Source organism: Chrysemys picta, chromosome 2 (genome assembly GCF_011386835.1).
Source record: "Chrysemys picta bellii isolate R12L10 chromosome 2, ASM1138683v2, whole genome shotgun sequence".
In the NCBI taxonomy this organism is placed as follows: domain Eukaryota; kingdom Metazoa; phylum Chordata; order Testudines; family Emydidae; genus Chrysemys; species Chrysemys picta.
The window spans coordinates 127283274-127355362 of NC_088792.1; the positions used below are offsets into that span (position 1 = coordinate 127283274).

At 46.4% G+C, this 72089-nt stretch overlaps 1 protein-coding gene across 2 annotated transcripts; it reads right to left on the reverse strand.

Moving 5' to 3' along the window:
* Window positions 1-5784: 5784 nt before the first annotated feature.
* On the reverse strand, window positions 5785-50905 carry MAJIN (membrane anchored junction protein). 2 transcript variants are annotated; one of them, XM_065582411.1, is made up of 5 exons: window positions 50624-50905; window positions 26416-26534; window positions 15233-15278; window positions 14556-14631; window positions 5785-6073 (listed from the first exon to the last, which is right to left on the reverse strand). In XM_065582411.1, the coding sequence occupies exons 2-5, from the start codon at window positions 26514-26516 to the stop codon at window positions 5913-5915; spliced, it is 384 nt and encodes a 127-aa protein (XP_065438483.1). In that variant the 5' UTR covers window positions 26517-26534; window positions 50624-50905; the 3' UTR covers window positions 5785-5912. The 2 variants fall into 2 exon arrangements, with proteins under 2 accessions (XP_065438483.1, XP_042702078.1); XM_042846144.2 differs by having other exon boundaries at window positions 50696-50887.
* Window positions 50906-72089: the final 21184 nt, after the last annotated feature.

A 72089-nucleotide genomic window follows, 5' to 3' on the forward strand; every position in this document is an offset into this window, starting at 1 on the left:
CCAGGGCCACCTGAACCTCTTCATGAGAGCTAGCCTGGTGTCTGCTTGAGGATCTAGTCAGAGAAGGAACCAGGAAGATCTGATGGTGGTGATGAAACCCCATGGGTTCCAGTATGGCCATTGGACCCCACCCTCTACCAGACCACGGATCTGGGTTCCTGGACCATCGTGGGACATCTGCTGGATACCAGGAGTGAAATTTTTGTGATGAAGGTGAAGGTAGTCTTCTATCCCAAGAGCGAGCGACTCTTATGCCCACCTCAGGGAGAACCCTGAGTTGCCAGACCATTGAGGTGCAGTGCCAAGATCTGGTACTGTGTCTCCAGGGACACCAGTCTGTGAGGAAGTGCTGGATGGTCTGAAGAAGTCAGCCACAGTACTGAGGGTTGGACCCATCTTGCAGATAAGTCCAAAGATGAAGCCTGAGGATCAAGCAGTACTAGATAGTTTGTCTCCTGCACTGCTGGAGAATCTGGGACAGACAGAGAGAGCAGGTCCTGTGCTGCAGCATATGCTTCTGGTATCATTGGTACTGAGAGTTTTCCCTGATGCTGCTATTGTTGTTGCATCAAAGGGTTCAGTACCACAGTGGGCCAGCATCAATAACGCAGGCAGTACTGAGGAGTGTTTCTTCCCAGGTCACTCTGTCTGTCCTCCAGCTTGTTTGCTCATGCATGGTATTGGGATCTAAATCTTTGGAGGCTCCTTTGAGGAATATTGTCTGTGCTTCTGCCTTGGCACTAAATTAATAATAATAATAATAATGGAGATATCCCATCTCCTAGAACTGGAAGGGACCTTGAAAGGTCATCGAGTCCAGCCCCCTGCCTTCACTAGCAGGACCAAGTACTGATTTTGCCCCAGATTCCCAAGTGGCCCCCTCAAGGATTGAACTCACAACCCTGGGTTTAGCAGGCCAATGCTCAAACCACCGAGTTTTGCAATGCACTTCTAACCAAGACAGAAGTACTTGGTGCCTGAGCAGGACAATTCAGAACGTGGATGCAGGGTGGCCTTCATAAGAAGTTGTTGCAGTCTCACCTCCGTATCATTTTTCTTCTGGGGCTTGTGGTCTCCGCAGATCTGACAAGACCCTCACTAAGATACTTGAGGCACATGGAATGAGGGTCGCTTACTGGCACAGACTTCTTGCAACCGTTACACATCATACGCCAGGTACCAGGTGTCAGCACCCAGAACAAGCAGGAACCGACACTCTAAGAAAACATAACAAATGAAACTTACACCAAAGTACTAAATATGAAAATGAATACCTCTAACAATATACAAGAGAGAAACAAATTCCCTGGAAAGGGAGAACACTTGCAGAAGCAAGCTACCATGCTCCAAGCACCAATCATAGTTGGTAAAAAGGAACTGAGGAGGATCTGGGGTAACTCCACCCTTTATACCATCATGGAGCAGCACAAGGCAGTGGAGAGTGAATGTTCCACCCTGACAGGTACTGCTAAGTGAAAAAATTCTGACTCTGGAGCACTGGACATGCACATGCCTGAAGTGGAATGGACATGCACAATCACTTGAAGAACTGACAGAGGGTCTGGCAGCTCTGCTCCTTTATACCATGAGCTGACAGCATGAAAGTGCAGTGGGCATGTATGCCATCCTATAGGTACTACTATAGGAAAAATCTCTCCAGCTTCAGTGCACTGGGAGTACACACTCCTGAAGTGGAATTGACATATGTAATCACTTGATGAAGAACAAAGGTTACAGGTTATTTTTTTGCATCGCAAATAGAGTGTGAATCTTCCTGACTTAGAAATATGGAACTGTGGTAATATCTTACACACACACACCTTGAAAGATCCCAAAGTACTTTGAAAACTATATATTCAAATTGGAGATTTGCCATAATCCTTCAGTAAGTGGCAGCGTTTAGTTGTGCTGCCCCAGAAGCAGACCATGAAGCAGACTGGAACTCAAAGCCACAACATGTCCCTAATTTCTCCCTTGCTCTGGCAGAGAAGTAATCTTTACCAGTCCTTTACATTGTGACGAATGCTTCTCCTTCTGCACTGACTCTGCTGTGCTGGCTGGTTAACTCTATGCACCATCTGCACAGAAGGGCAGTAGTGGCTCCTTCTCCCCTCTGAAGTGCTACTTATAACATGGATAGCTAGCGCAGAGGAATTCAAGAGGAGCCTTATGTTCCCTTACTCTCCTGCAGGGAAACATAAAGGAAGTAACAATCTTGCCCTAAATACAGACAAATCCAATGAAATGCAGGTGGAAGGTTAAAAATCAACTGGAACAACAGATTGCATAACAATGGAATCATGGGAAGTCTAATGATATATTAAAACTGTAAATGTTAACACTTGAGGAATACTAACAAGCTTTTTTAGTCAACTAACCTATCCATACATGGCTTTGCATGTGAAATTTCTGCTGGATCTTCCACTCTTCTCCACTTCACTGTTACTTCTGTTTCAACATTTTCTATCATTTCAATTCTATCCTTGACCTTTAAAATATATCAAACTTTAAATGTTTCTGTTCCTTTTATTTTTTAATATAAAACCTAATTTTTCAAGAAAAATATAAATATAAGCTAATCATTTTACTTTTACTGATTCAGCTTTGTATTTTTTATAAATGTCTGGCTCTTTATTTTTAAATAGAAATATTAATTTAAATTTAAACATCAATATTATTTCACAGAACTTTCAAAATATAATACATGATGAAAACCCAGAAACCATTAATGTACAAAATACTAAGCTCTCTAGCCAAACAAAAGACAAGACACTCCAGACAACCATGTTCAAATCTGCTTAACACAGAGAGTTGCTAGGATATGGGATTTTAGAGATGGTGGGGACAAAGAGTAAGGGCCTAACTTTTAAAATCTTTCAGGTGCCTAAAGATGCAGATAGGCACCTAGTGGGATTTTCAAAAGCACATGTGCATTGATTTCAATGTGAGTTAAGTGCCTAAATATTTCTGAAAATCCCACTAGGCATGTTTCTGCATCTTTAGGCACCTATGTACCTTTAAAAATCTGTCCCTAAGGCCCTACTCCTACAAAGCACTTCAGAATTAGCTTAATTTTTTCCTCTAATGTACAACATACTTAGTATTTAGGAAAGAACTTCATTACTTTATTTTTAAAATATTAATGAAAGGCAGATTCAACTCATGGAGAAAACCATTTAACAGATCAATTTAGAGTCAATATTGGACTTGTGTAGTAATCTTTGTACAAAATTTGCCTTGTGAGATATCATTTAAAATTAATAACTCACTGGTCAATAATGTCATCGTGAAATGTATGTGGCAACATTATATGTAAAGGTATAAACATAAACTGAAATTAGGTCTGACGTGTTTACCAGACAAGTCTGAGTAAACCAGTTTCTCAAAGTCAAAGGACAAGCTTATATCTCTAGCCAGATGTCAAAGTTGATGAGCCTGTCAAGAGGCTATTCTTTGGCAAGAAAAGGGGGGCAGGAACAAACGGATCTGCTTTTAGCAAACAACAGCATGGAACCTCTTTCACCACTAATCTCCTTGTCTCTGTCCTCACAGCAGGAATGAAGTGTATCTAGGGGTCACCCTCAGGAAAATGCATGTCAAAAGGGGACTGGACTATAACAGGGAAGAGTAAAAACACCCCAATGTAACTCTCCCTATCCACCTCTCTCTCTTTCACCTAAAACAACAAAAGAAACAGCCGTTGGACTTTGGGAGCAGATCCTGGCCTGAGAATTTAGTCAGCAAAGTTACTGGGAGCATATGGTAAGGGACTGCACCTTGAATCAAATCTAGTTTAAGTTTTAGTACTAAAAAGCATTTTATCTTTATTTCTCTTGCAAATATTTCTGGCTTTAGTGCCTTATACTTGTACTCATTAAAAACCCATATCTTTGTAGTTAAATAAACTTGTTTTAGTCTTTAATCAAAAATAATCCCATGGTGTGTCTACACTGAATTGCACGGGTAACTACATTTAAAGTAGCAAACTGTTACATACAGAGGGGCAACAGACCTCAAATACCTGAACTGTCCAAGATAGGGCTGGACAATGCAAAACATACATTTTGGAGGGGAGGGGAAATTTGTTTCTAGGAGTATGTTGCAGTCAACCTGCAAGTAGCAACCAAAGCTGCTGGAAGCCAGAGTGTGGATGGTGTGCTGCTGACAAGCTGCTGGAGTCAGAGTTGCTGGACCAGGGCAGTGGCTATACACAGACACTCAGGGTGTGACTTGCTGGCAGGCTGACTGTGAGCAACCCAAGCTGGAAGCTACAAGAGCAAAGCATTGTGAGACGCCCAAGGTTGCAGAGCAGGGGCAACCCAGCCCCGCACTGGTGTGGATTACAACCCGGAATATCAGACCACTGAAGACAATGGGTTTTGGATCAGGCCTCATTTGCTTAAAGGTAAACACATGCTGAAGTGTCTTGTTGGCCTGGGACCTAAAAGGGGAGAGATATAGAGTTGTTGGGGTCGGAGGGTTGCAATGTAATAATTCCAAGCAGTGTGTTTTTCTACATTCCCTTCTCTAGCCCATGTACCATAAAACTCAAAGAAAACATTACTTACAAAGTTACAAGCATCCATATTTATTTCTTTTCCTGTAATATATAATACAGTAAATATTTAGGAAAGAACTGCATTACTTAATTTTAAAATATATTTACTACAGCACAGCTTAATTTCATGGAATTAAACAAGCAATTTAGAGTAAATGTGGGATTTACGTACTACATGCTGAAACTGAGAAATTGGCATATAGTCTATTTGGGTGAAAGCAGTCTTTTGGAATTAGAACTCTAGCTGATAAAGCGGGGGTGGGCAAACTTTTTGGTCTGAGGGCCACATCGGGGTATGGAAATTGTATGGCGGACCATGAATGCTCACGAAATTGGAGGTAGAAGTGTGGGAGGGGGTGAGGGCTCCGGCTGGTGGTACGGACTCTGGGATGGGGCTAGAAATGAGGAGTTCACGCTGTGGGAGGGGGCTCCAGGTTGGTGTACGGGGGGTGTGAGGGCCCTGGAGTGGGGCTAGGGATGAAGGGTTTGGGGTGCAGGATGGGGTTCCAGGCTGGGACCGAGGGGTTCGGAGGGTGGGAGGGGGATCAGGGCTGGGGCAGGAGTATGGGGGAGGGGTGTGAGGGCTCCTGCTGAGCCTCATCCCTCCACACTCAGAACCCCCGCGATGAACCCCACTTCCCCTGCACCTGTACCAGCCACCTGCACCCAGATCCCCACCCCACCAAGCCCCAACCAGTTGCACCTGGATCCCCACCCCCAGAGTCCCATTACCATTGCACCTAGAACCCTCCAACCCCCTGTGCATCCAGATTCCCTCTGCACCCAGATCCCCCACTAAGGTGCCTGCACCCAGATTGCCCCACACAGAACTCTCGTAACCCACACCTGGATCCCCCCACACTAAGCCCCTCCACATTTGGATCCTGCCTTGCTGAGCCTACCTGGTGCACCTGGCACGGAGGGGCAGGACCCTGGACTGCTTCTGGGGTAGGCCCCATCCTTGCACTGTGTCAGGGTTGGGTGCAGCCTCCTCACTGAGTCCATGTTGTGGGGGAGGGGTAGCTACACAGTGATCTCCCACCTCTGTGCAGCCAGTGGCTTGTGCTCCCCAATGCCATGCTGGAGCCTCCATATTTCTTTGACAAATAAAATTTGCAGAATTTTAAAATATTGTGCACAGAATTTTAATTTTTTGGCGCAGAACACCCTCAGGAGTAAACTGTTATACACCTAGACACCCAACTCCTACACAGTGGCTAGGTGGAAGGCAAGGTCAGGAAAAAGCAGCAACTGTCTCAACTAGTATTTCATGGGAAAGCCACCTTATAATAGGAAAAGTCAGTTGGTTTCACATGTGACAATTGTGTCATGCTATAATAGTATCCATTTCTTTTCAGTATTTCTTTAACCGTAACCTTACAAACTTACCAACAAATATACTTTGCTGAAATGAATTGAGTTCAACATACATAGTGCAAACATGAGGATATGGAGCAAGAAATGTATCCCCATGTTTGAATCGCAATTTTGATACTCTCTCCCATTTACTTAAATCTGGATAGTGGAGTTAAGGCTTCAAAATGTATCATTAAAATTATATAAGCTGAATAAAAATCATGTGTCTAAATTTCCATTCACTGCTTCAAAAGTGTACCTTTATAAACCTATATAAATGTATGTACCATACTCTTGTATGTTAACTTATCTGTGTATTTATAAGAAAAATTCTATATGATCAGCATTTTTTTCTTTTATCAGTGGTTTGTGTTTTCACCCCAGATTCAAGCAGCTTCTTTACTAGGCCCTAGTCCTAAAATCCTCACTCAAAGTAATATACCCGGCACCTCCATGAAGACAATCGGAATAAACCCTTGAACGTTCTTCATTGACAGTAACACATTTACATTTTTAATTAAAGTACCTTTCATAAGTACACTATCAAATGTACAGAATTGACTGGTTCAAAATGTGATTAAAAATAGTTATTTACCTTCTAACAACTGGTTCTTCAAGATGTTTGTCCATGTGGATCCTGCTCTGGTTGTGCATGTGCCCCAGTCATGCGAGGTGGGATTTTAGCCAGAAGTGTCCACATACCTCCCCAGCCCAGGGTGAAAAAGGCACTGGGCCTAAACAACACTTAGTTACTTCACCAGCACAGACTCTCCATGCTATATAGGACTCTGTAGTAGTGACGAATGAGGTAGGGTCATGGGATCCAGATCGACAAAACATCTAAAAGAACCACTTTACTTTAAGTTGAGGAACTGGTCTTCAAGTATTTGTTCATGTGGATCACACACCTGGTGATTAGCTAGAAGTCAGATCTAGTAACCCAAACCATGGAGCAGTGAGTACCTAAGAGAGTACCTAATTGCATAAGGACTTGCTACTAGTTGGCTAAGCAGTTTCACCCTCTGTATTAAAGCCCACTCACCTGGAGTCCAAGCAGCTACATTTGCATGCTTGAGGAATGTTCCAATCTCAGAGATTTGTAGGGGGGCAATGTGGAATTCAGTGTAAGTGGCTTGAATTTCACCCACCCTCCAAGCAAAGGTAATGGCCATCAGGAATGCCATCTTAATGGAGTAGTGATTCAAAGAGCAGATTCAAAAGGACGCTCCATTAAGATCCTAAGGAGGAGGAAAAGGTGGTTCTTGAGCTAGATGAAAAATGTGAATTAGACCTCCAAAACTAGGGGGTATGAAAATATAATGTAACCCTGAAAGGGAAGATGGCAGGCTGATATTACAGCCAAATGGACTCTAATCGAGCTAATGGAGAGAATAGATTGCTTCCAGAAGAATAAGTAATTTAAAATTTGAGAGATAGGAGGTGACACTGAATGGCCCAAATAGAAGACCTTTGCCTCTTAGATTTATAAAAGTTGACTCATAGACACTTTTCTGCTTTGTATCAAAGTGTCCTGCACTTGAGATGAGCAGCTTCTGTCAGTAACATTCAACCAGCCAACATTCTGGGTGTCGGATACAGAAATGGAGATTCAGGGTGCAGGATCTGGCCTCAGTTCTGACAGATGATGTCCATCAGGTTTGGTAGGGCAATTGGAGATTGCATCAACAAGGATACTAGGTCTGAATACCAAAACTGCCTGGTCCATGGTAGTTCTATATTATTAATGAGGCCTTATCCTATTTTAGTTTCTTTGGGAATTAATGGAACTGGTGGAAATGCTTACATCAGCCCTCACATCAGAAATGTATCCAGTAGAGAACCCTGGTGATACATCCTCTAAACAAAACAATTGCTACTTTTTATTCAAATTGGTGACAAAGAACCCTATGTCAGGGATACTATACTTGAGGACAATTCTTTAGAAGACTGAATCTTTGAGAGACTATTCATGATTGTTCAAGTACTTCCTGCTGAGATGGTATACTAAGCTATTCTGAGTTCCTGGCAGATGTAGAGCTATGGGAGTAAATGAATACTGTACGCACCAATTCCACAGATTAATCACCTCCTGACAGAGAGGGGATGATCTTACTCCTCCTTGCCTATTGATATAACACATGGCAGTAGTATCGTCTGTCATGATTTGCATTGTTGATCCTTGAAGAAACAGGAATACTTTGCATGCTCAGCAGATGGCCTTTGATCTCCAGAACATTTACTTGAAAGGAATAGTCTCTTGAGCACCAAATGTCTTGTGTCTGAACGTGCTCTAAGTGAGCCCCACAACCTTGCTTGGACACAACCCTCACCAAGATTTTGGTAGGAAAGAGTGAAGAAAGCTATCCCTTTCCAAACTTGCTCTGGGTCCATCCACCAGTGTAGCAAGGATAGAATTTCCTGAGGAACTGACACCTACAAGTCCAGATCGTGCTTGCTGGGTTAATAAACTGACTTGAATCATCTCTAAAAAGGGTGAATGTAAAGTCTGGGATGTATAGTCACAGTAATATGGGAGGTAACATGCTCTAGAAACCTGAGACACTCTCTTGCTGAAGTCCTCAGGTGACTGTAACTTTATGATGAGGTCCACCATATTTCAGAATCAATCCTATGAATGTTATGCTTTCACTGAATTTCAGTTCAAGAATGCCGAGTGGTTTGAGCATTGGCCTGCTAAACCCAGGGTTGTGAGTTCAATCCTTGATGGGGCCATTTAGGGATCTGGGGCAAAAATCTGTCTGGGGATTGGTCCTGCTTTGAGCAGGGGGTTGGACTAGATGACCTCCTGAGGTCCCTTCCAACCCTGATATTCTATGATTCTATGAACCAAACTATAATAATCCTTTGTAGGTAAGCCAAAGTCCCAAGTGTCCTGTGTTTATAATTCTTTGTATATAAGATGAATGTTAGCTGATCATAGTGTTTTGTGTTAAACTAATGATCAGGAAAATAATGTCTGTAATCAATCAGTAAGACTGTACTTAATTAACCATTTTGCTTTTACTCTGTCTTAGCTGACCTAGCCCAAATAGGGACCACTTGTAACTGATATGGGGCAGGTTTTTTCTGTGATTAATAAGATAAGCTATCAAAAAATGCTTTTAGCTTATTATGTAAACCAGATATCATGAAAAGAGTTTCATGGTCAATAGATCATTTTAACTCTTATCTGTAAACACATATAGCATATAAAGGGATGCCTGTTATTATAGATGCATGTTGTCATAGATAAAATTCATAAAGGATGTTCATTTTGTCAATTACTAATTTTATCAATTACAAATATTTATGGACAAGGAACATGTGGTTTAGGAGGTGTGTTCTATAATCAATGTAGCAGCAAAACATTAATATATAGATTAATGTCTAAGCATTAAGATCTAATTGTGCTCATGCATTGTCCCAGTAGGGATAAATTAGTTATAAATATCATTGGTTTACTGATTCAAAAGAAGATCAAGGATAAGAAAGGATTTTTTCTTTTTTCTAAACTAGTATATAAGAGGTGAGATAAAGGAAGTTAGTCAGAAGTGAACTAAAGTAAAACTTCCATTATTTCTCCAGTTACAGAGTTGGTATGTATGTTTATTTTCTCTATTAAGTTTTGCTTAACTGTTTTACTTAAACAAAACTTTAACTGAGTTAGTTGTTTGACATCATGACTTATTAAATCTGAACACACAACAGCCCCTATTAACTCCACTGTATGAGCCGGGGTAAAAGGATTTTTCACAGTTTACTTTGCGTCCCTGGGTGGTAAGTAGGTCAAGGATTTTGTTTATTCAGTCAGTTATTTGTCGAAGAGATTTGCCTGGGGTCAGCCAATCATTGTGATATGGATAAATGTACTGTCCTTCTCTTCTTAGATGAGCTGCCACATTATGCTAGATATTTGGTAAACATTCTTGGTCCATGAAAAGTCCAAACAGTAGAATCTTGTATTGGTACACCTCTACCCCGATATAATGCGGTCCGATATAACGCAAATTCAGATATAACGCAGTAAAGCAGCGCTCCGGGGGACGGGGCTGCTTTACCTTGTTACATCCGAATTCATGTTACCACAAGCAGTTCCTCTGCGCTTGCCCATTACTTGCTGTGGCCCTCCCCGGGGCCCCCCTGCCCCAGCTCACCTTTGCTCTGTCTCCTCCCACAAGCATGCCGCAGCTCCGCTTCTCCCTCCCAGGCTTGCTGCGCCAATCAGCTGTTTGACACAGCAAGCCTGGGAGGGAGGAGAAGCGGAACTGCGGTGCGCTAGTGGGAGGAGGCAGAGTGGAGGTGAGCTGGGGCAGGGGGGCCGCAGCAAGTAAGGGGGGATGCACAGAGGAATCGCTCCCCGCCCCAGCTCACCTCCGCTCTGCCGCCGCCTCCTCCTCCTCCCACAAGCACGCCGCTCAGCTCCGCTTCTCCCCCCTCCCTCCCAGGCTTGCCGTGCCAGTCCGCGGCAAGCCTCGGAAGGAGGGGAGAGAAGCGGAGCTGCGGCGCACTCATGGGAGGAGGCGGAACAGAGGTGAGCTGGGGTGGGGGGGGGGGCCCGGGGAGGGCCGCAGCAAGTAACAGGGGACACAGAGGAACCACTCCCCACTAGGAAAGTCTCTTTATAAGAGTAAATTCTCAAATAAAATTTCTGCAACAGAAGCCAAACATAGGGAGAGATCCTCAGCTGATGTAAGCTGCATAGTTATCTTGACTTCAATATTGATTTATGCCAGCTGAGAATCTGGCCCATAAATTCCACATACCAATAATATAAATTAAACAAGGTCCCATACATGGGCTCACTGAATTTATTTTGACACCAAGCAAAGGATACACGGAAATATAGTAAAGTGTTCTGTAGCAAACAGATGTAAATTATCAAGATTTCCAATAATTATTCGAATGGCTTTCTAAAAGATTTAAAAAAATAGGGAGGGATATTAAAATATTAACAGTATATGCAAATTTCTATGTGAGTATAGGTTTTGTTTTGTTTTGCAGCTGGAGGTAGGTGGGGACCAGATTTGAGTCCTCAAACCAGGCCGAGGCAGAACATCTGGCATATGGCACTATCTGAGGACCAAAATGCTTTAGTTAAACTAAAGACATTGGGCTCAGCATAAGAGTGTTAGGGCATTAAATTCCACCCAATAATATGCAGGTCAGATTAGATGATTTGATGATCCCTTCTGGCCCTAAACTCTATAGGCCTGGTCTACACTACGAGTTTAGGTAGACTTTAGCAGCGTTAAATCGAATTAAGCCTGGACACGTTCACACGACGAAGCCCTTTCTTTCGACTTAAAGGGCCCTTTAAACCGGTATCTTTACACCACCTCCGACGAGGGGATTAGCGATAAAATCGGCCTTTGCGGGTCGGAATTGGCGTTCATCAAGGAGAAACAAACAGAAGTTTCACACCGTAGCCTGGCCAGTCACAAAACTCGTTTTCAAAGCTTCTCTGATGCGCACCGCACCCTGCTGTGCTCCCCTAACCACCCTGGTGTCTGGCTGCGCGTAATCAGCGGCCAGGCGATTTGCCTCAACCTCCCACCCCGCCATAAATGTCTCCCCCTTACTCTCACAGATATTGTGGAGAGCACAGCAAGCAGCAATAACAATGGGGATATTCTTTTCGCTGAGGTCTGAGCGAGTCAGTAAGCTGCTCCAGCGCGCTTTTAAACGTCCAAATGCACATTCCACCACCATTCGGCACTTGCTCAGCCTGTAGTTGAACAGGTCCTGACTCCTGTCCAGGGTGCCTGTGTACAGCTTCATGAGCCATGGCATTAAGGGGTAGGCTGGGTCCCCAAGGATCACAATAGGCATTTCAACATCCCCAACGGTTACTTTCTGGTCCGGGAAGAAAGTCCCTTCCTCCAGCTTGCGAAACAGAGCAGAGTGCCTGAAGAGGCGAGCATCATGTACCTTTCCCGGCCATCCCACGTTGATGTTGGTGAAACGTCCCTTGTGATCCACCAGGGCTTGCAGCAGCATTGAAAAGAACCCCTTGCGGTTTATGTATTCGGTGGCTTGGTGCTCCGGTGCCAAGATAGGGATATGGGTTCCGTCTATGGCCCCACCACAGTTTGGGAATCCCATTTCAGCAAAACCATCCACAATGGCCTGCACATTGCCCAGAGTCACTACCCTTGATATCACCAGGTCTTTCATTGCCCTGGCAACTTGGATCACAGCAGCCCCCACAGTAGATTTGCCCACTCCAAATTGATTCCCGACTGACCAGTAGCTTTCTGGCATTGCAAGCTTCCACAGGGCTATCGCCACTCGCTTCTCAACTGTGAGGGCTGCTCTCATCGTGGTATTCTGGTGCTTCAGGGCAGGGGAAAGCAAGTCACAAAGTTCCATGAAAGTGCCCTTACGCATGCGAAAGTTTCGCAGCCACTGGGAATCGTCCCACACCTGCAGCACGATGCGGTCCCACCAGTCTGTGCTTGTTTCCCGTGCCCAGAATTGGCGTTCCACGGCATGAACCTGCCCCAATGACACCATGATTTCCACACTGCTGGGGCCTGTGCCTTGTGAGAGGTCTATGTCCATGTCAATTTCCTCATCACTCTCGTCGCCACGCTGCAATCGCCTCCTCGGCTGGTCTGGGTTTCGCTTTGGCATGTCCTGGCTCTGCATATACTCCAGGACAATGCGCGTGGTGTTCATAGTGCTCATAATTGCCGCGGTGATCTGAGCGGGCTCCATGATCCCAGTGCTAGCTATGGCGCCTGGTCTGAAAAAAGGCGCGAAACTGGTATCTGACGGACCAGGGGAAGGAGGGAGGGAGGGAGGGAGGGCTGAGTGACGACATGGCGTACAGGTACAGGGAATTAAAATCAAGAAAGGTGGCTGTGCATCAGGGAGAAACACAAACAACTGTCACACAGAATGGTCCCCCCCAAAGATTAAACTCCAAACCCTGGGTTTAGCTGGCCGTTGATTTCACGGAGGGAGGGGAAGCAAATGAATACAGAACAAATCTATTTTTTACATCTTAAGCTGGCAGCCGACGGTACAGCATGACTGATAGCCACTGCAGTACGACGACGATGGATACCAGTCGTAATATACCATCTTCTGCCAAAAGGCAAGGGGCTGCTGCTGTGTAGCAATGCAGCCCCACGTCTGCCAGCGCCACGTCTGCCAGCACCCAGATCGCCCTCGGCCTCTTCTGGGTGCTTAGCAGACAATACCGGGCGATTGGCAGAAAATAGCATACTACGACTGATAGCCATCATCATCGAGACAGTTGCATGTCTGCCCAGGTGCCCATGATTGACAGCCACTGCAGTACGATGACGACGGTTACCAGTCGTAATATACCATCGTCTACCAAAAGGCAAGGGGCTGGTGCAATGCAGCCCTACGGTTGCCAGCCCCACGGCTACCAGTCATGCTAAACCATCTACCGCCAAAAGGCAGTTAGCTGCTGCTGCTGTGTAGCAATGCAGTACGACGTCTGCCGGCACTCAGATGACATATGGTGACGGTGAGCTGATCTGAGCGGGCTCCATGCTTGCCGTAGTATGTTGTCTGCACAGGTAACCCAGGTAAAAAGGCACGAATCTATTGTCTGCCGGTGCTCTGACGGAGGGAGAGGGGCCTGACGACATGTACCCAGAACCCCCCGCGACACTGTTTTGCATCATTCAGGCATTGGGATCTCAACCCAGAATTCCAATGGGTGGCGGAGACTGCGGGATAGCTACCCATAGTGCAATGCTCCAGAAGTCGATGCTAGCCTCGGTACTGTGGACGCGGTCCGCCGACTAGAGCACTTAGAGCATTTTGTGGGGACACACACAATCGGCTGCATACAACCGATTTCTATAAAACCAGCTCTATAAATTCGACCTAATTTCATAGTGTAGACATACCCTATGAAACTATAGAAATTCCATCTCCCTGCCATGGGTGGTAAGAAGAAACTGAGGGCTGCTCTGCCTTTTACGCCCTCCAAAGAAAGGTACAAGGTAGTGCAAAGCACAGGTGAGGCCTCAACCAAAGCTGCTGGTCAAGAAAATTCAACCTCACATGCATGGAGCAGAGGCACAACAGAAGCAGAATCCATATGGATAAATACTCAAAGAACACTGCAATTTCAGGTGTTGCTAATATTTACTTTTGTGCATTCCAGTGTTTCTCAATCACTGGGGTCATGGCCTGACATCTTCTCTCCCCAGTGAGATCACAAAAGGTAATGGAAGTTTTCATTATAATTCTAAAACAAAGAAAATACAATTTTGAGAATAACTTTAGGTGGCCAAAACCTTAAAAGTTTGTGAGGTCAAATGTATTAGTAAAGGTTGCATTATACAAGCTTCCTGTTACATGGCATGTTTTTACTTTAAAATGTAAAGAGTTATAAAAATTATTGATTTCAAATAAGGTGCCACCACCCTAGAAAAAGATTGAAAAGCACTGTGAGCACTCAAATAATAATTCTGCAACTGAAGACAAACATAGGGACCGATCTTCAGCTGATGTAAACTGCATAGATCCATTGACTTCAATATTCATTTATGCCAGCTGAGGATCTGGCCCATAAATTCCACACAGCGATAATATAAACAATTTCCCACGGATTGGCTCACTGAATTTATTTATTTTGCCACTGAGCAAAGGATACATGGAAATATTGTCAAGCGTTCTGTAGCAAATGGATGTAAATTATCAAGATTTCCAATGATTACTCGAATGGCTTCCTGAAAGATTTAAAAAATTAGGGAGAAATATTAAATATTAACAGTATATGCAACTTTCTACTGTTGACTTAATTTTAACAATGTGGGGACATTTTTGTTTTACGAGTCTGTTGGTAAATATCACTGGTCACAGGTTCCTGAAGATGCCCAAAAGCCCATCAGACCTGCAGGATGATAAGCAGCTGATATACACAGAATAGCGCAACCAGTTCCTGATCAAAGAGTAAAACAACTGAGATTCCACCCCAAAAGAGGCCCAGAATCTGAGGTAGGTTCACTGAGAAAGACCAGAAAGGGAAGAGAGGTGCAGCTAGCTCCATGAACATGACAATTTCTATTTTTTAGATGTATTTTTTAGGTGTATTTCTATATTTAAGGTGGAACCTTAAAACTTTGCATTTACAGGCTCACATTTGTGGTTTGGATGAAAACTACAGTATCTTAAGTTTCTTAACTGGTAATATATTTGTTGTCAACCTCAATCTGCAGATCAAAAAAGTGTTTTTCTCTGGGAATATTTCATTTGTCAGAATACTATTACCCCATAATGAACAAAATATTTATTGAGAGGAGCAACCAGTGTAAAATTTAGATAACCTACCTCTAGTTCCTTGGCAGTACTTTCATTATTGTCTATATCATCACTGCTGTGAAACAAACAAAAAATATATTTAGCCTCACAAAATGAAAGACAAGATGGAGCTTCAAGCACTAATTATTTCCATACTGATAAAATGTCTCAGAGGAATCTGATTTCACATGGAAAATACGAAGCAGATACAAATGAATTCTTAAAAGGTGAAAGAACAGTTATTTACCTCACAGTAACTCTGGTTCTTCAAAATGCGTTGTTCTCGAGGATTTAACTCTTGGCGTGACTGCACCCAATGCGCACAAGGTCGGCTTTTTTTTGGCCACTAGTGTCCACTGGGACCGCAACCCCTCCCCAACTGAGGGAAAAAAATTCAGGGTGGGTCCAACCATCCCTCAGTTCCTTTGCCAACACAGAATCTGAGAGAAGTAGGACTCCGAAGTAGCAGAGAAGGAGAGGGGTGTTGTGGAACCCATATATCATATATCAACATATATCAAAGAACCACAGTTACTGAAGGATAAGTAACTGTTTGTTCTTCTTCAAGTGAATGTCCATCCACATGGATTCCACTCTTGTTGTCTAACAGTTATCTGTTTGCTTGCAGGTGGGTTCTAGGAGTCCTACTTAAACAATGCCTGCAGGACAGCCATACCAAAGGAGGCATCCAATCTGGAAGCTTCTGCCAAGGAACACTGTCTTGTAAAGGTGTGGACTGAAATACATGTAGCTACCCAGCAGATTTCAGACATGGGCATTTTTCAAACAGGCAACAGAGCTACCTGTGCTCTAGTGGAATGAGCTCTAATGTGGCTAACGGGATCTATTCTGACTAGCTTGTAGCATGTTCTTATACAGGTGGAGACCCTCTTTGATAACCTCTGAGATAATACTGCTTGACCCTTAGCTCTATCAGCAAAGGCCATGAAAAATCTAGGTGTTCCTGAATGATTTTGGCCTGATAAAGTTGTCTGACAATGCCCTTACTAAATCAAGTGTATGAAGTTTAGTTTCCCTTGCTGATGAGTGAGTTTTGGGGAGAAAACTGGGAGATTGATGGATTAGTTCATTTGAAATGTTAAAACAACTTTGGAATGTGTCCTGAGAGTAACCCTGTCTTTACAAAACGCTGTATAAAGGGCCATGAAGGCCTGCATCTGCCCTATCATTCTAGCTGATGCAATGGCTACTAAAAAGCATTATTCATTGATAGGTGGTATAGACAGATGATTAGGGAACATGTTGTTAAGGTCTCAAAGGGAGATTGTTTGATGTCAAGGGAAAGTATTGAGATGCTTAAATAGAATACCTCTTGCAGCTTAGCTTTATAAGTCAGTCTGGTTCAGGGTTTCTCGTCTTGGAGCAGAATGTTCCAAACTTCATCTGAACAGCTTCTTTTAGTTTATGTCATCCAGCCAGTATCCAGTCTCTCAGTTGTAAGGAAGCTGGGTCCTGATGCAAGATCCAACTGTTGTTCTGGGAGACTGTCAGGCAGAACTAGTAGGGTGATGGAGGGCTGTGCTGAAAGGTTTTCAGATCCCAATACCGGAACTGGTTGGCCCATACTGTGGTTATCATAATGGTCTATCCTGCATCTTATCTCTATTTCCTCAGAACCCTCGGCATCATGGAGATCAGTGGAAAGGCATACACCAACCCTGATATCCAAGGAATGAAAAAGGCATTTATCAGGAAGCCTGGGCTTGCACTCTCTCCGGAACAGAATGTTGACACTTCTTGTTCTGGTCTGTGGTACAAGTCTATTTCTGGGCATCCTCACTTGCAAAAGATGTTCTGAAGGTTTGATTGTTTGATAGACCACTCCTGGTTGTCTAAGAAGTGCCTGGTGAGTTGATCAGCTTAGGTGTTTATAAGGAAGAGAAGGTGTAAAGCAACTGGTATGATTTGCTTTGGAATGCACCAATTCAATAGTCACATGGCTTCCTGAGAGAATGGAGAGGACCTTGATAGCTGTGGTGTTGTCTGTCAGCACATGTGCTGCGGATTGCTGGAGAAGAGGCAGGAATATTTTGCACGTCAGGCAGATGGCTCTGAGCACTACGACGTTTATGGGGAGGCAAGCCTCTTCAGAGAACCATAGGCCCTGATTTTGAAGGTAATCTAGATAAGCCCCGATCCCTGACTGGAGGTATCCGTCACCAGAATGTTGGTAGGAAGAGGTGCGCACTTTAAGAGGGTCTTTCCATCAGTTTAATGAGGTCAGGACTTTTTGTGGGACCGTGACCAAAATGTCCATGTGCTGCTTGCTGGGTAGATACACTGATTTCAACCACCCTTCCATAGAACACAGGAGAAAAAAGCCAAACAGCATCATGAGATCATAGGTCCGAAAAGTCTGAGTCATATTTTCACTAATGTTCTTGGGTGATCATGAAGTTGATTGATAACTCAGATGAAAATTATCTTAAAATGCTTATAGATCAATATCCTAACAGATAAAGCACAAGATAGGCCATTAGTTGGTGTCTGCTATAAACCACCAAATCACACTAGGGAATAGGATAACTACCTCATTATGCACCTATATGTAGTTTTAGGGAGGGGAAGCAATGTGATAATGGGGGAACTTCAGCTTGAGTGACATATGCTGGAGGTCTCATGTTGTCAGTACTAAAAACATCCTTGGAATTTATAAACATTATAGATGATAATTTCCTAACTCAAAACATGTTGCAGCCAACACAAGTGAATTCTTTATTAGACCTCATCCTAACAGACAAAGAGGAACTGATCAGAGAACTAAAAATTAATAGTAGCTTAGGTACAAGTGATCATGACTTGATCACATTTATCATGTGCAATCAGAATAAAGTCTATACCAGTAATATATATATACTTAGTGCTTTAATAAGACCAATTTCACAAAGCTGAAAACAATTATGAGCCAAATCAGGTGGGAGGAAGAATTTAATCATAAAAATTTGAATGATAATTGCAAATCATTTAAGAACACCTTACTAGATGCCCAAAAAGCTATATACTCACAACTGAGGAAGAATGCCCTGCTGGCTTAAAAAACAACCTGGTTTAGAAGGGAAGTGAATGCAGATATAAATAAATAAATAATACATAACAAGTAAAAAAGTGGGAAGTTGATAGCAATGAATATAAACCAGAAATCACGAATTATAGAAAATTGATAAGGGAAGCCAAGGAACACAAGGCCAAATATATGGCCAGCAGAATTAAGGCACCTGATGCTGAGGGGTCAGTACCAAGAGAAGCACGATCCGCAGATATAGTGACACCACTTGTGTTCTTTTAGTGATTTGTATCAGGGCACCAGAAGAGGCCTTCTCAGTCTTCTGGCCATTGGAAGATTGAACCGGAGACAAGTTAGAAGTCTGATGATTCTTGTGTCTTAGCTTTCTAGGTACCAGAAACTATAATCTGATCCTTCACTCATCCTTAGAGTGGTGCTTCTTTCTGCCCTTGTCAGAAGACACAAGTCCTTGAATAATAGTAGATGAATGGGGCCTTTGAGTAGAGTGCCCCAGGAGCTCAGGATGGGGTCTTGGCTCATCAGGCACTAACAGACAGAAACTGACCAGGCTTGCATTGATCTCTCAAGGAGGAAAACCTTCAGGTGGGCTTCTTTAACTCTCAGTGCTCTCAGAAACAAATGGCTCATAGCTCATGGACATGTCCCTCTCCAAGGTAGAGTAGGCACCGGCAGTGCCACTTGTTAATAGGCATCAAAGCATCAACAAAGGACTGGTCTTGAATCCTGGAGATTTAGTTTCTGCCATGCTGCTAGCTTGCATGGAGGAGAATAGGGGTCTAGTCTTACTGAAACATAACAAAGATGCAAATTCCTATATTTATATAGTTAATTAGCTAAACAAAATAAACAAACTGATTAACAATAATCCTAAATAACTCCAGCACTGAGCATAGAGAAAAGGCAGGCATCTCACTGTTATGGGTGGTAAGGAGGAACTGAGCGATGGTTGGCCTGCTCTGCCCTTTATGTCTTGGGGAGGGTCACAAGGACATATACGGCACAGTTGCAACTGAAATAGACACTGCTGGCCAACAGAATCTGATCTCGCTTGCATGGGGCACATGCGCATGAAGAATGGAATCCATGTGCATAATCACTTGAACAGAAAAACTTCATAAATAAAATACATTTTTAAAATCCCAATTCAGAAAGGGTCGGATCCCAAGGCCTTTGACATAAATGGAAAGACATATTAACCTGAGTGTACTGTGGATCAGGCCCTAAAAGAAAATATACTGATTTCTCCTCCTTGCTGCTTAGGTGACAGCAGAGGAAGCACTGAGAGTCCAAGAGCCAGTCTCATTGTTCTCAGTTCCAGTGCCTGACACCACAACAACATCTGTCAGTGGAGAGGAGCAATTACAGAAAAAGTCCTTCTTGGCCCCTGCAGCCCCAGAATGAGGCATGCTGTTGCTCTATGGGGAGCTCTATAGTGCTGTGAGGAGATGGAGCACATGCAGTGCAAATGGAACCTCCTGTGGAATAAGGCTCACAATATAGCAAGCAAACTTCTACTAAGCATGTACCAATAGATTTTCAGAGGCTTGTAACTTATCTAGAGACAGCAAAAGGCACATCCTTAACACTAGGGCAACCTATCAAATCCCTGCTCCAAACCATGGAGGCACTAGAGCTTTTCAGTTAAACATTTGTAAGAATATTTTAATATGAATTAAAAAATGGTTACTCACCTTCTCGTAACTGTTGTTCTTCAAGATGTGTTGTTCATGTCCATTCCAAGCAGGTGTGTGCGCGCGCCGCATGCACGCCAGCCGGAAGATTTTACTATAGCAGCGTCCGTAGGGTCAGCTTCGGCGCCCCCTGGAGTGGCGCCTTCATGGCACTGTATATAGGGGCCAGCCGACCCTCCACCCCCTCAGTTCCTTCTTGCCGATACTCCGACAGAGGGGTAAGAGGGTGGGTATTGGAATGGACATGAACAACACATCTCGAAGAACAACAGTTACGAGAAGGTGAGTAACCGTTTTTTCTTCTTCAAGTGATTGTTCATGTCCATTCCAAGCAGGTGACTCACAAGCCCGAATCTAGGCGGTGGGGTCGGAAGTTACTGCAGACTGGAGGACTGCGCGGCCAAAGGCAACATCATCTCTGGCCTGGTGTGTGATGGCGTAGTGCGCCGTAAAGGTGCGGATTGAGGACCAGGTGGCCGCTCTACAAATTTCCTGCGTTGGGACCTGGGCCAGGAACGCAGCGCTCTTGTGGAGTGGGCCGTGATAGGCGGGGCTAGTACATTGGCCCGACTGTAGCACTCCCGGATGCAGGTTCTGATCCAAGCCAAAATTCGCGGTGACGTGACCGGAAGCCCTTTTATCCTGTCGGCCACAGCAACGAAAAGTTGGGTTGACTTCCTGAAGGACCTTGTCCTTTCGATATAGAAAGCGAGAGCCCTGTGAACGTCGAGGGAATGCAGCCTACACTCCCTCGCAGAGGAGTGTGGTTTCGGATAAAAGACCGGGAGAAAAATGTCTTGACCCATGTGAAATGGGGAAACCACCTTAGGCAGGAATGCTGGGTGTGGCCTGAGTTGGACCTTGTCCTTGTGGAAGACGGTATACAGGGGTTCAGATGTTAGAGCTCTGAGTTCTGACACCCTCCGGGCTGATGTGATAGACACCAAGAACGCGACCTTATATGAAAGATATAACAGCGAGCACGAAGCCAGCGGCTCGAAGGGGGGCCCTGTGAGGACAGACAGGACCAAATTGAGGTCCCAAGCGGGGACAGGTTGACGGATGTGTGGGAACAGTCTGTCAAGGCCCTTAAGGAACCGCGTAACGAGTGGGTTCACAAACACTGAGGTACCCCCCTCTCCCGGGTGGAACGGCGAGATTGCAGCACGGTGTACTTGAACTGACGAGAGAGTCAGTCCCAGGTGCCTCAGATGCACCAAACAGTCCAATATGAGGGGGACCGGGGTGAGCGAGGGAGCCTGGCCCCGTTGTGTGGCCCAGAGGGGGAAGCGCTTCCACTTAGCCAAGTACGTGGTCCTTGTAGAGGGCTTCCTGCTACCCAGAAGGACCTGCCTGACCTGATGAGAGCATTGCAACTCCACCAGGTTTAGCCATGGAGCATCCAGGCTGTAAGGTGAGCGACTCCAGGTTCGGGTGAAGCAGGCGACCGCGATCCTGTGTGATCAACTCCAGGAGTAGGGGCAACCTGAGTGGCACCCGCATAGACATGTGCAGGAGAGACGTGTACCAGTGCTGGCGAGACCACGCCGGCGCTATCAGGATGAGCCGAGCGTGATCTCTGCAGGCCTTGAGGATTACTCTGTGAATCATGGGAATCGGGGAAAAGGCGTAAAATAGCCCGTCTGTCCAAGAGAGGAGAAAGGCGTCTGTTAGGGACCCCGGACTGCGTCCCCTGAGGGAGCAGAATTGGTGACAATTCCTGTTCTCGGTGGAGGCAAATAGGTCCACCTGGGGATGACCCCAGAGCTGGAAAATTGAGAGAACTATATCCCAGCGGATAGACCACTCGTGACCCTAGAACGAATGGCTGAGTGCATCCGCGAGCCCATTTTGCGCCCCCGGGAGGTAGGATGCTGTCAGGTGAATTACGTTCTGTACGCAAAAGTCCCATAATGCGAGGTCTTCCCGGCAAAGGGGAGAAGAGCGAGCACCACCCTGTTTGTTGATATAGAACATCGTTGGAGCATTGTCCGTGAGGACAGAAACGCACCTGCCTGCCAGCTGGGATTTGAAGGCTATGCATGCGAGGCGCACAGCTCGTAGTTCCCTGACATTGATGTGGAGTGAAAGATCCTCTCGTGACCAAAGGCCTTGGGTTCTGAGGTCGCCCAGATGTGCACCCCATCCCCGATCTGTCCATTACCAGGGAGAGGGAGGGCTCGGGGTCGAGGAAAGGAACTCCTGCGCAGACCACCCACGGGTCGAGCCACCATTGAAGGGAGTCCAGCACTGGCTGAGGTAATGTCACCACCGATTCCAGGGAGTCCCTGACTAGCCAATAAACCCGTGCCAACCAAGACTGGAGAGGGCGCAGTCTGAGTCTGGCGTGTCTCACCACGTAGGTACATGCTGCCATGTGCCCTAGTAATTTGAGGCAGCTTCTTGCTGTGGTGGTGGGGTAACGTTGGAGGCCGAGGAAAATGTTGGATATAGTCCGGAATCTGGCCTCTGGGAGATATGCTCTGGCGTGTGTCGAGTCCAGAACCGCTTCTATGAATTCAATTTTTTGGGTTGGAGATAGTGTGGACTTGGCCTCGTTGAGTAAGAGGCCGAGCTCGAGGAAGGTTTGCCTGGCAAAGACCACCTGAGCCTCCACTTGCACCCTGGACCTGCCCTTGATGAGCCAATCATCCAGGTAGGGAAACACCTGGATCCCGTGCCTGCGTAGGAAGGCAGCCACGACTGCCATGCACTTCGTGAAGACCCTTGGGGCTGCTGACAGACCAAAGGGCAGAACCATAAATTGTAGATGAGCGTTGCCCACGAGAAACCTGAGGTAACGCCTGTGCCGAGGGATTATCGCAATATGAAAGTATGCGTCCTTTAAGTTGAGGGCGGCATACCAGTCTCCTGGATCCATGGAAGGAATGATGAAGGACAGGGAGAGCATGCGGAACTTGAGCTTTTTCACAAACTTGTTGAGACCACACAAGTCTAGAATGGGTCTGAGGCCCCCTTTCGCTTTCGGTATTAGGAAATATCGAGAATAGAAGCCCTTGCCCCGTAGCGCCTGAGGAACCTCCTCTACTGCCCCTGATGCGAGGAGGGACTGAACTTCATGAAGTAGAAGTTGCTCGTGAGAAGGGTCCCTGAAGAGGGATGGGGAGGGGAGCTGGTGGGGCGGGAGGGAGGAAAACTGGATAGAATATCCCTCCTTTACCGTGCGAAGCACCCAAGCGTCGGACGTGATCTGGGCCCATGCACGATAGAAGGGGGACAGACGTGACGAAAAGGTAAGGTTGGTAGGATCCAGAGTTCTGACCGGTAGGTCATCCTCGACCGGGCCATCAAAATGGTGGTCTAGGCCCCTGTGTAGGCCTTGGTTGGGTAGAAGACTGGCCGAAGGGCTGCTGTTGTTGCCTCCTCCTGCCCGTCCTTGGCCTTCTGCGCAAGGCATCCCCTCGATTTTGAGGTTGGTACGGCCGGGGGGCCTGCAGTGGCCTAAACTGTCTACGCTGAGTGACAGGGGTGTGGAGGCCTAGTGAACGGAGAGTGGTCTGTGAGTCCTTTAGGCTATGAAGCCTCTTATCGGTTTTCTCCGAGAAGAGTGTGGGCCCTTCGAAAGGGACGTCCTGGATCGTTTGTTGGACCTCGTGAGGCAGGCCGGACACTTGAAGCCCGGCTCCACGCCTCATGACCAGACCAGTCGCCAACGTGCGTGAAGCTGAATCGGCCGCGTCAAGGGCCGCCTGTAGGGAAGTCCGGGTAATCAATCTTCCCTCCTCAACCAGGGCTGAAAACTCAGTTCGCAACTCCTGTGGAAGGAGGTCTGTGAACCTAGACAAAGCTGAGCACGTGTTGTGTCCATACCAGCTCACTATGGCTTGCTGATTGGCAATGCGCAACTGCAGGCACCCCATTGAATAAACCTTGCGCCCAAACAGGTCCAACTTTTTGGCCTCTCTATTTTTAGGCGTAGCCCCCTGAAAACCCTGGCATTCCCTCTGGTTGGCGGCATCCACCACTAGGGAGTCCCAGGGAGGGTGTGTATAAAGATGTTCATAGCCCTTGGTTGGAACGAAATATCGCCTCTCAGTCCTTTTGGCCATAGGGGCCAATGAGGAGGGGTTTGCCATAAGGTGCGGGTTGTGTCCGTAATGGTCTTTATGAGAGGTAGGGTTACCCTGGATGGGCCTGACGGGGTCAGGATATCAATCACCGGATCCGTGTCCACCTCGATCTCCTCAGTCTGGATCGAGAGGCTTTGGGTTGCTCGAGTAAGCAGTTGTTGGAGGATCCTATTGTCCTCCAGGGGCGGTGCCGCTGAAGTTCCCGCTACTGCCTCGTCCAGAGATGAGGAGGAAGAGATCCCTTGAAGAGGGCCTTCATCTACCCCCTCTCCCTCTACGAGGGCCTGCGGCACACGGTACTCAGGCTGCGCGGCCGGTGCAGGCTCGGGATGCGGCACCGCGGCTGGTACCGGGGTCGACACCGAGCGACGAGGCGTGCTGGGCGGTGCCTGCGGTGTTGGAAGCAAGGTCCCTGTTGGTGCCGTTGTCTGGCTAGGTGGTGCCGTGTCCCTTTGTGGCACACTCCTGTCAGACGGCAGTGCCGGTGGTGGTGGCATTAGCGGCGGTACCGCGGACGTCAAAGAGACAGATGCAGCTCATGAGCGGGGTCCGTACGCCTGACCCACTGACTGGTGGTAGGCCCACGGCGTCCAGAAAGGCCACTGGGGGGGCGGTTGCCACTGTTGCTGCTGCCACTGTGGTGGGTATGGCTGGGCACTCGTACGCGAGGACGATCGCCTACTTCTCGATCTGTTAGAGCGGTACGAGTCCGCCTCCGAGTCCAAAGTTTCCGAGTAGGAGGACATAGGAGGCACAGTACCCACTGTCGCCGTAGAGGGTGCTGTCTGCACCAGTGCCGCTAGAGTGGCGTGGCACAGGGAGCGCGGCAAGAGCAACACCGGTTTACCCCTAGATTGATAATGGGGCCAAGCGGTAGCCGGAGGTTCTCTGCACCGGTGCGGCGACGCTGGCACCGGGAGGTTCAAGAGGTCTGAGGCGGCCTCGAACGCCTCTGGGGTCGATGGGAGGCGCACTTCCTCCATTGTGTCCGGGGATCTAGGCTTTTCCGGACTCGACCGTACCCTCTCCAGGGCGGGAGTCAACGGGATGGCCGGATGGGTCTGTGGCACGAATTGTCCTGTAGTAGACATGGACAGCGCCGGCCCTTTAGAGTCCCGGTGTGTAGAACGATCCCTCACCGGCCTGTTCTTTTTAACCGGCACTGGTGATGGGGAACGGTGTCTCATAGAGGACAGTTTCTTGTGCGCCGACTCTCTCCGGTGCCGGGGTTTGGTAGCCTTGGCCTCACAACTCATCTCTGGCGCTAGAGCACTGCGCACCGAGGATGAAGTGCTCGGTGCCATCTCAGTAGGCCCGGGATCTGATTGCGGCCACAGGGCCGCCTCCATTAGGAGGACTTTAAGTCTCTGCTCTCTATCTTTGAGAGTCCTGGGGCGAAAAGCCCTGCAGATACTGCACCTGTCTTTTTGGTGGCTCTCGCCTAGGCACCTCAAGCACGAAGAGTGCGGGTCACTCTTCGGCATGAATTTCCCACAGTCCCAGCAGAGTTTGAACCCTGGGGACCCGGGCATGCCCCAGCGGGGCGACGAAAAATTGGGGAAACCCCCCAAGTAATAACTAACTAAGCTAACACTTAACAAACTAACTAACTAACTATTTACAACAACGACGGAACACTGTTACAATTGCTGAAGAGCAAGCGAGCCGTCACCGGTGGTAAGAAGGAACTGAGGGGGTGGAGGGTCGGCTGGCCCCTATATACAGCGCCATGAAGGCGCCATTCCAGGGGGCGCCAAAGCCGACACTACAGACGCTGCTATAGTAAAATCTTCCAGCTGGCATGCATGCAGCGCGCACACACCTGCTTGGAATGGACATGAGCAATCACTCGAAGAAGAACATATTTTTCCTTAACTTCATTCTTGTAAACAGCTGAACTATTTTAGATGAAAGTTGCAAAAAAAGTCTGAGGCAGATACTCAACAGGAAAGTTTCAGACAAAACATTTAAAGTTTAGCAAAATTATAAGCAACAGAAAACAAGGCCTTATAATGGAAAGTGTTAGGCAATCTTAACTACAGTAATAGGTACGAGCTCCACCGATAATAATAAAAGGGCAGTGTCCTCAACTCGTCTGGAAGAGAGAGCATGAAGACCATTTCATAGTCTCAGGTGACTCCCTCTGGCCAATGCTCAGTCTGGTGTTAATGAACTTTGAAGCTGAAATATCCAGTCCTACATGACCAAAAATAGAACTGTTGCAGTTTGGAACCTTCAGAAGTGGTGCTAGTGCTTAGTAAATGAAGAATCTCCCAAAATCCTCATTTTGAGATAGCAGTACAATACATTCTTACTGTAGCCTCATGCTGTTGTGGGGTGAAAGTATGGGTTTGGTTCATACCTAGGAGTAAGAAACTTGCCTACCTGAGGAAGTTGCCATATCTGATTTTAAGTTTATATACACTTCTGCCTGCATGAAGAAACCTTGTTTCGGGTAGTGGATATGTAAAAGGTTTTAAAAACATCTTTTTCAGAATACCAACCTAGGTAAGCAAGAGAAATCAGATGTTAAAAAGATTAAATCCATCCCAATCCATGTCTGTATCTTTCATAGTAGAAGACAAGAGTATTATACACACAACTTTTATTCTAGAGCAAGTTTGCCTATCAGACCTGTATCCTGGATCTCCCTTGAACCGAACCCCATAATTCTGCACATTTTGCTACTACCTGGAGATTTAATTGCTGAGAGTAGTAAAAGTGGTAGTAAAAGGGACATTTGGTGTATGTGTAAGATGAAAATTATTTAGTGCTACCACAGCTGACTGTTGAAAGGAAAAAAAAACTTCCTCTTAGAGTTTAGGCTTGTTTTTCTATCATTACTGACTGCACACAAAATGAACTACTGTATTTAAAAATACTAAACTTAGGTAGGCACATTAAAGTACTTTCATGGCCATTCAAAATTTGGAGGCTTTTTCCCCAGCATAAATCTGTAGCCAACTTCTACTGCTTAGTTATTAAGTGAGTGAATCATAGAATATCAGGGTTGGAAGGGACCTCAGGAGGTCATCTAGTCCAACCCCCTGCTCAAAGCAGGACCAATTCCCAACTAAATCATCCCAGACAGGGCTTTGTCAAGCCGGGCCTTAAAAACCTCCAAGGAAGGAGACTCCACCACCTCCCTAGGTAACGCATTCCAGTGCTTCACCACCCTCCTAGTGAAATAGTGTTTCCTAATATCCAACCTAGACCTCCCACACTGCAACTTGAGACCATTGCTCCTTGTTCTGGGTGGAACTGACATGCTGGATTTAATTTCCTTCAGGCAGTTTTAAAACCTGGGATAGCTTAGATCTGATTATCAGAGGCACTGAGCAACCACAAATCCAAATGAAATCAATGGGAGTTGAAGATGCTCGTCACCTCTAAAATATTAGGCCCAATACATCTCAAGTTGAGAACCCACAAAAGGAGGCACCTAATGTCTGAATGTCTAATGATCATGTCTGAAAAGGTTGTTCTTAACATTAAGGTTTCATATGCTGTCTTGAGCACTGCCAATTTTCAAAGAACAATTCTGAAAATATAAAAGAAGTTTCTAAAGGAACCACAGGTGACTCACTCAGTATACCTATTCCAAATGGTACCTTCAGTCACTGTGCCTGTAGATAGGAATCTGTGGGTTTTGCATTGAGATACTTTGCAAGATCTGCCAGCAAATCCCATCATTTCTAATCTTTAGGATCCTAATTCTGGACTGACATACCCACTCCCTCTCTTCAACACTGCATCTACCATCCATCTATGCAGCCCACTGTGAGTATCTCAAGTGGGCTCCGCTCCTCCCATTGGACGAGAAGTTTCATTTGCTTTGCCCATCAACACTTACTGTCATTTTCTCAGCATCCGTATGGTCTGTGCTCCATATGAGCTTCACAAATATTGCAGCCTCTGCAACATAGCCCCACCAAGATAAGTTCTCCCCACAAAATTAAGATGTCAGTCTGTCCTGCAGTGGCTCAAGAGTGTGGGTACCAACCTCAGGGCAGACTGTTAAGAAACAGCAAAAAACCCAAATTGGCTGAGAGTTCTATACTTCGATTTTGCCAACCAATTATCAACTGTAAACTCCTCGGGCACTAAAACAGCCTTAACATGGAGTCACAGATAGTCCCCTTGGATACTCCAATCTGTCTTGCCACCCAGGTAGGCTTGCCTTTGTGATAGATGGTCCCTTACGCCGAAGAACTCAGCAACATTCAGATTAGTCCCAGTCCCAAAGGGCCGCTTACCCCAGGTCATGTGCACCTTCGATTTCACACCAAAAACAATACTTGTAGCCAATCCTATAATAAACTATCTAAAGATTTATTATATAGGAAAAAGAAATAGAATTATTTACAAGATGAAATCAAGTAAACATATATACACACAGAAATGAGTTCCAATTTGAAGTTTCAAAAAAAGATTTTGAAATAAGCAACCTCTACGTGTCCTTTAGGGCTAACCCAGGCTAAGCACTGGGGATCTTTTGCTTATGCTTCATAATCCTTGCCCCTCATAGTCCAAGCAGCATAAAGATATAGCTCCTCCTTGTTAGAGGTTTTTATCCCTTCCCCCTTTGCTTCAAATTGCAAATTCAGCTGATGGGAAGAATTCACTTGCACATCTCCTCTTCATGGGGGGGGGGGGGGGGAGAGGGGAGAAAGTCCATTTTGATGTTCCACAATAGTTTGTCTGGTGTTGCTTGATCTTCCTTGTGAGGCAGGACATAACACCTTCTGTTGGAGGCCAACATTTCACACTAATTAATATCTCTCTTCTGTCTGGTGATTTAAGCCATGTCTGCATTATAAAATGAAATCAACCTAACTTACATCAGCATACGCCCATGGCAGAAATTACACCGCTTGTGCGTGTCTACACTTTGCTGCTTGTGTCAGTGGTGCGCGTCCTCACCACGATCACTTGTATCAATTGTACTGCCAGTGTGGGGCATTGTGGGACAGCTCCAGAAAGCCAGTAACAGTCAACATAAGCAATGCAGTGTCTACACTGATACTGTGTTGACATAACAACACTGACCTTGGCTCTATGCCACTCATGGAGGTGGAGTTATTAAGTCAGCATAGGGGGGCAGTTACATTGGCAGGAGTGAAATTTAAGTGTAGACACTTCCAAAATTAGGTTGATGTAAGCTACCTTGCATCGACCTAACTCGGTAGTGTAGAGCAGACCTTACACAGTTATACAGCCTTACAATGCAAATACTCAAATATTACCTTAAAATATGGGATACAGATGTTCTAAGAGATTACAGCACGCAGCAATTTAAAAGCATTCGATAAAGTAAATGTTCAGCACATTTTTATAACTCTAATATCTATTTTAACAATACTAACATACAGGTGCACAAGACTGATTCCAGCTATATATTTGACAATATCCAAGTGAGGCATGGGCCCTTGGCATGAGTTGGCATCACCTAGTTTGCCAGCATCACATAAGAATTGGAAGAAACTCAAAACATCCATCAATGAACACACACTTCCATGAGTTAAATACATGGTTAATTAGTAGTTCTGCAAATGTGTCACAGTATTTTTTTTTTTTTAAGAAATCACAAAATCAGTCACAGTAAATCTAGTAAAAGTAACAGGTTTACCACTCCATAATTTTTTGTAAAAAATGCCATGACATATGAAATTCAACTATAGCTCTTAAAGTCGTAGGTCAATGTCCTTCTCACCACAGCCAAAGGGGCAGCGACCAGCTGCAGTAACACCCTCTGCCCCAGCACCACAACCATAATCCCTGGCCGGGGAAATGAGGAGGCCCCCCATGTGGCTGGGGGCTGGAAAGCGAGCCCACCCTCCATTCACCCCCTGTGGTGGTTCCTGTGTCCCAGGAGACTGGGTCCAGAGATTGAGAGCCAGCTCCCCACACAAAGACTCACCCCAGGCATTGTGATCTGGCACACAGGGTTGCAGTGCCACTCAGGTTTGGCCCACTATGATGGTTCTTGGGTCACTTTGTTTTCCTCATGCTTGAAGCATGAGGAAATCTTGCCTGTGCCTGACTGGGTGTCTGTGCCCTAACACCAGCCTTTCAGATACTCAGCACTCTCCTCTGGGTTATACCAGCCCTATCTTTGTCTTGTAGATTAAACAAGAGATGCAACCCTATCACCGAGTCCCTTTGAATCATTCCTCTGGGATATCCAGCCTCTAACATTGGATACTCACAGAAATCCCAGATCCTCTGTCCCCAGAGGAACACTGTGCCCCAGCTTACTAGTTTTACCTTAAACCCCCTTTCTTGTGTAACACACAGCACTTGCAATAAAACAAAAGAAAAAACAGAGATTCTACAAAAACAGGAAGGTGTGGTAGAAACAAATGGCTAAAATACACAACAAAACTGTAAAATGAAAACCTGTCTCTATACTTATTAATAAGTACCTTTCCTATCTAATAAAGTAGGTTTTCCCCAAAAAGTTCAGTATGCTGCAGAGCTGGCTGGCTTCACAGGAAACAGGATCCAATTTTTCATTAGAACACCCCTGCTCCTCAGAATGTCTCCTCAGCTTATGTTTTCATTAAATAGTCTTTTGTTGCTGTTCATAGACAAGGCAAACCCCTGTCTTGTTGTAATGTTCCTTTTTTTAATATACCTTCAGGAGATTTTGATTGTTTGCAGTTGTCTCTGATGGTTTTCCAATGAACTTCTTAGGATTGGGTAAAAGGCTAAACAATTGAGCCATGCATTGCACCACCAACAAAACAGGGCAGGATGACAATTTCTTCCTGCCTGAATGAACCATTACTGAGACATATTATTCCCTAGTGACCAGGAGTTACTCCAAATCCATAAAGCATACTTTCAATATAAATACAAAATATCAGAGGGGTAGCCGTGTTAGTCTGTATCCACAAAATCAACGAGGAGTCTGGTGGCACCTTCAAGACTAACAGATTTATTTGGGCACAAGCTTTCGCGGGTAAAAAACCCACTTCTTCAGATGCATGGGTTTTTACCCACGAAAGCTTATGCCCAAATAAATCTGTTAGTCTTGAAGGTGCCACCGGACTCCTCCTTGTTTTTTTAATATAAATACATTATTCCTTATATATTACCCCATATATACACCTCATAATGATTATGAATCTTGACAAGTTACAAGCTTTCTCATAGATATCTTACATGTTACTCTTTATGGATAAATATCCTGTAAGACATGTTTGGTGTAGTGAGTTTGTCAAGTCTAAGTAAGAATTATTTGCAAAGAACAAGGGACCTTTCTCCTAGGATCTTCTGTGTCACACCCTCCTACCCCTTTGTCAGGCCAAACCTGAGAGGCACCGCAACCCCGTGTGCCAACTTGCAAAGCCCAAGTCCTGCAGGACACAGGAGCCACCACTGCAGGATGAGTGCACAGCAGGCTCACTCTCCAAACAGCCCCCCGGGATCTGCCCTTCACACAGGGCTGATGGCCCACCTAGAGCCTTCCAACACAAACAGAAAAATCATGGTATCCGTGACATTTTCTCCACTTTGACAAACCTGCAGCCCTACTAATTAGACGTAAGACCAGATCCTTAACCCCTGGTAAGTCAGCAGCACGAAGAGGACTGGGCAGTAGACAAGTATTCCCCTGTCATGGCAATCTTGAGCAGGCATGGGGCATTATTTTCTGGTGCAAGAAAGGACTAGTGACCAATTTTGCCCCAGCATTCCCTATAAGCCACAGGCATAAAGGTGGCATACAGTCAGAAAGAAATGGTTACTTACTGTAACTGTGGTTCTTTGAGATGTGACAAAGCTTGACAAAGTCCTGGCTGGGATGATTTAATTTGGGTTAGTCCTGCTTTGAGCAGGGGATTGGAATAGATGACCTCCTGAGGTCTCTTCCAAGCCTAGTCTTCTATGATTCTATGATGCAGATGTGTATTCTACTTGGGTGTGTGCACACCCAGTGCACCAGAGCCAGACAATTTTGCCTAGTAATACCCGTAGAGGGGTGGGGCTTGTACCTTATGGCCATAGCCCCTCCCCTGGCTATATTAGCCGGTGCCACCTCAAGCCCCCTCAGTCCCTTCACACTGAACACTCAGAGACTAGACTCCAATGGAGGGACAGAGGGTGGTCATGGAATACACATCTGTATCACATCTAGAAAAAACACAGTTACAGAAAGTTACCGTTTCTTCTTTGAGTAGATGCAGCTGTTTATTCCTCTTAGGTGACTCACAAGCAGTACCCACAGGGGGTGGGGCTTGGAGTCTATTTAAACAAGGACTGCAGGACTGCCTTCCTAAAGTTTGCATCTGCTCTTGATGCCACAGTAATGGCATAATGGTTCATAAACCTATGTATCAATGACCATGTGGCAGCCCTGAAAATATCCAATATTGTGACGTCACTTAAGAATGTTATTGACGTAGTCTGCATTCTCAGGCTAGGTCTACACTACGGGGGGAGGAGGGGTCCGACCTAAGATACGCAACTTCAGCTACGTGAATAGCGTAGCTGAAGTTGTGTATTTTAGGTCGACTTACCTGGCTGTGAGGACGGCGGCGAGTCAACTGCTGCCGCGCCGCCGTCGACTCTGCTTCCGCCTCTTGCCGCGGTGGATTTCCGGAGTCGACGGCAGAGCCATCGGGGATCAATTTTATCACGTCTTCACTAGACGCGATAAGTCAATCCCCAATAGATCGATTGCTACCCGTCGATCCGGCAGGTAGTGAAGACGTGCCCTCATAGAATGAGCTTGTACCCATAGAAGGGGGTGTAGCCGAAGCTGTTTCGTATGCAGTCTTGATTCAGGAAGTTATCCACTTAGAGATCATCTTTGAGGAGACTGCCTGTCCCTTCATACAGTCAGGATATGACACAAACAGATGAGGTGAAGACTGGAAGGACTTAGTCCTGTCCAGATAAAAGACCAAACATCATCTGATGTCCAAAGGGTGAAGACACTTGCTCCTCAGGAGATGAATGTGGCTTAGGAAAAAACACAGGCAAATATACCGTCTGGTTTAAATGAAATTGAGAGACCACTTTAGACACAAATTTTGGGTGCAGCTGCACCATCACTTTGTCTTTGGAGAATGGTGTGTAACAAGGCTCTGCGATCAAAGCCTGCAACTCATGCACTCTCCTTGTAGGTATTATTGCCACGAGGAATGCAGGATTTTTTTACATAACAGAGGAAAGGGGCAAGATGCTAGAGGCTCAAACAGAGGACCCATGAGAGTTCCTAACATCATATTAAGGTCCCACCAGTTCCCATGCCGGTGAATGGAGAATCTCACCATCACAGCATTGAAAAAATCCAATCCTCCATGAATGGGTGGATGAAAGGCTGAGATCACCACTGGTTGCATCCTCAATGAGCTAAGCTTAAGGCTGATAACTGAAGATGCAGCAAATACTCTATGATGTCTTGGATACTAGCCAGTATCAAGCTGAACTCCGCAGGGCAAGGACCACACTGAAAAAAAGCTTTCACTTTGCTGAACAGTCCATCTTGGTAGAGAGCTTTCTATTACTGAGTAGGACCTATCAAACTGTCTCCAAACATCTCTCTTCCTCCTCATTCAACCATGGAGCAGCCATACCATGAGATGCAGGGAGCTGAGCATGGGATGCAACGTATGACGGTGATTCTGCATGAGCAAGTCAGGCTGGAACATAAGGGATAAGAAGGTCAGAAAACCAGCACCACCTCAGCTATGCTGGGGTGAGGGTGAGCTTGGCCCAATCTGCCTTCAGTTTGAGAACGATTTGTGGAACAATCAGGATCGGAGGAAAAGCACACAGGATAGCCAATTGCCAGCTGAGGTGGAAAGTGTCGTTCAAAAGCAGAACAGATAGCATTTTCTTTTGTCCCTTGTATCAAACAGGTTGACCACTGGAACATACCACAATGCAAAGATGACTCTCCAAAGACTGGACTTCAGAGACCACTTGTGGTTCAGGGAAAAATTCCTGCTGAGATGGTTCACAAGATGAGTCTGGACTGCCACAACCTGATCACCTCTTGGCAAAGCACCCTGGAGTGTGCTCAGCTTTGCCTCTTCACATAATAACATGTGAATTACCAAACCCTTGATGAAGTCTAGGAAAGCGAGACAGGCATTGTAGATGGCCCGAAGCTCCAAGACATTGATATGCAGTGGAGCTTCCTGCTCCAACCACAGATCCTGAACCTTCAGTGACCCCAAATGCACTCCCCAACCTACCAGGGAGTGACAACAGTCCTGGTTGGTAAGGGTCATGCAAAGGAAATGTCGTGACCTACATTTCCCTGAACCATCCACCACTACAAGAAGTCCAGGATCAATGGAAGGAGACAGACCAACCTGTCCCGGTGATGAAGGATTGGACAGTAAACAGTCCTAAGCCACATTTGAAGAGGGTGAAGGCGCAACCTGCGTGCATGTGGACATGTGGCCTAAAAGCCTCAGGCACATACAAACGGTCATGGAAAGCTGAGACTGCAGATTGAGACAAAGACAGCGAATTGTCTGGAAATGGTCAGTTGGCAGAAACGCTCATGAAGTCATACAGTCTATTAGGAACCCAGTGAACTCAATTTTCTGTGTGGGGACCAGCGCTGACTTTCTGGTGTTTAGGATGAGACCCAGACACTCGAGTAAGCACAGTGTAATGAGTACGTGAGAAAGGACTCTTTCCCTGGATGTGCCCCGAGTAGCCAGTCGTGCAGATATGGGAAGACGTGGATTCCTTTCTTCCTGAGGTATGCTGTCACCCCAACTATACATTTAGTAAAAACTCAGCGGTCAAGAGACAGACCAAAGGGAAGGACTGTGTACTGTAAGTGACAGTTTGCCACTACAACCCAGAGAAATCTTCTGTGACTTGGGAGAATCACCAAATGGAAGTAAGCATCCTGAAGGCCCAGAGCAGGAAACCAGTTGTTCTGAGTCAATGCAAGGAGGATAGTTGATAGCTGTCCAATTTACAAAGTCATACATGGACAGCAATGCCTGCTGGTTTACAATCTGCATTTGCAAGGAGGAAGAAGTGTAAATCTTTCTGCCCATTAAATCCATCCTTTTGGAGTCCTTGTCCTTAGACATGGACTTAAAACCTCCCCTGCTGGGTTCTATCATCCACTGCAGTTCGACTAGGGAATTTAGGGCCAGATGAGAGTGAAGAACATAAGAATGGCCATACTGGGTCAGACCAATGGTCCACCTAGTCCAGTATCCTGTCTTCCGACAGTGGCTTCAGAGGGAATTAACAGAATAGGCTATTATCGAGTCATCTATCCCATGTCATTCACTCACAGCTTCTGGCAATCAGAGGCTAGAGATACCCAGAACATGGCGTTGCACCCCTGACCATTTTAGCTAATAGCCATTGATGGACCTATCCTCCATAAACTTATCTAGTTTTTTTTTTTTAATCCTGCTATAGTTTTGGCCTTCACAACATACCCTGGCAATGAATTCCACAGGCTGACTTGCATTATGTGAAGAATTAGTTCCTTTTGTTTATTTTAAACTTGCTGCCTATTAATTTCATTGGATGATCTCTGGTTCTTGCATTATGTGAAGGTGTAAATAACACTTTCCTATTCATTTTCTCCACACCAATCACAACTTTATAGACCTCTATCATATCCCCTCTTAGTTATCTATTTTCCAAGCTAAAACATCCCAGTCTTTTTAATCTTTCCTCATACGAAAGCTGTTCCATACCCTTAATCATTTTTTTTACCCTTCTTTGTACCTTTTCCAATTGTAACATTTTTTTTTAGATGGGATGACCAGAACTGCATGTAGTATTCAAGGTGTGGGTGCACCATGGATTTACATCTTGGCATTTATATAGTGGCATATTTTCTGTCTTATTATCTATCCCTTTCCTAATGGTTCCTAACATTCTGTTCACTTTTTTGACTGCCATTGCACATTGAGCAGATGCTTTCAGAGAACTATTCACAATGACTCCAAGAACTTTTTCTTCAGTGGTAACAACTAATTCAGATGCCATAATTTTGTATGTATCATTGAGATTATGTTTTCCAATGTGCATTACTTTGCATTTATTAACATTGAATTTCATCTGCCATTTTGTTGCCCAGCCACCCAGGTTTGTGAGATGCCTTTATAACTCTTTGCAGTCTGGTTGGGACTTTAGTAATTTTGGCAAAATTTTCAGATTCACCCCTTTTTCCAGATCATTTGTGAATATGTTGAACACAACTGGCCCCAGTACAGATCCTTGGGAGACACCACTATGTACCTCCCTCCATTCTGAAAATTGACCATTTATTCCTACCATTTGTTTTCTGTCTTGTCTTTTCTTGTCTTTCTGTTTCAACCCCTAGGAATGTACCTGTTGGACAATCAAAGGAGTTGAGAGGACCTTCCCTCTTATCCCATGACTATTTACTTTGCTTAAGAGCCTTTGGTGTAGGACCTTGTCAAAGGCTTTCTGAAAGTCCAAGTACACTATATCCACTGGATCACCCTTGTTCGCATTTGTTGACCCCCTCTAAGAATTTGAATGGATTGCTGAGGCATGATTTCCCTTTACAAAAGCCACCTCAACTCTTCCCCCAACAAATCATGTTCATCTACATGTCTGATAATTCTGTTACTCACTATAGTTTCAACCAGTTTGCTTGGTACTGAAGTTAGGCTTACCAACCTGTAATTATCAGGATCACCTCTGGAACCTTTTTTAAAAATTGACATAATATTAAATATCCTCTAGACATCTTATATAGAAACTGATTTAAGCGATAGGTTCCATACCACAGTTAGTAGTTCTGCAATTTCATATTTGAGTTCCTTCAGAACTCTTGGGTGAATACTCTCTGGTCCCGGTGACTTATTACTGTTTAATTTACCAATTTGTTCCTAAACCTCTTCTATTCACATCTCTATCTCAGACAGTTCCTCAGATTTGTCATCTAAAAAGAATGGCTCAGGTGTGGTAATCTCCCTCACATCCTCTGCAGTGAAGACTGATGTAAAAAATTCATTTAACTTCTCCACAACAGCCTTCTCTTCTTGCATGCTTGTTTTCTTTAAAATGCCAGTCAATTTAAATTTTTCCTTTATTAAACTTGTTCACTTCAGTTACAACTGAACTTGTTGGCCATTTTTCTGCCTACATTCATCTTATTTTCAGTGGTATGTTTTTGGAATTTGACATCTCTTTTTGTCACATCAGTTAAATCACTCAAACAACCTAAATTCCCCTCCAAAAAAGTTACCTTAATCCCAAAACTAATTTGAACTTTCTATCTAAAGTTGTTTACTTTAAACTGTCTAATCTGAAATGACCCCCTAAACATTTTCTGTTAAGCTACCAACAAATTCAACTTTAACAAAAAAATCATTTACCTCACTGAAAGCATCAAACTGATTTCAGATTTTACTATTGAAGGACATAAATCCACACCGTGTAGAGGTCAAGCATAGGAGTTTATTACACACAGCGCTGGCGGAGTGTCACCTTGCTTATTAGGCTCAGAGACACTGTCAATCAATTGATTACAATAGAATATATAGATTTTCCATGGGCGGGGGAAAGTGACAGGGTAGGCAGTTCCACAGGTTTTGAAGCAAGGCAAGATAGCACATTAGCCAGTGGTTAACAGATTACATAATGTCTCCACCCATAGTCTCAAGTTAGCAAGTTAACATTTAATTAATACTTTGATAAAATGTTATTAGTATAAAATATATATGTTGAATTCTGATTTGGGGGTCTATAAGAATGGAGCAACTCCTTTGATTGTCCAACAGGTACATTCCTAGTGGTTGAAACAAAAACTGTGAAAGTATATGGCAATAAAGTATATGGCATTCTATTGATCTAAAACATTATAATGTATTGTCACAGCTTGTTCTAAAAGTGGTTCTCTGAGCTTTTTCATGACTGACTGTAAAATAAATAGACTCATAGAATTATAATGAAATAATTCCATGCCTAATTTACAAGTATGAAAAGAAAGCAGGTAGACTCACAATGACAAGTTGTCAGATTTCACCGAGTAACAAAGATCAGGATACATGCCTCGTTTAAATATTGTAAAATAAAGAGGACCCAATTCAAACTGTGGGCAAAGGGCCTGTATGTTGTCAAGTTTGAGTTACAGGAAAACAGAAAAGTGTCACAAACTAATTAAATTCTATTCATCACTGACAATAGAATGTCTCCTTTATGTCTTAAGGCAAGCATTGGTCCCTTGGAAGGGAGGTGGAAGGATGCCATATTTTATACTGACATGTGCCAACTTTTCATAAACACAAGGTTGGATCTGGGGGAAGAACGTTTGCCTACACTAACACAATAGGAACAGGGATCCTTTGTTCAATTTGAAACATAATTATTCAGTTATTGCTCCAATATCTGGCATTTTGCTGACCAGGCCTATCTTAGCAAAGGCAATGTTATCTGTTTACCCCAGCTTTCTCTTAGCTAATCACTATTTGCTAGGCCTCTGGTCTCTTGACCATACTCTGGACCTTGGGCCTGGAAAAGAGCTGGCACAATCCATATACACCTCTACCCCGATATAACGCAGCCTGATATAACATGAATTCGGATATAACACGGTAAAGCAGCGTTCCGGGTGGGCGGGGCTGCGCACTCTAGCAAATCAAAGCAAGTTCGATATAACGCGGTTTCACCTATAACGCGGTAAGATTTTTTGGTTCCCGAGGACAGCGTTATATCGAGGTAGAGGTGTACCAGGTTGTTATATAAAATGCACATGGATTTTAACCCTTCACTATCTTCAATTTATTTACTTAAGGCTATGTCCACAGTTGAAGCTGGGGATACACCAAGCCTTTGAGTTTGCCTACACTGCAATGTAAACCCAGGCTCAGACTCAGGCATGTGCCCAAACCTCCCTTCTGTCTACACACAAATCTCTCAGACTCGGGTCAGAACCTAGGGTCCCAGGAGCCTATGGGTGGAGGGTCCAAGCCCATGTCAAGCCATTACCCAGGATTTGAGCCCTATTGCTTTGCAGTATAGACACAGCCCCGCTTGGCATGTGTCCCAGGAGTCTGCCAAAGATACCCCACAATCCTATCAGCCAACTTCCTTTGTCCTCTCTAGCCCAAAAATTTCCGGCTGACTCAACTGAAAATGGAAGCTACCTCCTGCCCCCTTGGCGCATAGCAATAATTCAGTGAATCAATATTAATCCTTCCATTGTCTTCTGACCACCGCGCTGCAAACACTCAATGAGAAAGCCTTCTGTGTTTGCAATGGAGACCAACCAGAACAGGCCTTTTGAAAAGTAAGCTGCTTCATGGTCATCAAACAAGCCATCAAGCAAGATTTGTGAAATGCAAATGAAGAACTTTAACAGAAAAGTGCTAATTTCAAAGGAAGTGGTCATTGTGTATGCTGACTGGAGGTCAAAGACTCAAAATGCATTCCTCAGTCTCCATCATCAAAGGAAAAGTCCATGTGGGTAGTGAAACCATGAGCTTGTAGCTTCTTTTCACAGAAAACAAGCTACAAGTATGGATTCAGGGAAAGATCCTCCATCTCTGGACTGCTTGGCCTCCTACAGAGAAGTGTACCAGATGCAAACCAGAAATCCCAGAGACAATCTAGGTACCCTGACTTTTGGGAAACTGGAAGTTTATTACATCACTGCCACCATTTGGAATTACAAACTGTGACTCACCTGTGCGTCTATTTTACCTTCTTTAACCTCTCAATAACTCTCATTTCCTTTTCTTAGCTAATAAACCTTTAGTTAGTTTACTATAGAATTGGCTCCCAGCATTGTCTTTGGCGTAAGATCTAGAGCAGGGGTTCTCAAACTTCATTGCATCGTGACCCCATTCTGACAACAAAAATTACTATGTGACCCCAAGGGGGTGGGTGAAGCCTGAGCCCGTTCCGGGCGGAGGGGGGGCCAGACCTGAAGCCGAAGGGCTTCAGCCTCGCCACCCAAGGCTGAAGCCAAAGCCTGAGCCCCAGCAAGTTAACGCCAGCCCTGGTGACCCCATTAAAACAGGGTTGTGGTCCACTTTGGGGTCCCGACCACCAGTTTGAGAACCGCTGATCTAGAGCACCAATTTCATCTGGGGTGACTAGTCTCTTGGGACAGGGCACAACCTGATGTGGTGTGATTTTTTATTTAAGTGACTTTTTATCACAAAGTGCAGTTTGTCTGGGTGATAAGGTAGACTGGAGAGTCTAAGGGGACTGTCTGTGACTCCATGGTAAGACTGGTACAGTGATCCAGAAATTCACATTTGTCACTAGCTTGGTGAAATCTAATTATAGAACATACCACCAGTTTGAGGTATCTGCCCTGTTTTCTGACAGTCTGCCCTGAGGTAGGCACTGACGGTTGTGAGTCACTCCAGACAGTGTGACAATCATACAATCTTGATTTGAAATAATAAAGTTAAACACATGATCAGGAGCAATTAAACATTACTAAGCAAACACTATTGCTCTATAAAGTTACGTATAGCAAATCACACTTCAATCACTTCCTTATATGAACCCATACTCTGACTTCTCTCCCTGCCATTTCATAATTTATCATGTCTTTCATAAGCACATTGCATGGATGGCACTCAAGCCCCCACCCCACCCAAGCACTGAACCCCCCAATTTAATTGATCCTACCCCACTCCAAAAGCACATTCTTAGAGTACTATTCCTCCTCTTCCATTGGGCCATGCAAGTTCATAATGTGAGAACACAAAACATCCCTGACTTCTGTCACCTGGGTGAATCCAGTCCCAACTGTGGTAGGTACACTTTCTGGCTGAGTGTACTGATTCAGCAGCCCCTCTCTGTCATAGGTCCATTCGGGGGGGAAATGGTTCACCTCTGGCTTCACAAAGATTGTGAAGAGCACAGCAAGCCACAGTGATGCAACAGAATTAATTATACTGTTATCCAAATGGGTCTGCAGACATCTCCAACAGGATTTCAAACTGCCAAAAGTACATTCAACAACGATTTTACACCAGCTGAGAGCATAATTAAACCTTCTTTTGTCAGGCTTCGGAAATCAGAGTACAGTTTCAGAAACCAAGGCAAAAGAGGGTACACGGGGTCCCCCAGAATAACAGTGAGGACAGTAACTCCACATTTTATGTCATCATTTGGTGGGAATAGCATCCCAGCCTGTCTATGAATGTAGATTCCCAATCAGCAAAAGACCCTGGCATCATGAATTTTTCCAGTGTAGCCCACAATGACATTCACAAATTGATCTCTGTGGTCCATGAGGGCCCGCATAACAATGTGGTTGTTATTTATGTACTCATGTGCTCCTGGTTGAGGGCAAACTATGGCCACATAAGTCTCATCAACGGCCAAAATGCAGTTTGGAAACTCCATTCTCTCAAAGCAAACAATTACTTCAGTAGTATCTTTCATGCCTTATACCTTGGGGTAAACAACATGTTGGATTGCCTGAGAAATCCTCGCCACCATTCTACCCATAGTCAACTTTCCAACACCAAATTGGGTGGCAACAGACATGGAGCAGTAGCTTGTGGCTCTCTGCCAGAAGCATCAGTCTATGTAGGGGACATCAGCAGCTATACCGAGTATACAGAGCAGCATCGTGCAAGTACAAGTTTGCCATGCCAGGTTACTCTTCCTCCTCTGCCACTGTCTCCTCCTCCTTCTGCTCCATTATGAGCTCTGTCGGTTGCCTTTGCTGGGTCAGAAAATGCCGTCAAAATGTCCGCCAGCACCTCATGGAAGCTCTACCCATTTCCTGAGACAGGAGTGAAAGCGCAAGCAAGAACTTCTTGGAAAGGGGGCTTCTCCATATTGCTCAGCAGGCTGTTCAAACTTCCTGTAACATGCAGGGTGGGCAGTAAAGCTTAGTCACAGTGCACCACGGACAAAGGACTAGAGTGGCCACATTTCAGGAGGGAGTACTCCTGGGGGAATTCTGCACCACTGCGTCCATGCAAAATTCATGTCCCTTGCAGATTTCTTTGTTTCCCCACAGAAAAATGACTTTCTGACGGGGACACAAAGGGAAGTCGCAAGAGCAGTCATGCAGTACTCCCCAGCAGCACGGGAATGTCATTTCGGGCAGCCAGCAGAGAGGTAAATCACTGCAGAGGTGGGGGAGCTGGTAATGCCCTGGCCAGTGTCTCCTACCCCTGTACTAGGCTCAGCTGCTTGTCCCAACAGGGTGGGGGATGATGGGACTTCCTCTTCCCTTTCAAGGAGCAGCCGGGTCTGGGTCAGACCTACCCCCAAAAACTTCCCCCAGCTGCAAAAAGCTCTGCACACACCCCTGCTTCCTGCTCCCATTGCTCATCAGCCATGGGGGGAGGGGTCACTATATGGGGAGCTGCTACCCTGTCCACCTAGTCCCCATGCATCTGCACCCCCACACCCCAGACCCAGACCTACCTGCCAAGCCAAACCCCCTCCCCCACCAAGCCCCCCCACCTGAATGTCCACCCTCCCGAGCCTCACACACCCCTGCACCCAGACCCACCCTGCACCCAGACCCCGCACCGAGCCTCAACCTCCCCAGCACTCAGACCCCTCCTGCTGGGCCCCACTCCCCCTACATCTGGATTCTGAACCCTGTACCTATAACACTGCCTACTGAGCCCCCCACACTCAAACCCCCCACCCCAATGAGCCCCACTCCCTCAGCACCAGACCCCACACCCAGAACCCGCATCAAGCCCCAACCACTTTCACCTGGACCCACCTGCAGAGTCCCATTTCCCCTGCTCTCAGAACCCCCCAATGTGCATCCAGATCCGGCCCCCCACTGAGCTGCTTGCACCCAGATTGCCCCACACAGAACCCCCTCACCTGGATCCCCCCCACACTTGTATCCTGCTGGCCTGAGCCTGCCTGCCCATGCCTGGTGCACCTGGCATAGAGGGGCAGGGCCCTGAGGTGTTTCTGGGGTAGGCCCAGCCCTTGCACTATGTGGGGTGGGGGGCTGCAGCACCATCTCCCACCTCCATGCACCCAGTGGCCTGTACTCCCCACTGCCATTTTAGAGCCTCCATATTTATTTATTGACAAATAAAATTTGCAGAATTTTAAAATATCATATGAAGAATTTTTAGTTTTTTTGGCACAGAATTCCCTCAGGAGTAAGGGGGCTACAGAGTCTAAAATATGATTGATTCAACTCAGGTCTGCTTGCTATGGTGTGGAAGCCAGAATCCCAGGCTCAAGCCCAGGTTCAAAAATTCTTAACACAGGGTTAAGAATCAGTGTAGATGCTGAAGCCCAGGATCTTCTAACACGTCCTCTGATTCAGTCCCACTAACACCAAGCTTACCTTGCACTATAAACATACTCTGACAGGCTATACAAGGCTTCTAGTCCCTCTGCCGGCCCTGCCTATGCTCGTTTTTTAGCACTGTGATAAAAAGAGCTGAGGCCTGGCCACAGCTGGTCCGGGTCAGCTGACACAGGCTCATGGAGCTATAAAAACTGCAGTGTGGCTGGTCAGTTTTGGGCTAGAGCCTGGCCTCTGGAACCTTCCCCTCAAACTGGGGCCCCAGAGCCCAGGCTAGGCATCTACACAGCAATTCTACAGCCCCACAGTCTGAGCCCCAAGAACCCAGGTCAGCCAACCTGGCCTAGCCTCAGACACACTGCAGGTCTTTTATTCCATGTGGATGTACCCTCAAGGGCTCACAGCTAGCCCAGTTGGTCTCCTGAAGCTGGCAATCACAGTGTAGTACAGGAAATTGCTCCCTGTAGGAATGTGCTACTTATGATGTACTGAGCATATTCACACAAACTGAGCATGCTCAGAACATCTGCTGCAGCCACTGCCCTTCACTCTGCCCTTATTAGCCGTAAGATTCTGCTAACTGCTTTTTACAGGGGTTAAAAAGGGGCAAAGAGGGCAAATCGGAGGAGGGGGGTGGCCAGGGTCTGAGCAGGGGACGAAAATTGACTCGTCAGGGGGGTCAAGCAGCTGGAAGCAGGGTTAGGATAGGGGCTGAAGGCAAAATCAGGGATGGGAGGGGGGAAGGAGATGGAGTTAAGCCCAGGGGTGAGGTGCTGCCAGAGGGTGACAGAGGGCAAAACCTCAGCACAAGCAGGGGCAGAGGTGGTAACAGTTACCCCCGTGGACTGAGACATCAGTGTTTGGCAAAAATAACAGGGTGGGAGGAGCAGAGGGGCTTTTTTATTTCCCCTCCCACAGACAGTACCTCTCAGTATGGGCTTCCCATGGCTGAGTTCTTAAAGGCATAGGCATCTCAATACCTAGTCACTGCAGCTCCTCTTTGATGTAACCTACTGAGGTGTTGCAACAGGAGACTTAATTCAGTGAAACCAGGCCTTCCCTACACCACCACCCCCCAGGGGCGCTACACCCCCCCTGAATTTCCTCAACACCCACCAGTGGTCAACTAGTTACAACGGTGTTGCCAATTTTGTCATTGGTTAGAAATTTGAATTGAAATTGAAACATTAATACACACTTTAAAAGCATAGACAATGTATGATAAAATACTTGTACCTGGAAAAGTATAATAGGTTTGAAAAGTATGAACAAAGACTAGCTTCCTCACACAGCTGTTGTTTTTTCTAACAATGTTGGCGCATTATGATTTGTAAGCAAGGTCTGAATGAGCTCTCCCCTGACAGCTAATGATAAGGCAGGGAAAGGGGGAAGGCTTCAGGACCAGATTGTATTTACATGAACTCACCTACTCTGCCTAGGTATCCAGCAGACAGAGCTGTGTTGCCCAGGTGATCAGTTTTGGCTGGTGTTGGGAGTTTCTATACTAAACATTTTTATATTATATTATAATTAATTTTTACATAAGAATGGCCATATTGGGTCAGACCAATGGTCCATCTAACCCAGTACTCTTCCAACAGTGGCCAATGCTAGGTGCTTCAAAGGAAATTAACAGAACAGGGCAATTATTGAGTGATCCATCCCGTTATCCACTCTCAGCTTCGGGCAAACAGAGGTTCTCAGAACATGGCATTGCATCCCTGCCCATCCTGGCTAATAGCCGTTGATGGACATATCCTCCATGAACTTATCCAGTTATTTTTTTAATCCTGTTCTAGTTTTGGCCTTCACAACAGCCCTTGGAAAAAAGTTCCACAGGTTGTCTGTATGTTGTGTGAAGAAATACTTCCTTTTGTTTGTTTTAAATCTGCTGCCTATTAATGTCATTGGGTGACCCCTAGTCCTTGTGTTATGTGAGGGAGCTTTTCACTTTCTCCACACCAGTCAAGATTTTATAGACCTCTATCATATCCCCCCCTTAGTAGTCTCTTGTCCAAGCCGAAAAGTCCCCCAGCCTTTTTAATCTCTCCTCATATGGAAGCTGTTCCATACCCCTAATCATTTTAGTTGCCCTTCTCTGTACCTTTTCCAACTCCAATATATCTTTTTTGAAATGGGGCGATCAGGACTGCACGCAGTATTCAAGATGTGAGCATACCATGGATTTATATAGTAAAAGTGGAGGAGCTTGGTTTGCCAGACTGATCAGCAAAGACAATGCTGACAAACTATGTGAAAAGGCTGCAAAACACCAATCCTCTGGACTGCATCAACATGCAGAAAGCCTTACAAGCCAGTCATTGTCAAAGCCGATTTTAGAAGAAGTACTTAATGAGGTTAAGAATGCTGGAGCCACAACATAGTTTATGCAAACAAACATGGCTGTCACATAATACTTTCTCTTTAAGCAAGAGATACCACACACTACAAACTGGAGGCCAATGTTAAGTGCATTGTCATTTGTTAATCTGGAAATTGGACACTGGTTCCACCCAAGACCAGCAAATGCTCACTATCTTTCTGCAAGAAACTCAACTGACTGGTTAGAAGCATTCAGTGCAAAGACTCAGCGGTTGAAAAAGTGAAGAACCCTCTCACTGCATTCAGAAAATGTACATACAGGGCTGATGAATGCACCGATGCAAATGGGTGTCAAGTATTAAGTCACGACCTATATTATCTTGATTTCAGTGGTAGGTCAGTAGATAAATTTCTAGATGTTCAGGTTATAGAAGACACATCAGCTGCATCTCTGAAACCCACATCTTAGAAGAGTTAAATGCTTGTCAATTGAACCCCAAACAGATGGCTGCTTGTGCATTTAATGGAGCTGCAAACTTCTCTGGAAGACATAGTGGAGTATGAGCTTTTACAGATGCCTGTCTTATAAAACAGACAATTGAGTGGAGGCACTATCAGCAATGGGGATGCCATGTGATCAAGACAGAATAGAGAATTTGAATACAGAGTGGAATATCATACGATGAACAAATGTAGATTTGATTTCAACTTCTTCTTTATCATCACTAATGATTCAACCCAATTTTTGTGCTATGTTTCCTGGGATGAAAGAAGTAGGAATTCATCTCTTTCTACTCCCTGTCTCAACAGCTACAGTTAAGCATTCTTTTTCCTCACTGAATAGAATTTTGTGTTCTGAAAGAAGTCGCCTTCTGCCTGATCAGGAGCATATCATGAAGGACTGGAAGTATCTGACACATGAGAAGCCACCAAAAATGAATGCACCGCATTCGAAAAGTTTATTAACAGAGTTGTGCAAATTTACAAGAAACCAAGAAAGATGTAGATATAGTGCTTCATATAGGCTTGTATAGCCAACTTTAATTTGTGTGATGATTTAAAAACATGAGTTAAATCTAATAAAATGGTCATGAAACATATTTGTTTTTACGATGGTGCCATAAAGCCCACCTTTGCCCTAACAGTCTCACACCTCATCGGTCCTCACCCCTCCCCTGTATTTTTGAACACTGTCCTATCTCAATTTCTGTGGAAAGCATGGCAGTGAAATATTTTTTCTGTGCGATACTTGTTTATATCACATTCTGTCAGCTGCAGGATTCAGCATCAATTATCCTCCTAATGTAAATAGCAGGGTAGGTTTGTTTATTTTGCTAGGCTGCTTCACTGGCTCATTTGTTCATGGGAGAAGCCTGAACCTCTAAAGAGCTATTCGCCTTACCAAAAACATCACATCAGTTTTTCAATAGAACTCTTTGCCTCCTCACTAAGGTTTTTCTGAGTTTGAGATCCTCAGTAGCAACAATTATAATCAACCTATGTCATGTTTTATAGAGATCATGAGCACTTTACCAACTCCAGGCTCAGCTATGGCTCTAAAGCTTGAGCAATGGCAGGGAGGAAAAGAAGGTGGTACATCTTCAAGCAATGGTGATAGGAGCAGTGTTTGTGCTGGTGGAAGTCAGGGGAAGCCCTGGGACCACCAGGAGCACTGTGGAGTGAGGGTTGCCCTCACCAGTACAGAACAGATGTAACAGCATGGACTCCATATAGTGCATGGCTCCTCTGAGGTGCTCAATATAACTGGCAGTGCCTTCTGCCTCTACCCGTTTGCCATCAGGGTATTTAGGCAGCAGCAACATTACAGCTTCCACATGCATGGGAGTGTTTGGGGGAAGGAAAGGACTTTTTGGCCCTCATCTCACCTCCACCACCACTAATGCCTCTGTGTGATGGCAGCCATATTTTGATCCTGTAATAAACAGATAGGAACTGCTTCGGCCAGGAAAAATTTCAGGTGAGCATCGATGGTCCTCAGTAAGGGAAATAGGAAACCCAAAATACTTCTCTCTCCTTTCTACCCAGCCCCCAGAGAATAAAATATAGCTGCATGGAGACAAACCCATCTGATTCATCTTTACCCTACAGACTTCAAAATCTATTTCTGAACAAGCCCTTTCATCTCCAATGAGATATTAACCCAATAGCTTGCCGAAATCTACGTTCCCTTTGATCAGAAACCTTTCTCAGTCAAGGCAACAGGACAAGTGCATTGCTGCCTCTGCCTCTGCCTACTTGCTGAGTTGATGAGATCGCACCAACATAGAAGTATACTGAAGGCGAACTCTAAGGAAATTAAGAGTTTAAATTATCCTCCACATGTCCCACATCCCACTAACATGAATCCAGGCAGGGTCATTTGGACGCTGAACACTTTATGCTTCCATCCCACACCACTGTCAAATTTTAGTAAATTAGGACAAGTCAGCACGTAAGAACAGCACGATACAACTATATGTATCAGTAACTGCTAATGGTAACAATTCACTACCTCTCCCTGCTACAGATAGCAACTTCCTACTGGTAGTAGTTTCACATACCCTACAGTGTAAGAAACTGCTATCTGTAGGAATTAGCTACATCATATAGCAGTTTTTAGCAAATTAGGACAAGTCAGCAAGTCTAAGGGAAAAGCAATTGAAGACAACTGACAGTTTTTCAAAGAGACATTATTAAGGGTGCAAGAGCAAACTATACCACTGAGTAGGAAAGATAGGAAGTCCGGCAAGAGACCACCCTGGCTTAACCAGGAGATCTTCAATGATCTAAAAATCAAGAAAGAGACCTACAAAAAGTGGAAACTAGGTCAAGTTACAAAGGATGAATATAAACAAATAACACAAGTATGTAGGGACAAAATAAGAAAGGCCAAGGCACAAAACGAGATCAAACTAACCAGAGACATAAAGGGTAACAAGAAAACATTCTACAAATATATTAGAAGCAAGCAGAAGACCAAGGACAGGGTAGGCCCATTACTCAACGAGGGGGGGGGGGGAATAACAGAAAATGTGGAAAGGGAAGAGTTGCTTAATGACGTCTTTGTTTCGGTTTTCACCAAGACGGTTGGTGATGATTGGACGTCTAACATAGTGAATGCCAATAAAAATGAGGTAAGATTAGAGACAAAAATAGGAAAAGAACAAGTTAAAAATTACTTAGACAAATTAGATGTCTTCAAGCTACTAGGGAAATGCATCCTATAATACTCAAGGAGCTGACTGAGAAAATATCTGAGCCATTAACAATTATCTTTGAGAAGTCATGGAAGACAGGAAAGCTTCCAGAAGACTGGAAAAGGGCAAATATGGTGCCAAACTATAAAAAGGGAAATAAGGACAACCCTGGGAATTACAGACCAGTAAGCTTAACTTGTGTACCCGGAAAGATAATGGAGCAAATAATTAAGCAATCAGTTTGCAAACATCTAGAAGAAAATAAGGTGACAAGTAACAATCAGCATGGATTTGTCAAGAACAAATTGTGTCAATCCAAGCTGATAGCTTTCTTTGACAGGGTAACAAGCCTTGTGGATGGGGGGAAGTGGTAGACATGGTATATCTTGACTTTTGTAAAGTTTTTGATACTGTATCGCATGACCTTCTCATAAACAAACTACGAAAATGCAACCTAGCTAGAGCTACAATAAGGTGGGTGCAAAACTGGTTGGAAAACCATTCCCAGAGAGTAGTTATCAGTGGTTCACAGTCATGCTGGAAGGACATAACGAGTGGGATCCTGCAGGGATCAGTTCTGGATACGTTTCTATTCAATACCAATTCAATATCAATGATTTAGATAACTGCATAGAGAGTACACTTATAAAGTTTGCAGACGATACCAAGCTGAGAGGGGTTCCAAATGCTTTGGAGTACAGGATTACAATTCAAAATGATCTGGACAAACTGGAGAAATGGTCTGAAGTAAATACGATGAAATTCAACAAGGACAAATGCAAAGTACTCCACTTAGGAAGGACAATCAGTTGCACACATACAAAATGGGAAATGACTGTCTCGGAAGGAGTACTGCAGAAAGGGATCTGGAGGTCATAATGGATCACAAACTAAATATAAGTCAACAGTGTAACACTGCTTCAAAAAAAAAGGGAACATCATTCTGGGAGATATTAACAGAAGTATCGTAAGCAAGATACGAGAAGTAATTCTTCCGCTCTACTCCACGCTGACTAGGCCTCAACTGGAGTATTGTGTTCAGCTCTGGCGCCACATTTCAGGAAAGATGTGGACAAACTGGAGAAAGTCCAGAGAAAAGCAACAAAAATGATTAAAGATCTAGAAAACATGACCTATGAGGGAAGACTGAAACATGATAACCATTTTCAAGTACATAAAAGATTGTTACAAGGAGGAAGGAGAAGAATTGTTCTCCTTAACCTCTGAGGATAGGACAAGAAGCAATGGGCTTAAATTGCAACAAGAGCGGTTTAGGTTGGACATTAGGAAAAACTTCCTGTCAGGGTAGTTAAGCACTGGAATAAATTGCCCAGGGAAGGGAATCTCCATCCGTGGCGATTTTTAAGAGCAGGGTGGACAAACACAGTGTCAGGAATGGCCTAGATAACTTTGTCCTACCATGAGTGCAGGGGACAAACTACTATCTGTAGGAATTTGTTACATCCGTTTTTTTACAATAGCAGTTTCTTACACTCCATTACGTATTAGTAACTGCTACAGCTAGCACATTCCTACAGGGAGCAGTTTCCTACACTACAAGCGGCAGTGGACCAATCAGATCAGACCAACCAGCCATGGGCCGCTCCCACAAAGCAGCCGCCGGCCCCTTCCTAGGCTAGCGTCCCAGAGTCTCGGGAGAGTGGGCGGCGCGGTCCCAGCCCTCCCCCACCTCAGCCCCGGAGGCACGGCCCCAGCCCCACCCCGGAGCGCAGGGCCAGGGCACGAGCCACAGACGCAAGACGGGACTAGCGGCGGAGTGTGGGAGCGGCGACACCTGGTTGTTGCGGGTGGCTCAGCCTCCCCCCGCCTGTGATACCTGCCGCCCATGCAACCGGCCTAACTTCACAGCTGCAACGGAGAGGAAAGTTCTTGCGGCCACAGTCCTTACGCGCCACACGCGGGAAGGCGCCGCGACGTCAGCTTCCCGCCTCGGCTCTTCCGCTGCCAGCTCTGTGTGCGCGAGCCCCGACCCGGCCGGCACCAGCGCAAACGGAAACAACCGCTCCCCATGGCCTGATCCGCTGCCATGGGGAGTATCCCGCACCGGGTGGCGCCCTGGCTGGGACTCCTTGCCCCCGGGAGCCCCTCCGCCTGGCGGTTTCTTCTTTGTTTACTTACCGTATTCTTCTTCTTTTTACTGATGTCATGTGACTTTTACCACTTTTCACCAAATAAATGCTCATGACAACTTTACCGGAGCTACTTGTTGCCGTTCCCAGCTTTCCTGGCCCGCGGTCTCCCGTCTTTCCGGGGACTAACGTGGCAGTTCAACAATATTTTGTTGTCTTTTCACCACCCAAAATGTAAACGCCACCCTTATATCTGCACAGGGCGAGCTCCGGGTTTGGGGGAGGGCTAGAAGTCTGTGCGTTGGTCTCAGCCTGACCCCACTGGGGGAACTCGTGGTGGTGGCTCCTCACAAAGGCTATCAAACATTTCCTTTTCCAACCACTATCTTTCAATTGCTTATGCTTTTGCCAGACTTCCAAGACTTGAGCTGAAGCTTCCTGTTTGGGCTTTGGCTCAGGCGGGAGTTTTGTGGAGAGTATCAGCACGAATGTTTCAGTCACTTTGAAGAATGAGGTTAGGGAAGTAGGTAGTTTTCCCAATGTTAACCAATTTGTAAAGAGCTCCAGTGTTGGGTTAGAAACTTCAAAATCGGTTTTGAGAGTCTTAAACTCAACATGGTTCCTTCTGCTTTCTCCATGAAAATCCATTTGGCTATGTTACAAGACACAAAAATCTGCACATGCATAGGAGAGCTTGTTAGAGGTTTACTACCAAAATTAACTTCTATTTATGCTCCCTTTCAGGAGCTCCTGCAGAAGCTGCTGGTTAGTATAAATGGCCTCTCCAGAGCTGCTGAAGTGGGGAGGGATAAGGAAGAAAGGTGCTTCATGTGGGGGGAAGTTCATAGGCTCCTCTACAGCATTCACCCAGGAAGGAGATACAACAGCTCACTCCAAACTTGTCTCATCTTATCCCAAACTAACTAAATCTTCTCCCTAACACTGCATGACAACCTTGGCCAGGTACAGACCACAGGCACCGGTTTCCTCCTTGCTTTGGGGTTGCTCAACCCCTGCTCTGCCACAGGCCATGTCCTGCCTCTTCCTGCCCCCACTCCGCCCTAGACCCTTACCCCACTCTACCCCTGCTCTGCCCCACTTCTTTTCTCCCAGTTCCACCCCTTCCCCTGATTATGCCCCATCCCCATTCCTCCCCTTTCCCCAGCGCCACCTGCATGGGCAGGAGGCGCAGGGCGGGAGGAGGAGGAGCTGGTCCTAAGCACCCATTAATTTTTTTCCTGATATGCTGTTCCTTGGCTGTTTTATGTGCAGAACCCAAATCATATCAGCCCTGCAGGTGAGATAGGCAAAGGAATGCCTAGTTCTAGAATCCCACTAGGGCTTTGGTTGGCACTCCAAGCAACTTCTTAGCTGTGAGGCAACATCACTACTTATCTGGCATTGTGCATGCCTACCAGCAGATACCTAGACTGCACAGCAACTTTAGATACCGACAGCTTTAGGTGGCAGCTGAGAAGGGGTTTTGAGAGTGTCAGTGGCACCTAAATGTTGGATGTATGTGGCTAAAGAGGATACAGATGTAAGTCTTTTTATAAATCTAGCCCCTAGTTATCAAGGGACCCACATGGGGCGGGGCTCCGGGTGGCGTGGGCACCCTGCAGCTCCCGGCCAGGTGGTGGGGGTACCCTGCAACTCCAAGCTGCGGATGGCAGCTATCTATGGGATTGTTTTAATTACATGTATTTTTTGTTATTTAATTGTATAAATATTTAAATTATCATTTATATTTCTTTTCGTGACATTTTTTCTGGAAAACGCAAAGGTCAGCTGTAGGCAGGGGGAGCTGAAGATGCTGTGTTTAGGAGCATGCAAGGTGTAAATCTGGCCCTGTCTGTCTTAGGCATCCAACTCCTGGAGAGGGTTCATGGCTCAGACTTCCAAGTGGAGGGAGAAGTCTAAGACCCAGATCAATGGTGCCTAAATACCTTCTAAGGATCTGGGCTCAGCATTGTAATGCCTAACTTTTAGCCATCTTGCCATGCAGTGGAATCCACTGCTCAGGGTTAGGCGCCCCAGGCTCTTCATACAATACATGGAGGGCGGGGGGAGTCAGTTGCCTAAGAATGGGAGCCACAAAAGCCAGAATACTAAGGGAAGAACCCACCTAAGATAGCTAATAGGATATGCCAAAGTGAGGGGTGGGTCCTAAGCCCCACCCTTCAGAGGGAGTTTAGATGCATAAGTGCGAGCCAGATGGAAGTGCCTGTCTTTTCTCAGCTGTGAACTCTTGGAGTTAAGTGCCTAAGCCAGTTCTCACAAAAAATGCAGGAAGAGCAGGTGCCCCCGCCCCCCATTCTGTCCCTTTCAACATTTAGCCCAGTTGTTAGGGCAGTCTCCCAGGATCAATTCCCCTCTTTTCCTGAGTGGAAAAAGAATGTGAACTTGTTTCCCACCTCTCAGAAGAGTGCTATAACCACTGGGCAGTGGAGTATTCTGGGACAGGTCTTTCTCAATCTCTCCTGCTGAAGCTGTTCCACTTTTTGATAATTAATTAAATATACACTGGTCCAGGGAGAGGGAGAGTGACTGCACCCTAGTGGTTAGGGCACTCACCTGAGATATATGTTCCAATGCCCCTGCTCCAATGCCGATTTAATTATTTATACAATACCTGTTTCTGATACCTACTTTGTCCCTGTCGTCTTCATTGTCATCCTCGCTGTGGTTCCTGTTTCATTGGTCTTGTGTGTTCCTGTGTGTTTCCCTGGTTCCGGTTTCAGCTTCCTACGGTTTATGCAAAAGATTGGTGAAGTAAACTGTTTGCTTAATACCTTTTGTAACCCACATGTGTTAAGTTCTGGGTCTGGGCTTCATGCCTATTTGGGTGTTAACCACCAAGTTTTTTATAAATAAAACCCTTGTTTTGTTTGTACCCTATTTCTTGTGTTATTTTTAAAGTGTTTGTTCACCTCCTACCTCTGCCAGGTAGAACTAGAACCTGCAGACGTAGGTCAAGGGGTCACAGCAGTGTGTCAGACTGCCGGCATCGCAGGTTCAAATCGTGTGTGTGCCGGGGTAGCCATTGTCTCAGCCTCTCCTCCAGGGTGGATCCTCTCCTTTCCTCATTTTGTGTGTGTGTGTTTGTTGACCTCCTCCCTCCCTCCCCCTCTGCCAGATGGAACTAGGCCCTGCAGGCATAGGTCAAGGGGTCTCAGCAGTGTATCAGGTCGTGTGTGTGCCGTGGTAGCAATCGTCTCAGATTCTCTTCACGGGTGGCTCGTCTCCCTTCCTCAGCGTGTGTGTGTCTGTGTGTGTTTGTTGACCACCCTCCCTCCCACCCTGCCAGGTAGGACTAGGCCCTGCAGGCATACGTCAAGGGTTAGCAGCAGTGGGGTCAGGATGCCGGCTACATGGGTTCAAATCATGTGTGCCGGGGTAGCCATTGTCTCAGAATCTACTCATAGGTGGCTCCCCTCCCTTCCTGAGTGTGTGTGTTTGTTGACCTTCTTTCTTCCCTCCTTTTCCTCTCTGTCAGGTAGACCTAGGCCCTGCAGGTGTACGTCAAGGGGTTGCAGCAGTGGGGTCAGTCTTCTGGCCTCGTGTTTTCAAATTCTGTGTATTCCGTGGTAGCCACCATCTCAGAATCTCCTTACGGGTGGCTCCCCTCCCTTCCTCAGTGTGTGTGTTCGTGTGTTTGTTGACCTCCCTTCTACGCCAGGTAGAACTAGGCCCTGCAGGTGTAGGTCAAGGAAACGCATCCATCGGGTCACACTGCCGACTTCGCAGGTTCAAATCGTATGCATGCTTGGTTAGCCATCATCTCAGAATCTCCTCACAGGTAGCTCCTCTCCCTTCCTCAGTGTGTGTGTGTGTGTGTTTGTTGACCTCCTGCTAGTAGCGTAGCTAGGGGAGGAGCGGGGGAGCGGCCACTCCCCTACTGAGCACAAGTGGCGCCTTTTTAATTTTACTCACCTGGGAGCGGGAAAAAAAAAAAGGCGCCACCCGCTGTGGCGCTTTTACTAACCGGGCAGCGCTCCGGGTCTTCGGTGGCACTTGGGCAGCGGGACCTTCACTCATTTCGGGTGTCTTTGGCGGCACTGAAGCTTCATCGCCGAAATGCCGCCGAAGACCTGTGGAGCGAGTGAAGGTCCTGCCGCCGAGGTGCCACCAAACACCCGGAGCGCTGCCGGGTGGCGCCTTTTTTTTTTTTTTTTTCGCTCCCCCTCTTCTCTCCACCTGGCTACGCCACTGCCTCCTGCTGTAGCTCCCCTCTCTGCCAGGTAGAACTAGGAATTTCAGGCGTAGGTCAAGGGGTGCCAGCAGTGGGGTCAGGCTACCGGCCTTGCGCCTTCAAATTGTGTGTGTGCCTGGGTAGCCATCGTCTAGAATCTCCTCACGGGCGTCTTGTCTCCCTTCTTCAATGGGTGTGTCTGTGTGTGTGTTTGTTGACCTCCCTCTCTCTCTCCCTCCCCCCTCTGCCAGGTAGAACTAGGCCCTGCAGGTGCAAATAAATGGATCGAAGCAGTGTGATCAGGATGCTGGCCTTGTGGGTTCAAATCGTCTGTGTGCTGTGGGAGCCATCATCTCAGAATCTCCTCACGGGTGTCTCATCTCCCTTCTTCCATGGGTGTGTCTCTGTGTGTTTGTATATGTGTGTGTTCATTGACCTTCCTCCCTCCCTCCCCTCTCTGCCCAGTAAAACTAGGCCATGTAGATGTAGGTCAAGGGGTCACAGCAGTGAGGTCAGACTGCCGGCCTTGTGGGTTCACATCGTGTGTGTGCCGGATTAGTTATCGTCTCAGAATCTCCTTGCCGGTGGCGTGTGTGTGTGTGTGTGTGTGTATAAACCTCCCTCCCAACCTCCCCACTCTGCCAGGTAGAACTACGCCCTGCAGTCATAGGTCAAGATGTCACAGAAGTGGGGTCAGGCTCCCGGCCTCGCTGCTTCGAATCTTGTGTGTGCCAGGGTAGCCATCGTTTCAGAATCTCCTCACGGGTGGCTCCACTCCCTTCCAAAGTGTATGTTTGTTTCTTCTTCGAGAGATGTCCCTGTGGGTGCTCCACTCTAGGTGTTGGTGCGTCCCTGTGCCTTCACTCGGAGACTTTTCGTAGCAGTACTCGTACTGGCCTCACATGCGCAGAGGCTGCCCCCCGCAGTGAGTCTAGGATAATAGTGCGCATGCGTGGCCAATCTCCTCAGTTCCTTCTCTACCGTCCCCGGCCTGAGACGGAGCTCAGCAGACTCGTTAGGAAATCCCTCACTTTGTTACTATTACCTGTTCTAGTAGTTAGTTTGTTGTCAGTTCTTGTTAGTGTAGCTCATTAGTTCTTTTATCTGTTTAAAAAAAAAAAAAATTCTCTCAGCCGCAGCCGCTTCTACCATGCCTGGCTCCACAGGCTTTAAGCACTGCGCTACGTGTAAGGACGCTATTCCGCTCTCTGATGGCCACTCTCATTGTATAAAATGCCTGGGGGAAGCACACATTCCCCAAAAATGTGTCCACTGTACCAAACTCAGTTCCAGGGCACGAAAGGACAGGGAGCTTAAACTGAAACTGCTCCCTGCAGAAGTCTATCGGGTCAGTTTCAGACCCAGGAGCCGACTCCAGCTCTACTGCCCGCCACAGCCCCCCTGCTTCAAAAAAAATGAAGAAAGCCACAAAAAAGGGGCAGCCCTCTCCAACAAAGAAGTTGGTGAGGCACAAAAGTGCCTCAGGCAGGTCAACAGTTTCCCTGCCTGTGTTTCCTCGCCTCAGCACTTTTGAAGAGCCGGGCTCCTCAGGCACCGCACGAAAGCCGCCTCAGGCTGCGGCGCGAAGCTCCGGTGCCGAGGCTTCAGGCTTTCAGTTGCCTGCCTCGTTTATGGCACCGTTCGGCACCGAGATGAACACGGTGCCGACATTTCCAGCCTTGCCTGATCCTGTGCGGGCTGATGTTATCCCCCCGGCACCTACCACGGCACCGGCAACCGCGGCACAGGCTGACAGGGAGATCAAAGGAAAAACCCCTGCTCAGAGGAATGTTCCCTCAGGGCAACTTCCTCCTCCGCAGCTTTCACCTCATGCAGGAGCCTCACCTTTTCAATTCACTCAGACAGCAGATCTATTGGTCTCACTTATTCTGCAGTCTCCCCTGATAAATGCCTGTTTTTCTCCAATGCTGGATTCAGGATCAGAACAACCTTCCTCCAGTGAGGAGGAAACTGATCCACAGGCAGTTTTTTCTCCTTATCAAGACTCCCAGACCCAGATCAACAGGGGTTACAAAAAAACTACCTCAGCCTGTTCTCAGTATCCTGCCCCATGGGGAGTGAACCCTTGGATGGCACCACCTATGCCCTACCCACCACCATGGCAAGGTTGGGCACCATGGGCATCGTACCCCCGAGAACACATGCGCTACGGCACTTCGACCAGGCGCAACACCGGTTTAGCACTGCCTCATGACGGACCTGCCAGTGACATAAGATACCAGGCAGCACCGTCACACTCCCAGGAGCAACTGAGTCCTGCTCCTATTCCAGCAGAGTCTGACGTAACGCTTGAGGAAGCCTTACTTCCCCTTCCTCCAACCCCTTCGGATGACTATGCCAAATTCCAAGACCTCTTTAAAAGAGCTGCAGGTGACTTGAAAATTAACTTAGAGGAAGTCACTGAACAACGGCATGAACTAACAGACATTTTGCAGCCCTCTTCTTCCTCTAGAGTGGCATTACCAATCAACATAGCCCTTTTAGAACCCGCTAAATCCATCTGGCGGAATCCAGCCACTAGCCTACCTACCTGTAAATAAGCGGACAGGAAGTACTTCATTCCTTCAAAGGGCTCTGAATTCCTTTTTACCCATCCGGCGCCAAACTCATTGGTAGTGGATGCAACAAACCAGAGGGCCAAACAACAGTACGCCCGCTCCACCCCAGCCAACAAGGACAGTAAACGCCTGGACCTCTTCGGCTGTAAAGTATATGCATCCTCGACGCTACAATTTCGCATAGCTAATTATACCACAGTCCTTGCAAAATATGACCACAAAAACTATAATAAATTCATGGATTTTATTGATCACATCCCAGAACAGAAGAAACAACAATTCACAGCTCTGGTTTCCGAGGGACAAACCATATCACGCACCGCTCTCCAAGCGGCCCTCGATGTAGCTAACACTGCAGCAAGGTCGACCACCACAGCAGTGGTCATGCGACGGGGTTCATGGCTCTCTTCCTCCTTCTTCCCTCGAGAGGTCCAGAGCACCATTGAAGATCTTCCCTTCGATGGGGAAAAACTTTTTGCCTCCACCACAAACGACATGCTGCATTCGATGAAGGACGCAAGAGCAACCCTCCGGTCCCTAGGCCTCCAGCCACCTGCGACCAGAAGACAACAATATAGATATCAACCTTATCACCAACCACGCTACCCCACATTTTCACAACACTCCTATAGACCACAGGAACAACAACAGCAACAACATCGCCAAAGACCAAGATTCCAGCGTCGTCGTCCTAATTCTACAGGGGCGCTGCAACCCCCTCCAACTAATAGGCAGATTTGAAGCATTGGTCGAGGGTTTAGAAAACAGCATTCCCACTTCAGCCGGCACACCTATCTTTGGACACCGCCTACGACCATTCTCTCATCAATGGCAGAAAATTACATCCGACAAATGGGTCATAGAGGTAGTTACAATTGGATACGCCATCCCCTTCCTCTCCCACCCTCCCCGTCCCTCTTCAGGGAGCCATCTCACGAGCAACTACTCTTCCAAGAAGTGCAGCATCTCCTTCAACTGGGAGCAGTAGAAACTGTGCCAGAACGACACAGAGGGAAGGATTTTTACTCCCATTATTTCTTAACAGAGAAGAAAAATGGGGGATGGCGACCAATCCTCGACCTCAGGCGGCTCAACAAATTTGTCAAAAAGCAAAAGTTCAAGATGGTCACTCTCACCACTATAATCCCAGCACTGGAGCAGGGCGACTGGTTTTCAGCCCTCGACCTACAGGATGCCTATTTTCATGTGACTATACACCCGTCCCACAGACGATTCCTACGCTTTACTCTCGGCTCCACACATTTCCAATACAGGGTTCTCCCTTTCGGACTGTCCACGGCCCCCCGTGTTTTTTCAAAGATCCTAGCCGTAGTTACAGCCTACCTCAGAAAACAAGGGGTCGTAATATTTCCTTACCTAGACGATTGCCTCCTCAACGCTTCAACGTTCGACGAAGCTCTCCGATCCATACGGCTTACCATCAATTGTTTCATAGAATATCAGAGTTGGAAGGGACCTCAAGAGGTCATCTAGTCCAACCCCCTGCTCAAAGCAGGATCAAACCCAGCTAAATCATCCCAGCCAGGGCTTTGTCAAGCCGGGCCTTAAAACCTCCAAGGAAGGAGACTCCACCACCTCCCTAGGTAACGCATTCCAGTGTTTCACCACCCTCCTAGTGAAATAGTTTTTCCTGATATCCAACCTGGACCTCCCCCACTGCAACTTGAGACCATTGCTCCTTGTTCTGTCATCTGCCACCACTGAGAACAGCCGAGCTCCATCCTCTTTGGAACCCCCCTTCAGGTAGTTGAAGGCTGCTATCAAATCCCCCCTCATTCTTCTCTTCTGGAGACTAAACAATCCCAGTTCCCTCAGCCTCTCCTCATAAGTCATGTGCTTCAGACCCCTAATCATTTTTGTTGCCCTCCGCTGGACTCTTTCCAATTTTTCCACATCCTTCTTGTAGTGTGGGGCCCAAAACTGGACACAGTATTCCAGATGAGGCCTCACCAATGTCGAATAAAGGGGAACGATCACGTTCCTCGATCTGCTGGCAATGCCCCTACTTATACAGCCCAAAATGCCGTTAGCCTTCTTGGCAACAAGAGCACACTGTTGACTCATATCCAGCTTCTCGTCCACTGTGACCCCTAGGTCCTTTTCTGCAGAACTGCTACCTAGCCATTCGGTCCCTAGTCTGTAGCAGTGCATGGGATTCTTCCGTCCTAAGTGCAGGACTCTGCATTTGTCCTTGTTGAACCTCATCAGGTTTTTTTCGGCCCAATCCTCTAATTTGTCTAGGTCCCTCTGTATCCGATCCCTACCCTCTAGTGTATCTACCACGCCTCCTAGTTTAGTGTCATCTGCAAACTTGCTGAGAGTGCAGTCCACACCATCCTCCAGATCATTAATAAAGATATTAAACAAAACCGGCCCCAGGACCGACCCTTGGGGCACTCCGCTTGAAACCGGCTGCCAATTAGACATGGAGCCATTGATCACTACTCGTTGAGCCCGACGATCTAGCCAGCTTTCTATCCACCTTACAGTCCATTCATCCAGCCCATACTTCTTTAACTTGGCGGCAAGAATACTGTGGGAGACCGTATCAAAAGCTTTGCTAAAGTCAAGGAATAACACATCCACTGCTTTCCCCTCATCCACAGAGCCAGTTATCTCATCATAGAAGGCAATTAGGTTAGTCAGGCACGACTTCCCCTTCGTGAATCCATGCTGACTGTTCCTGATCACTTTCCTCTCCTCTAAATGTTTCATAATTGATTCCTATCTTTAGGCCTGCAAGTAAACAAAAACAAATCCACATTATACCCCACCCAACATCTGGAGTTCATAGGGGCATACCTCGACTCCCGGACGGGGTTGGCATCTCTCCCACCAGCCCGCTTCAATTCTATAAGTCAACTAGCCACAAGGATTCGCAACAGTCCCCAGGTGACTGTCCGGGACTGCCTACAAATACTAGGTCACATGGCCTCGTGCACCTCCGTTGTTCAAAATGCACGTCTATATATGAGGTGCTTCCAAGCGTGGTTGGCCATGGTGTACAGACCGAATGTGCACCCTCTAAACAAGACTCTCTCCATACCTGCCCGAGTCAAAGATTCTCTACAGTGGTGGACAATTCACTCCAACCTCTGCTCTGGAGTCCCCTTTCTTCAGCAGGCTCCATCCTTCATATTGACGACCGATGCATCTCTGACAGGATAGGGTGCACACATGTCTCACCACACAGCCCAGGGGCTTTGGTCTTCAACCGAGACCTCTCTCCATATAAATGTCCTAGAACTTCGAGCCATTCGCAATGCGTGCCATCAATTCCTACCACTGATCAAGAACCATCACGTACGCATAATGACAGACAATATTGCATGCATGTTCTACGTGAACAGGCGGGGGGAGCTCGATCCCAGTCTCTGTGCACAGAGGCTATGAAACTCTGGAACTGGTGCATTGCGAACAACATCCGGGTATCAGCGGCCTACCTTCCTGGAGTGATGAATACCACAGCGGACGAACTAAGCAGACGTTTCCCGTGGGATCACGAATGGGAATTAAACGAGCACACCATTCGCAACATATTCCGCATTTGGGGCTACCCAGCAATAGACCTCTTTGCAACTGCAAAAAACAAGAAATGTCCCAATTTTTGCTCCAGAGCAGGGCTAGGCAAACATTCCCTGGGAGACGCATTCATGATCCCATGGCACCAAAACTTACTGTATGCGTTTCCCCCGATACCGGTTCTGAACAGGGTCCTGATAAAAATACGAACAGATGGAGCCAAGGTGATCCTAATTGCCCCATCATGGCCCAGACAGCCCTGGTTTCCGTTTCTCACCAAAATGTCCATTCGACCACCAATCCCCTTGCCTCTCATTCCTAACCTCCTATCACAACAACACGGCCGTTTTCTCCACCCCAACTTATCCATGCTCCACCTCAAAGCATGGTTCCTACATGGTTCTCCCAAAATGAACTAGATTGTTCTGAACAAGTTCAAAGAGTGCTCCTGCATAGCAGAACACAATCTACTCGCACCACCTATCTATGTAAGTGGAAACGATTCACACACTGGTGTTCAACTAAACAACTTAGTCCCACGTCAGCACCTCTTCCGCTCATACTTGACTACCTATTGGACCTTAAGCAATCCGGCCTTTCTTCCAGTTCCATCAGGGTCCATTTAGCTGCTATTACAACTTTTCATGACAAAATTGATGGTACTTCCGTATTTGCTCATCCTATCACCAAGCGCTTCCTCAAGGGACTCCAAACCCTATATCCAGACATAAAACCACCCACCACCCCGTGGGACCTTCATCTAGTTCTCTCTTGCCTAACCCAACAACCATTTGAACCCCTAGCCACGTGTTCCCTTTTACACCTTTCGATGAAAACAGCATTTTTAGTGGCAATTACCTCCGCCAGGCGGGCAGGAAAAATAGCAGCTCTTATGGCAGACCCACCATATGCGATATTTTTCAAAGACAAGGTTACCCTCAGGTTATACCCCAATTTTCTTCCTAAAGTACACTCCTCGTTCCACATTAATGAGCCGATTCACTTACCAACCTTTTTCCCGAAGCCACATGCGAACTCGTTCGAAGCCTCAATGCATACACTAGACATATGCAGGGCCTTGTCCTTCTATTTGGATAGAACCAAACCTTTTAGAAATTCTTCCAGACTTTTTGTTTCCATCGCGGAGCGTTCCAGAGGTATACCTATTTCTACCCAGAGACTTTCTAACTGGATTTCTCAGTGCATCCGGTTGTGCTATCAGATGAAGAAAGTTACACCTCCAGACGGCATCAGAACACACTCCACTAGATCTATGGCTGCCTCTGTAGCATTCTTACGCAAAGTTCCCCTGGCTGATATCTGTAAAGCAGCTACCTGGTCCTCTGAGCACACATTTGTTAAACACTATGCCCTTACTCAAGGCCCTCTATCTGATATACGTTTGGGCAGGGCTGTACTATCAACGGCGTTCCTATCAGATCTGAAGTCCCTACCTCCTTAAGATACACGGCTTTTAAGTCACCTAGAGTGGAGCACCCACAGGGACATCTCTCGAAGAAGAAGAGGAGGTTACTCACCCTGTGCAGTAACTGACGTTCTTCGAGATGAGTGTCCCTGTGGGTGCTCCACTACCCACCCTCCTCCCCTCTACTTCAGAGTTGGGGTAGCCTCCGTTGTAGAGAAGGAACTGAGGAGATTGGCCACGCATGCGCACTATTATCCTAGACTCACTGCGGGGGGCAGCCTCTGCGCATGTGTGGCCAGTACGAGTACTGCTACGAAAAGTCTCCGAGTGAAGGCGCAGGGACGCACCAACACCTAGAGTGGAGCACCCACAGGGACATCTCCTAGAGTGGAGCACCCACAGGGACATCTAGAGTGGAGCACCCACAGGGACACTCATCTCGAAGAACGTCAGTTACTGCACAGGGTGAGTAACCTCCTCTTGTGTGTGTTGTCCTCCCTGCCTCCTGCCCCCCTCTGACAGGTAGAACTTGTCTCTGCAGGCATAAGTCAAGTAGTCGCACCATTGGGGGCTGGCTGCCGGCCTCGTAGGTTAAAATCGTTTGTGTGCTGGGGTAGCCCTTGTCTCAGAATCTACGCATGGGTGGCTCCTCTCCCTTCCTCAGTGTGTGTGTATGTTGGTTGACTCCTTCACGCCCCCCTCTGCCAGGTAGGACTAGGCCCTGCAGGCGTACGTCAATGGGTTGCAGCAGTGCGCTCAGGCTGCCGACCTTGCAAGTTCAAATCATCTGTGTGCCGGGGTAGCCATCATCTCAGAATCGCCTCACCTCAACCTTCCTCACAGTGTGTTTGTTTATGTCTGTGTGTTTGTTGACCTCCCTCCCATCCTCCCTCTCCTCTCTGCCAGGTAGAACTAGGCCCTGCAGTCGTAGATCAATGGGTCACAGCACAGGGGTCAAGCTGCCGTCCTCTCGGATTCTAATCATCTGTGCCAGGGTAGCCATCGTCTCTGAATCGCCTCACGGATTTCCCCTCCCTTCGTCTGTGTGTGTCTGTGTCTGTGCATGTTCTTGTTGACCTCCCTCCTCCCCCCTCCACCTCCACCAGGTAGAATTATCCCTGCTGGTGTAGGTTAAGGGGTTACAGCAGTGGCTTCAGGCTGCCAGCCTCATAGGTTCAAATCGTTTGTGTACCAGAGTAGCCATCATCTCAGAATCTTCTTACGGGTGGCTCCTCTCCCTTCCTCAGTGCGTGTGTTTGTGTGTTTGTAGACCTCCCTTCCTCCCCCTTCTGCAAGGTAGAATTAGACCTTGCAGGCATAGGTCAAGGTGTCACAGCACTGGGGTCAGGCAGCTGGCCTCACGAGTTCATATCAATTGTGTGCTGGGATATCCATTGTCTCAGAATATCCTTATGGGGTGTGTGTGTGTTTTGACCTCCCTTCACCTCTGCCAGGTAGAACTATACCCAGCAGGCATAGATCAAGGGCTGCTGGCCTTGCAGATTCAAATCGTTTGTCTGCTGGGGTCATCGTCTCAGAATCTCCTCATGATTGGCTCCTCTCCATTCCTCAATCTGTGTGTATGTGTGTGTTATCTGGACCGGTGATCTGCTAGGTCCCTCCAATCCTTGACTCTGGGAGCCAGCCTTACCCTGCTCTGCTATGAGAACCCCCACTCCTGGGCTGTTCACGCACAGCCTCTGGCATGTAAGCTGCTCCTTGGATTGTGCAACCAAATTACACTAGACAATATCTCTGGTCCCAGACACAACCCTAGGAACCTCCGCCTTGCAGTGTCCAGTTATGTCTGCTGGACGCTGCAAGCTTGTATGAGTTTGTTGATTTAACAAAGAAATTGATATGTACCAGGCTTGTTATCCCAAGGGGAGTCTCTGACATACATCAAACCAAATGCACTGCTTCAGGTAGAATAAACAAACAGATTTATTAACTACAAAGATAGATTTTAAGTGATTATAAATCAAAGCATAACAAGTCAGAATTGGTCAACTGAAATAAAAGCAAAACATATTCTAAGCTGATCTTCACACTTTCAATGCCCTTACAAACTTAGATGCTTCTCACCACAGGCTTTCTGGTTGTCCTTCAGCCAGGCTCTCCCCTTTGATCAACACTTCAGTCACTTGGTGGTGATGTCTGTAGATGGAGATGGAAGAGAGAGGAAGAGCATGGCAAACCTCCCTTTTATCATGTTCTTTCTTCCCTCTTGGCTTTGCCCCCCTCCCTTCAGAGTCAGTCCCAAACTGACCAAAGGAAGGGAGGTGACTCACTCGAGAGTCCAACAAATCCTTTTGTTGCTGCCTAGGCCAGCGGCCTTTGTTCCTGTGAGGCTGGGCTGGGTTTGTTATATACATGCCCTGATGAGGTGTGAACTGCCCCTCTATTTTTGGAGAGTTTTTGTCTCACCTTGCTTTAAGCCATGAGGCTACATTTTCAGCCTCATAACTATATACATGAAATTATAACCTATAACATTACTGTAACAACAATTACTATAACATCATTATAACAACAATGCTCGGTGCATCATGAGTCTTCCAAAGACACCCGACATGACAACCTTTGCATTAGATACCACACAATCATATTACAAGGATGAACATGTGGATTCTGGGTGTTCCCCCGAGGTACAGAAGTCACACATCCCCCCTTAGTTTACTGCAAGAGGGTTAGTCATTGACTATCTCAAAGGCAGTTTGTGTTATGGTTCTTTTGGCTGGATAGCCATTAATGCTATTAGGTGGTGTGCCTCAGTTTCCCCATTCACACACAGCAAACCAGGTTTTTTTATGGTTTCTCTGCTATTATAAGCTTTAAACCTGTTTATAGGTATTAATTGAAAAGGAGCATTATTATAAGGTTTAACATCAGTAACAAAATTCTTATCCCCAAACTTATCATTAATACCAAAATTTTTATCACAGATGGGTGTTTACTATGATACCATGCTCTCTATTCAAATAGTGTAGTATGAGGTAAGTTTGTTCATTACTCATGGTGTCTTTTGATTCCCTCCCATGTAATCAGTCACTGGCTTTTCTTCCCATTCAGTGTTCCCTTCTGTATGGGCTCTTAATTTAATCATGTTTCTGGCATTTTGATATCTCAGGGTCTGGCAAGATAAATGTTCAGGGGGATCCTGCACATTGGCTGGCCCTTTCGGGAGCAGTCTCCCAACCCCAGGACTGTACTTACGCAGAAAATCCAGCTCCCCTTTTGGGGTTACCCTGTGTCTCCCCCTCCCAGCACTGAGTCCTTCCCTGCCCCCTAGAGGGCTGTGATCTGGGCTAGGTTTGTTTACCCTTGGATCAGATGCACCTTTTCCCAGCAGCTTTTCCATGACTGCTATCTGTCTCTCACCAGCCTGGGGGAGAAAACCCCTTTCTCTGTCAGTTGGGTCATTTGTGTTCTCACAAACTATCACCTGGCAATTTCCCAGTCTCAGCTCCTCTGCTGTCACAGGCATTGGAGCTCCATCTTGATTTAAAGAGACAGTTACTTTCCAAAAACTTATCAGAAATAGCATCCTGAAAAATTGGGACCTGGATTGGAGTACCCTCCGCCACCCCTTTCTCTATCCCTGAAAAGTTAGTTGTGTGATTGCTCCCCTCGAGGAAGTCAGTTACACAGTTCCTTCTCAAAATCTGGGTCACAGGCTGAGTGAGGTGAGATGCTGATTCACCCATCCTCCAAGTGTCCTGGACATCCCGCCCCAAGTGACTAGTGAGGAGACATTTGTGTACCCCCACTATTCCTACCCCATTTTCCTCCTCTGTGCCCCCTCCTAAAGAACATTTGTCTGCACTTCCTAGGATGTGTTCTGTCTCTTGTTCAGCTGCAAAACTCTGCCAGCTAACAACTGGGACACTTTCTTTAATCACTGACAATACCTCTCCTGTGCCTGAGGGCATGTTGCCTTCTGCTGGGAAGGAGTTAATCTCAGTCCTTCCCATACTTGGAAGCACCTTGCTTCCCTGTATTACAGAGTCACAGGAATCCTCACCCACCTCAGTAGTTTCTGAGATCCCCTGCCCCTTCTCTGGGCTCTCCTCTGGGACCCATTTCTCTATGCTCCCTAGAGCCAGTTTTGCCTCTGGTTCAGCTGCAAATTGCTGGCTGCTAACAATTTGGACAGTTCTCTCCCAGCAGGCATTACACCCCCATCCCTTCCTGATGTGGTATTGCCTTCAGCTGCAGTGCAAGAGTTGGTCTCAACCGCCCTCTCATCTGGAAGCATGTGGCTTTCCCCTACTGTAGAAGAATAAAGGAGACTCTCTCCCATTCTCTCAGCAGTTCCTGTGACCTTACCCTTTCCCTCGGGGGTCCCAGCATAAAATCAATTCCAGCTGCAGGCAAATACTTTAACCTGAGCTACATGGAAAAAATCATTATCAAGAAGCAGGTCGGCGAGGAGGTGTTCTATTACCCCCACAGTCAAAACACTTTCCAAACCTTCCCACACCACATGGATTTTAGCTAGTGACATGCAGAATCTGCTTTTGCCCACCCCCACAATCTCTGCCATTTGGCCAGGTAGAATATTGGCCTTTGGGACCACGCTCTGCTTAACCAGAGAGATCTGGGCCCCTGTATCCCTCTGCCCCAAGTATTCCCTATCAATTTGGACAGCCTTAATGTGCTCCATATCTGGTTCTGCAGAGGATAAATCCACAAAACCAATATGATAGGTTTCAATTATTTGGGGATTTCTGTGTTGAGGACAGCAGAACTAACATGAGCTATTGGTTGCCTGCTTCCTCATATCCTCAGGTGATCAGTGGAATTACACTGATAGCACTTTTGGGCTCTTCTGCTTTTACAGGAGATTTGGGATGAGGGTTAGCGGAATGTTTTTGGGTAATGTTTAGGCTACCAGCCCCCTTCTCTCATCCCAGGGGCAGAATGGGATCCTCCCTTCTCACCAGTTTTAAGCCCCTCTTTCTGTGGCCTGGCCTCAATAGATGCCTGATTCTGTTTGAAGGCATCAGCTAAAAAAGCCATCTCATCCACAGTCTTGACATCTTTAATCCCATAAACTCTACTTTATATCAGCCTTACATATGCTTAGGAAATCCAACAAGCTCCAACCTTCCCTCATAACTTGCCACCTCTTTACCCCTCACCCATTTTCCCAACAAATCTTTCATTTTGTTTATATATTCCCCATTACTCATACCAATATCCCTCTTATCCCAGTCTCTCCCCTTTGACCAGCGCTTCAGTCGCTTGGTGGCGATGTCTGTAGATGGAGGTGGAAGAGAGAGGAAAGCATGGCAAACGTCTCTCCCTTTTATCATGTTCTTTCTTTCCTCTTGGCTTTGCCTCCCCCCCTCAGAGTCAGGTGAGCATTACCTCATCGCAGTCCCAAACTGACCAAAGGAAGCGGGGTGACTCACTCAAGAGTCCAACAGATTCTTTTGTTGCTGCCCAGGCCAGCGGCCTTTGTCCCTGTGAGGCTGGGCTCGGTTTGTTCTATACATGCCTGGATGCGGTGTGAACAGCCACTCTGCTTTTGGAGAGTTTTTGCCTGGGCTTGCTTTAAGCCATGAGGCTACATTTTCAGCCTCATAACTATATAAATGAAATTATAAACTATAACATTACTGAAACAACAATTACTATAACATCATTATAACAACAATGCTCAGTGTATAATGAGTCTTCCGAAGACACCCAACATGACAAACTTTGCATTAGATACCACACAATCATATTATAAGGATGAACATGTGGTTGCTCGTTGTTCCACCAAGGTACAAAACGTGTGCATGTGTGCGCGTGTGTGTGTGTGTGTGTGTGTGTGTGTGTTGACCTCCCTCCCTCGCCCCTCAGCCAATTAGAATTAGGCCCTGCAGTCCTAGGTCAAGTGGTAACAGCAGAGGGGTCAGGCTGCAGGCCTCACATGTTCAAATCGTGTATGCCAGGGTATTAATCTTCTCAGAATCTCCTCACAGGTGGCTCCTCTCCCTTCCTCAGTGTGTGTTTGTTGACCTACCTACCTCCCTCCCCCTCCCGCAAGGTGGAACTAGACCCTGCAGGCGTAGGTCAAGGTGATTCAGTAATGGCGTCTGGCTTCCAGCCTCGTGAGTTCTTATTGTGTGTGTGTTGGGGTAGCCATCATCTCAGAATATCCTCGCGAGTGGCTCCACTCCCTTCCTTAGTGTGTGTTTAACCCTTCTGCCCATCTGAGTTGGCAGCAACAAGGGCCGGGTTCAGTATCTAGCGGTTCTGTTTCAATAACACTGTCAAGGCTGCTTCCCCACTCTGAACTTTAAGGTACAAATGTGGGGGCCTGCATGAAACTTCTAAGCTTAACTACCAACTTAGATCTGGTCCGCTGCCACCACTCCCAAATGTGCTAATTCCCTTCCCTGAGTAGCCTTGAAAGACTCTTCACCAATTCCCTGGTGAATACAGATCCAAACCCCTTGGATCTAAAAACAAGGAAAAATCAATCAGGTTCTTAAAAAGAAGGCTTTTAATTAAAGAAAAAGGTAAAAATCATCTCTGTAAAATCAGGATGGAAAATAACTTTACAGGGTAATCAAACTTAAAGAGCCCAGAGGAATCCCCTCTAGCCTTAGGTTCAAAGTTACAGCAAACAGAGATAAACACTCTAGCAAAAAGGTACATTTACAAGTTGAAAAAACAAAGATACAAACTAACACGCCTTGCTTGGCTGTTTACTTACAAGTTTGAAATATGAGAGACTTGTTCAGAAAGATTTGGAGAACCTGGATTGATGTCTGGTCCCTCTCAGACCCAAGAGCGAACAACCCCCAAAACAAAGAACACAAACAAAAGCCTTCCCCCCACCAATATTTGAAAGTATCTTGTCCCCTTATTGGTCCTTTGGGTCAGGTGTCAGCCAGGTTACCTGAGCTTCTTAACCCTTTACAGGTAAAAGGATTTTGGAGTCTCTGGCCAGGAGGGATTTTATAGTACTGTACACAGGAGGGTTGTTACCCTTCCCTTTATAGTTATGACAAACACAATGCAAAACCAGCTCAAGCCCCCACCCAGTAACCTGGGATAATTACATAGCACCCCCCTGGGTGCCTCTAAGAGGCAATACTTCCCCTCTCGCAAGCATGGAGTCTAAGTGTAGCAAAATCCTTTTAATAAAGGAGGAAAACAATCCGGCATTATGTTGGAGAAACACCACAAACAGGATTCATAACACATACCATGAGCAAAAGACCCACCCCCAAGTAATTTAGCAGTATCCTTTTTCCCTCAGGGTCTTAAGTCCAGCAACCCAAAAAAAATCACCCAAAGTCACAAAAGTCCAACACCCCAAAAGTCTCTTGAGGCCAGCAACCCAAAAATCCAACAACCCCAAAGTCTCTGTCTCTTTCCCTGGTCAGTACAGCCCCAGAGTTCAAAACTTTATCTGCAGAGATTTACCTCCCAGCCTGGGGAGGAGGGGGCAGCGGTGTTAAGGGGCACCTTACGTGGTCCGAGGCCGACTGCCTCACCTCTCCAAGGGGTTCTGCTGCAGCCTTCACTGCGTGCCACTCTACCAGCCTCTCCTCTCCACCAACCGTCCTGTGAGCCATTCCAGTTGTCCCGCAAACTGCTCTGCTCTGCCAGCCACTTAGTAACGTAGCTTCAGGGGCCCCCCCCCCCAGCACTCAGTGATTTCAGCTTGTAGTAGGGGAGCCTCAATCCTGGGGCACCAGTGGCCCAAAGTGAATTCAGCTCAGCAGCCTGTAACTAGACTCCTAATAGAATTTAAATTAGCTCTGATATTCCACAGTAGAGTGGAACAGAGAGGGTGCAATTGGTATTTAAGGCCCTCAAAAGGGGGCCTTTACCATCAGGTACAAATACCTGTCCGCAGCCTCTCTCTCAATACACTAGGTTTTGGAACCCATGGCCCTTGTCTAGTAAGTACTACTTAGTTGATGGCAAGTCCCTCTGTCATAAAACAGTTTCTTTGTCCTTGATTCACATAATCAGGATAATACTTTATTCTTTCTGCCCCAATAACAGAGAAACTGGGGATCCTACAGCAGCCAGAGTGACCATTTGGGCTGCTGTGGGTTCATGCTAGGTGGGGTGAATGTGCCTATGCAAACAAGATCAGCCCCTGAAGTTCTTTTCAACAACTTGCCACAATTCACCACCAAATGTCAGGGTAGAACTCATCCTGACTCTGCTTACATCCTCCCCCAAGCCGAGAATTTGTCATCCCGACAAATCAGACTTCCTATTATACCAACTCACTGGTTCCCTCCAAAGGGCCTCAGATAGACCACTTTAGATTCCACAAGTCTGTGTGTTAAATGTATTGGCTTCTCACTAGTCACCCCAGGTGCATCATAAGTTAACCGTTTTACTGGTCTTATTACCCTATTGAGAATCTCTGTTCGAGAAGAAGTCTGGTGGCACCTTAAAGACTTACAGGGTCGGGACCCACAAGCAAAGTCGGTAGAGGGATGCCACATTTCCCCCGGTTAGTGCGTTCTTCTGCGCTTTAAGTATCAAATACTGGGGATGGGGCTACAGTGCACAGACATCTCGGGAGACTTTACTGCAAAAATGTAGGTGCCAAGAGAGTTTTAGAACCAACGCGGATAGGCAGCAGCTGAACAGGAGTATTATATACTCTGGTATTTAAGTGCCTAAAGTGGCAGGGAAGCTAGCTCAAGGAGCGACAACCAGGCGTCAGATAGTAGCTCGACCTTAATAATGGAAGAAGACAATACAGAAAAGCTGTTTTGAAAGCTCAGTGCTAGGTTCATGACAGACATTAAGTAAGATGAAAGTGATGCAAACACTAACCCTAACACCAATTGGCCAAGCCGTAGGAACTCTAACCCTAGGACGGGGAGCCCCAACTTTAGGAATCCTGGCACTAATTCCAAGTGGCCTACACATCGGAACCCTAACCTTATCTCCAAGTGGTCTACGCAAAGGGAGCCTTACTATGAATGCAAGGGTCCAACCCATAGGAACCCTAATGCGAAGATGGGGAGCTGTCGCCGTAGGAAACCAAACCCTAAGTCAGGGAGCCCGACCCATAGAAACAGTAACGCCCGAACCATAGCAACCCTATGGCATAGGAACACTAGCCCTATGGTGCGGAGCCCTAGATAGAAAACTCTAACACTAGGGCGGGGAGGCCTACGCATAGAAAGCCAGTCCTAACTACAAGAGGCCAACGGATAGGAGCCCTCACCTTATGTACAAGTGGCCTTCCAATAGGAACCCTATCTCTACGGCGGGGATCCCTACACATAAATCCCACTAATCCTAGGGCCGGGAGCCCTACCCAGAGGAACCCTAACTCTATTTCCAAGTGGCCTACCGAGAGGAGGCCTAACCTTATTTCCATGTAGCTTACCCTTAGAATTCCCAACCGTACCACAGGGAGCCCTCCCATAGCAACTAGGGCTGGGAGCTCTAACTATAGGATTCCAAACCCTAGGGGGTCCATACCCCTAGGA

What these genes read in the sequence shown, in the direction of transcription:
- MAJIN (XM_065582411.1), bottom strand. Translation starts at nt 26,516, where the DNA reads ATGTTTTTAAAACCTTTTACATATCCACTACCCGAAACAAGGTTTCTT. An exon ending in AGATATGGCAACTTCCTCAG is followed by an intron (nt 15,279 to 26,415) that starts GTAGGCAAGTTT and finishes TTTGTTTCACAG; the next exon opens with CAGTGATGATATAGACAATA. An exon ending in GTACTGCCAAGGAACTAGAG is followed by an intron (nt 14,632 to 15,232) that starts GTAGGTTATCTA and finishes TAAATCTTTCAG; the next exon opens with GAAGCCATTCGAGTAATCAT.